The sequence below is a fragment of the Ochotona princeps genome, chromosome 4 (genome assembly GCF_030435755.1).
Source record: "Ochotona princeps isolate mOchPri1 chromosome 4, mOchPri1.hap1, whole genome shotgun sequence".
Taxonomy (NCBI): Eukaryota; Metazoa; Chordata; class Mammalia; order Lagomorpha; family Ochotonidae; genus Ochotona; species Ochotona princeps.
Genome location: NC_080835.1, coordinates 71718269 through 71789205, shown reverse-complemented (window position 1 = coordinate 71789205; position 70937 = coordinate 71718269). Strand labels below are relative to the sequence as shown.

The 70937-nt window shown below is 49.4% G+C and overlaps 2 protein-coding genes and 1 pseudogene across 2 annotated transcripts; 1 reads left to right on the top strand and 2 right to left on the bottom strand.

Moving 5' to 3' along the window:
- Positions 1-11244: 11244 nt before the first annotated feature.
- TMPRSS13 (transmembrane serine protease 13) lies at positions 11245-35117 on the bottom strand. The gene is made up of 13 exons (XM_004585233.2): positions 35097-35117; positions 26046-26241; positions 24950-25054; positions 22820-22942; positions 21715-21844; positions 19236-19328; positions 18330-18373; positions 16946-17108; positions 15947-16119; positions 13375-13473; positions 12144-12286; positions 11836-11988; positions 11245-11271 (listed from the first exon to the last, which is right to left on the bottom strand). Exons 1-13 carry the CDS (start codon positions 35115-35117, stop codon positions 11245-11247), a joined length of 1470 nt encoding a protein of 489 aa, XP_004585290.2.
- A 5901-nt stretch (positions 35118-41018) lies between these two features.
- LOC131480006 (high mobility group protein B1-like) lies at positions 41019-41995 on the top strand (annotated as a pseudogene).
- An 11907-nt stretch (positions 41996-53902) lies between these two features.
- Positions 53903-55909, bottom strand: LOC131480222 (protein phosphatase 1A). The gene has a single exon (XM_058663843.1). It carries the CDS (start codon positions 55887-55889, stop codon positions 54741-54743), a length of 1149 nt encoding a protein of 382 aa, XP_058519826.1. The 5' UTR covers positions 55890-55909; the 3' UTR covers positions 53903-54740.
- Between the last annotated feature and the right edge of the window lie 15028 nt (positions 55910-70937).

Sequence of the window (70937 nt, the reverse complement as noted above, 5' to 3'; positions counted from 1 at the left end):
TTTTTTCTTTTAAGAGTACTGCTTCATAACTTTGAAAGATTAAATGAGACAAAGTAAGTGACAGGGCCCAGGCAATGGCTCAGTGGTTAGATTGGGATCTCCTTAGGGGCACTGGTTCACATCCCGGCTGTTCCACTTCCCATCCAGCTCCCTGCTTGTGGCCTGGGAAAGCAGTCAAGGACGGCCCAAAGCCTTGGGACCCTGCACCCATGTGGGAGACCCAGAAGAAACTTGTGGCTCCTAGTTCCTGGCTTCAGATCAGCTCAGCACCAGCCATTGAGGCTACTTGGGAGGTGAAACAGCGGACTGGGAATCTTTCTCTTTGTCTCTTCTTCTCTCTCTAAATCCACCCATCCAATAAAAATAAATAATTCTTTTAAAAAAGTGACAGTGTGATGAGTTTATAGCAGAAGTTGTGATACAAATGGTATCTTTTATATTAGTTTTATGGCTTACATGATTGGTTTCTTTTTTCTTTTTTCCATTTAAAATGTTCTCATAATCAGAGTTAAATTGCAATAAATTACAATCAAGCTTTACAAAAAAAGACTAGAGTGGGAAGGTTCAGACAGGTGACATGGTGATAAATTATTTGTACACAGGTGAGTCCCCTCTCCAACCCCAAGCCCTGTTCCCAGAATTTTGTTGTTCTTTTTTATTTGAAAGTAACAGAAACAGAGGCAGGTAAAGACTGGCAGAGTGAGATATCTTCTCTCTCCTGGTTCACTCTGCAAAGGCCCACACCTGCCAGAACTTAGTTCAAGTGTCTTGGGTGACAGGGTCCCACATACTTGAGCTATCACCACTGCTGCCCAGGGTAGAGTAGCAAGAAGTTGAAATAAAAGCAGAGGAGCTGAGACATCACCAAGCGTCCGGGACAGCTTGTTAGCTGGAGTTGGGTTCAAGTCTCTTTTGAATACATTTCAAAAGATCATCAGAAAAGGCCTGATAGATCCCTGACATCTAGATCCAGTCACAAAACAGACTCCACTCAAATTTCACTGCTGATACTGAAGCCATTTGGCACACTCTCCCAGCCCTGGGAGAAAGATGGCAGCATTTCTACAGCTCTGTTAGAGCACTCACCTGGGGTGCATCAGCCCAGGAAGTTAAGCAAGGGCAACCCTCCATCATTCTTTCATCAAGACCCGCCCTGCCCTCACAGCCTAAATGTGACCAATCTCAGACCTCCCCAGACCAGATTGTTCACCTGGATCTTGGTCCCAGAGCAGGCAGTGAGGGAAAGATAAAAACATGATTCCAGGGGCTGATATTGTAGCTGATAATACTGTCACCTGCAATGCTGGCAACCCACATGGGTGCTAGTTCAAACTGCAAATGTACCATTTCTGACCTAGCTCCCTGCAAATGGCCTGCGAAAACAGTGGAGAATGGCTGGTTTCCCAGGTCCCAAGTGCTTCAGACTCTGCACCTACCTGGGGGACCTGTAAGAAGCTCCTGGCTCCTGGCTTAGGACTGGCCCAGCTCTAACCTTTGTGGCCATTTGCAGAATGACCCAATGGATAGAGGTTTTCTTTCTGTTTCCCTCACTTCTCACCCTTTCTCTCTCTCACTCTGCCTTTCAAATAAGTAAGTAAATCCTTTTTGAAAAAAAATCAGAATATTCTTAATGAGGCAATATAAATCCTTGTTAGTTAGCAGTGTTATTAAATCTCAGTCCTGAATATTCATCTTTCTATTTGTGATGTGACAGAACAGGAAGGACATTCAAAGCATTTTCTCCTGAGAATCAAAGTTCTGAGTTTGTTTTGAGGAAAACACCTGCAAGTCTGAGCTGCCTACAGAACCAGCCTGTTTTCACAAAGCATTATTTTTATCTGAATGGAGATCAACAGACAAGCCATGATTATTTGGACGTGATAGTTGGCAATCATGTTCTCGGAAACAAATGCAGGGAGTTTGTCACTTCAAGGAAAACAACTGACAACATTTCTTGCTTAATGATAGAATTTGGGTTTTCCAGTGAAAACTAGTTTTAGAGATTATGCATCCTTCAGTGGAGCTTGACAGTTTCCTATCTTCAAAGACTATTCAGATGAGATCCGTGGTGATAATTATACACATAGTTTTTGATATTGTGTAATGAAATGTGTCAACACATGGAATGCATTCATAAGTTAGAGAACCCACATTTTCCAGATGACCAATGAATGAGGCCACAAAAGTAAGCAGGGGTAAAAAAAAAAAAAAAAAAAACACTAAGAGTACAACATAGACCAAGAGATTTTAAAAATGTGCTTATTTACTTTCACTTTTTTATTTGAAAGGCAAGAAGGCAGAGACAGAGTGAGACAAGAGATAGATAAGCTGAGAATGAGAATTCTCATCTATTGGATCACTCTCCAAATGCCTACAACATGTCAGAAGCTGGAAACCCAGAATTCCATATGGGTCTCCCATGTAGGGGGCATGGACCCAAGTACTTGATCATCACTGGCTACCTCGCAGGGTGTGTATTAACAGGAAGCTGGATCACAAATGGACTAGCCAGGACTCAAACTCTGTCACTACCAACAACCCTTATCACTAAGCAAAATACCTGCTCCCCAAAATATTTTAATTCAAAAGGACAAAAGCATTACTGATTTGATTTCAGATTCTGCATTACAACCAACCTTAAACAAGCTGCCATTTGTCAAATGTAACTATAAAGTAAAATTTTATTTGAAAAATTCCCTAGTTATCTAAAAATACTATCAAAATTCTATTCCACTTTCCAACTCTCTGCATGAGACAGAGTTGTCTTCATTTATTTCAGCCAAAGCAGTTTATCCCAACAGATTGAGTACAGAAGCAAGGATGGCTATTGGGTTATCTTATATTAAGCCAAACACCAAACAGAAGAGACTTGAATAACTGTAAAACTATGCTATTTTTCTTATTCATTCTTTTTTTGTAAGATTTATTGTTATTGGAAAGTCAGATATACAGAGAGGAGGAGAGACAGAAAGGAAGATCTTCCATCTGATGTTTCACTCCCCAAGTGACTGCAACGGCCGGTGCTGTGCTGATCAGAAGCCGGGAACCAGGAACCTCTTTCAGGTCTCCCACATGGGTGCAGGGTCCCAAGGTTTTGGGCCGTCCTCGACTGCTTTCCCAGGCCACAAGCGGGGAGCTGGATGGGAAGTGGGGCTGCCAGGATTAGAACTGGAGCCCACATGTGATCCCGGCACGTTCAAGGAGAGGACTTTAGCCACTAGGTCACGCTGCCGGGCCCTCTTATTCATTCTTTTTTTTTTTTTTTTTTTTAAAGATTTATTCATTTTATTACAGCCAGATATATACAGAGGAGAGACAGAGAGGAAGATCTTCCGTCCGATGATTCACTCCCCAAGTGAGCCGCAACGGGCCGATGTGCGCCGATCCGAAGCCGGGAACCTGGAACCTCTTCCGGGTCTCCCACGCGGGCGCAGTGTCCCAAAGCATTGGGCCGTCCTCAACTGCTTTCCCAGGCCACAAGCAGGGAGCTGGATGGGAAGTGGAACTGCCGGGATTAGAACCGGCGCCCATATGGGATCCCGGGGCTTTCAAGGCGAGGACTTTAGCCGCTAGGCCACGCCGCCGGGCCCCCTCTTATTCATTCTTAAAAATGTATTTATTTTAATTAAAATGTAATGTCAACATGTAAACACTAAGCTATGAATCTAAGAAGACAGGTGTGGGATTTGTACGCTGAAGACTACAGAACTGTGATGTGATACCAAAAACTAAATAAATAGAGGAACATACAGTGTTCATGGATTGACAGACTCAACATTTTGAGCATGCTAACTCTCTCCAAATCGATCTATATGCTTAACACAACTCCAATAACAATTCCAAAATAATTCCTGGTAAATATGGACACTCTTGTTCTAAAACTTACACAAGAATGGGAAGGAATTAAGAAGAATATGATAATTTAATAAGAATAAATATGGAGGATTCATGTACTCATTTTTGACTCATGTTGTAAAGTTGTACTAATTTGGACTGGATAGTATGGGTAGAAGGATAGATGTGGACAGAATTGAGAGTAAGAATATACTCACTCAAAGATGTCCAATTGATTTTTGACAAAAATTGAAGGCAATTGGCTGGTGAGAGTACGATTTTTTCAACAAAAAGGATTGAGACAACTGGACATGCTTTTGTCAGGAAAAAACTAAACCTTACTGTATAGAGACCTCAACAGTATCCAAAAATGAACTCAAATGTAAACATAGAGCAATTGCATTTTTATCAGAAAACACTAGAAAAAAATCTTCATGGGTTTGAATTTGGCAAAGAGTCTTTAGCTATAGCACAAAAACACAACCCCAAAAGAGAAAAATGATAAATTAAGCTTTATCCTTTTAAGTATTTTTATTCATTAAGGATACAGAGAATAAAAATGGAGCCACATAGGATAAAGATAGTTAGAGATGATAAATCCAATCAAGATTTTTATTCCAAATGAACAAAGAGTTCTCAAAAGCATGTAGTCCAACAAGGAAGTAGGCAGTTCAAAAATATGGAGCAGACATTTTGCAAAGGAGGATACACAGAAGGCAAATAAGCATGTAAACAATTCCCCACAGCAGCAGTCATTGGGGAAATGCAAATTGAAATCTCAATGAGATACTATTGGAAAGCACTTAGAAAGGCTACAATGCAAAAATAATAACAGCTCTCCATCCTGGTGTAGACCTGGAGCAACTGGAATTCATTGCCGGTAAGAATAATGGTCAAATGGCTCCACTAACAGCTTGACGACGTCCTGCAAAGCAGAACATGTCATCAAACAGATGGGCCCGGCAGCGTGGCCTAGTGGCTAAAGTCCTCACCTTGAAAGTGCCAGGATCCCGTATGGGCACCGGTTCTAATCCTGGCAGCTCTACTTCCCATCCAGCTCCCTGCTTGTGGCCTGGGAGAGCAGTCGAGGACGGCCCAAAACCTTGGGACCCTGCACCCACGTGGGAGGCTAGGAAGAGGCTCCTGGTTCCCGACTTTGGATCGGCGCAGCACCGGCCGTTGCAGTCACTTGGGGAGTGAAACATCAGATGGAAGACCTTCCTTTCTGTCTCTCCTCCTCTCTGTGTATCTGACTTTGTAATAAAATAAATAAATCTTGAAAAAAAAAAACAGATACCCAAGCATCTCACCTATATTTAGATATCCCCAGAATGAAGCGGTATGCTTGCAGGAAAACCTGCACACAGTTGTTGAAGGGAAGGCTGAGAGGGCTGCAGGTCACAGAAGCCACAGCAACTGCACCAAGGAGGGAGGACTCAACAGCTCAAGGTCCTGGGAAGTTCCAGGAGGATGAGGACTCAAACATGTCTCCCAACAGGTGACCCCAGGGAGCCACTGGTGAGCTTGATGGGTTAACACAAGGGTAGTAAGGCTGTGTGCCCTTCATAGCCTTGAACTGACTGGCTGCATGGGCTAAACTGTCAGAGGTCATCAGCGCAGGAGGGCATTAACGACTACCACAGATTTCTCCCAGGGATAGGCAGCTGTCCTGGCTCTACTGGTGATAAGAGATGCCAGGCAAACTCATTCAGTGGATCTTCATGACTTAGAGAATCTCAAGCTGGCAGTGTCACCTCCATGGAAGGGCAACCCATTGCTGAAAAACCCAGAAGCACAGTTTATGGAGAAACAGAATGTTTCCTAGACTTTGAAGTCTTGTCCAAATTTCTCTCCCCACCCCCATCTCCTTTTCTTGGTGAAGCAGCATGGGGTGAAAGATTTGACCCTTTAGCTGCAAATTCAATATTTGGGGGCCAATGCTGTGGTGTTGGTATTCCATATGGGCACTGAGTTGAGTTCCTGCTGCTTCACTTCTGATCCAGCTTCCTGCTAATGTGCCTGGAAAAGTAGTAGAAGATGACCCAAATCTTGGCCCTCTGCACCCATATAGGACACCTAGAAGAAGCTCCTGGCTTCCACTTTGGAACAGAGCAACTCTAGCTGTTGTAGACATAAGGGGAGTTAACCAACAGATGGAAGATTCTCTCTCTCTCTCTCTTTCTCTCTCTCTCTCTCTCTCTCTCTCTCTCTCTCTCTCTCTCTCTCTCTCTCTGTCTCTCTCTTCCTTCTTTCCCTGTAACTCTTTCAAATACGAAATAAATATTAAAAAACACTCAGCATTTGTTGAGTCACAACATGACAACATCTTGCCCTGCATTCCTACATGCATCATACTATTTAATCTTACAGCAAGAGCATGTGGGCTAAATGGTCCCATTTTGTGTATGAAGAAACAGAGCAGTCAGCTTGCTCAAGCCCACATAGCCAAGCAAGTGGGAGAGCTGGAATTTGTGCCTCCAGGTACTTGGATTCCGACTTCCAGGCTCTCTCCACTACAGCAGCATGAAAATCTGGGGACTCCTCAGGACACAGTGCCAGCTCCTTTGGGGGGGGGGCTTACAGAGAAGCTTCCTGCTGTGTCCCCATCTGGGGGGTGGGGGGCTGCTAGAAGTTGAGCTATGGAGGACCAGGCTGTATCCTCGTCTTTCTCAGACATCTCTGATTCTTTTCTTTTTTTAAGATTTATTTTATTTTTATTGACATTAATACAGAGAGGAGGAGAGACAGAGAGGAAGATCTTCCATCGGTTGATTCACTCGATTCACTCCCCAAGTGGCCACAAAGGCTGGAGCTGAGCCAATCCAAAACCAGGTGCTAGGCACTACCTCCAGGTCTCCCACACGAGTTCAGGTTCCCAAGGCTTTGGGCTGTCCTCTACTGCTCCCAGGCCACAAGTAGGAAACTGGATGGGAAGCGGGGCTGCCAGGATTAGAACCGGCACCCATATGAGATCCTGGTGCATTCAAGATGAGGACTTTAACTGCTACCCTATCAAGTCAGGCCCTCAGACATCTCTTCTACTGAGCATCCTACCTGCATGGGTCTCTTTGCTCTCCAGGCAGACCAAATGTCTGGTGTTTACTTCTGGGGCTGAGCAAGAAGCCCCAGCCAGTGTAGAGGAGGTAGGAAATGAATGGCAGGTGCTTCTCAAGAGACACCCAACCACATTGAAGAAACACAGAGGTGTCCTGAGTGACAGTCTGCCACAGCCTCCCAGAAATCACTTCTTGGGATGAGGTGGGGCCTTCTCTTACTCCTGATACACCTGTCCAAGTGCCTAGAAACTCTCTGGGTATATTAATCAGCTCTTTGTCAATACAATGAAAGTACCTTATAGGGATATCTTAGGAAGAAACATTTATTTCAGCGTGTAGTTTGGGAGCTTAAAGGCCAAGATCAAGTGGCCCCAATTTGCCTGCAGTTGACTGAGGCCAGAGCATATGCCAAAGGAGAATCACATGGCACTCAGGAGGCACACAGAGAGAAGCTGGATCCAGCTCAGCTTATATAATCAACCCTTGGGCAAGAACTGCCCTCTGAGGACATGCCCCCTATGACCCAAAGACCTTTGGCTAGACCCACCTTCTAGACGCCATCATTAGACCAAATCTCCACTTCTAATCCATTAGAACATTAATCCATTAGCCATTTACAGGAGATTTGGGGGCTTAAATATATGCTTGGGTTGGGTAACCCAATCCTGTTCAAACCACAGCACTGGGCCAAGCCTCGGGTTATGTAACACTTTGAGAGGATGGGCCCAGCCTGCTCTGAGGAACTGTCGCTCCCTGCCCATCCTACAAAGGCACACAGAGGCAGATGACAGAGCTCATGAGGTCACAGGGAGGGGTCCACTTGCTGGTAGAAGCAGCAGTGGCATACAGGGTGTATGAAAAAAAGCTTTTAAAAGCAGACAGCTTGGATCCAAAGTTCCACCCCCTCCACTTGGTGGCTGTGTTGTTCAGGAGGCTGAATTTGCTTCCCATGGCCTTTGTACCCCTGGGAGATGATACATATCAGGTGTCCAGTGAATGTCTGGCATATGGCATACATTCTGGGAACGCTGCTGTTATTATCATGATCATCATCATTATCAAACTAGGAGTTCTCTGCTTGCATTCCCAATGTCCTCCCAATTCTGTCAGAACAAGGGCTAAGCAATTATAGCAAACAATAGCCCTTGGGAATCTAACCAAAGCCCAGAGGCAGCTGGGTGCCCAGCTAGGCTCTTCTTCATAAAGCTATCCTGGACTCCAAAACAAATGCTCCCTTCCTTCCCCAGCCAAATTCCATGCAAATTCAGGGGTCCATAGAGCTGGCAAGGCCACAGTATTTGACTGATACCTGGAATGCCTGAGATCCAGCAACACAGGACAATGTCACTGCACCCCAACCCTCACATACAGCTCCCTGGAGATTCTGGGACAATTTGGGGAGCCACATTTTGGTAGCCTCTAAGCATTTCTTAGGCCAAAGGAATGCAGTGGGGATTTTTTTTTCTTTCTTTCTATCCAGAGCCTACTTTTTCTCTACCTTGTTTGCCTGCCTCTCACTCAAACACTCCTGCCAAGGAATACATGCTCCAAAAACACTAGAAGAGGAGGGGAGGGGTCTGGTTTCTAAGGAGAAAGCAACAGAAGTGACCAAAGTTCTGCTGCTCTGTCCTAGGTCTGGCTTCTGCAGTTGCAGCCAGCTTCCTGCACTGGGAAAAGCTGATTGGCTATCCTGCTCACAAAGTGCTTGTTCAAGCATGAGACCCAGCCAACACCAGGCCCACTTCATCTACGTGTGACATGAGACATGCTAACATCTGTGTGATCACACCTGGGCTAGGTCAACTGAAGAGATGGATGTGCCTTCTCTGCATTTTCTCCCTAATCATAGTAGCCTACAGTGGGAATGACAAAGACACAAGACAGAGAGACCACAAGTTCCTGAAAGTCATGTGAAAAGCTACCCACTGATCAGAACACCCTCATAGACTGTAAGGAGATGAGAAATCAACTTGGAGTGGCCTAAGAGACTGGACTGTTGGATCTGACAACAGTGCTACACCCTCATCTAGGCAGTATGGCACCTGCCACCTCCTCTAGTCCTTCTTGTAGAGCTGAAACATCAAAAGACCTGCAGAAGGATTGACTGTGGTGTAGATATGAAAGACCAAAATAAATGTGAGTTGTCCAAAGGCCAGACACACAGGAGCAGATCTGGCAAATTCTACACCTGTAGCTGAAAGTAAAGTGTGTTAGTGGTGCTGGGAGCTGGGCCTTCACATACGGGATCATAATGGTTGGAGTCAAGCAAAGCAAGTGCAGAGCAAGAAGGGACTGATCTTTCTATAGAATTTAACAGGGCTGCCCATTCACCTCCCTTGGAATACCCATGTGAGTGCGTTGTAAACTTACCTGTTGCTGAACCAGCAAAGGCAGAGGTGGGGAAAGAGGAGGGAATGGAGAATGGAACCCTGCAGTGCCCTCCCTGCCATGCCGCATGCTTTGGGAACGCTTGCGGACTTGCTAAGACTCATTTCAAACATAACTTCCTCCATGAAACCTTTCCTGGCATGTGCAGGTGTGGCCGGTGGCCCCTGGGTCCATGTCCCATCTATGGTGTCCACACGCAATCACAGCTGCTATCACTCTTGGTCATGACCCAGTTCCCTGAAGACACAGTGGTGCTCTTTGCATCCCCTGAACCTAGCATGAATCCGGGGCATGGAGTGGGCCATGACAAGGTTGGTGAGTGGATGAATGACTGAATAGCTGATTACGTGAGCATACCTCAGGTCAGAACCTGGACTCGTGGGAAGACAGGCTCCATCTTCCTAGGACACAGTAAAACACACAACAACAAGTTCTTCAAGTCCCACGATTTTATTGCATAAGACCATGCCTGGGGTGGGGTAACATTGCCCAGCCCCCTCCCTGGTCTTGGTGACATTCTCTAGTATATATGACCCCAGTTGCCTCTGGCTGCCCACACCAACCATCTCTGGCTGCCCTTCCTGAGTTGACTGAGCAGCCTGGGACTGGGTTGATCTGTCAGATCTGACCTCTAAGATAGTGCATGAGCCCAGATGCCCACGGGGAGCCAATGGAGTGGGGCTAGGGATGAACATGTCCCCTAAAGAAAAGGCCAGGAAATGCCCAGGCCTTGGGTGGTGAGGTGATGCCGACAACTGGCAGAAGAACCCAAGTCTGAACCTCCAAGGGATTTGTCTGGAGAGTCTGGGATGGTGGTCAGCTTTCTGTCTATGACAGTGGCCATGGCAGTGCCATGTTTCTGGAACAACTAACAAATTGAAAGACGGAGAAGGCTGAGCAAGACGTCTATGTCCTGGGATAGCCCTGTGTATGAGGATGCTGTCCACTTGGACTTCCGGGGGGCTCCTGGGAGCCTGCACAGGAGCAGCCTCCACATCTCCAGGCCTTGCCTATAGCCCTTGCTGCACAGCAGCCTGTGCCTCTCCCTGAACTGGGTTTTCTTGCTGCCTAGTTACAGATTCTCTCCCCTGAGTATCTCAAAGGCATTGCCAGACCCTGCACTGCCTTCAGATACCCTTCCTGGGAACTCGTCCAGGCCATTGGCTAGCTCCTTAAAGCCAGGAACACTGTGTAGGATTACAAAATTGTGCCACTCTCATGAGCCCCCCAGGGGTTCTTGGGTGACTGATTTTGCAGACTCTTCAAAAATACATCTATTTACATTTCTTAAATTAAAAAAATAATAGTAAAATAAAGCCCAGTGCAACAGCTTGTGAGCAAACAGGCACAGTGGCCCCATTCATGATCAACAGCACAGTCAGTCACAGTGCAGGCTGGCTCTGGACACTGAAGGCACCAGCATGAAGTCTGGGCTGGAGCACCTGCTCACAACATCAAGTGGGCGGTGATCCCCCAGCCAAGGACAGTGCAAATACCGGGAGGTTGGCTTTCCAGCAAAACCCCTCATCTATTGTCCCGGGACAGCCACCTTGTCACCAGGGCTTCAGGGTGCTGCTCACTCTGGGCTGGTCCCCAAGCAAGCATCAGAGCAGCTGGAATTACTGAGGTCACCTTCCAGGCCTTTCTCTGGGCTCTCTTTGGACTCTACCTCCTCTCTTTGTCTGTGGACCCCTCTGTGGGAACATCCATGGTGCTGGCTGTTGTCTGCAGAAGGTGCCCAGTCTGGGGTTCTGGAGGGAGCTGGCAGCTGTCCTGGTTCCTGCAGAATGTGGAAGAGCAGCACACACACACACACACACACACACACACACACACACACACACATGGCGGCACACAGTGGAGGTGGGAATCATGCAGGTGCCCAAAAATGCTTCATATGGCCGAGGGTCCCTGGGCCTGAGTGTTTGCAGCAGTCCATGCTGCAAGTGGGGAGGCAGGACCTCGGTTAGGATTTCCGGAAGCGCACTTCACTCTAGGAAAAAGTGATCAGGAGAGTGCAGTGAGGGTGAGGCTGGGCTTTGGGTAAGTAGAGATGCCCTCCCACTCTCTCCCAGGTGAGGGTCCTGGGTCTACACCCAACCCAGCTGTCAGCCAGCTCCCTCTGCCTTTGGAAGAGAGTGACAGGAAAGAGAGAAGAAGCACCTCAGTGTCCTGACAGCCCTTTGCACTCAGCCCTGGAGACCCCCACTCCAGACCCTCTGTGGTCCTCACGGTTCTACCCTCTCCCTAGGAAGAGGACAGAAGGGCTGGTCATGACACTGCCTGCTCCCCAGTGTAGACAGACGGCCCAGGAAGGGCAGGGGTGGAGCTTGGGTCCTAAGGTTCTGCTTCTTGCCCTAGAGGGAGGCCCTTCTAGAGGGACCGGAAGGAAACTAAGACAGACAGACAGCAGACCCAACATGTGATGTGTCTCTGGACACTCAAGCTGAGAGGACCTCTTCCTGTGCTCCTATCAGGGCCTGGGCTTCCTCACAGGCTTTCCCATTTCTAGAGATAACCAGACTGCCCAGTGCAGTGCCCAGTGCTAGGCACTCACCTCCATTTTGCTGTAAATCCAAGGAAGGACTTCGGTCACTTTGGTGTACACCCCAGGCTTATTTTTCTGGCCACAGCCTGTGCCCCAGCTGGTGACCCCTGCCAGGTACCAGCGACTGTTCTGCTGGCAGACAAGAGGTCCCCCACTGTCTCCCTGAAGGGAAGAGTGAGTATGTCAGCCAGGGAGCAGGGGAGAGAGGTAAACTCTGCTCTGGAAAGGATGCAGCCCAGTTCCTGCATCAACCCCAACACGCCAGCCTCCTTCCACCCCAGGATCCCAGGCCCTGAGCCCTAGCCCTGCTGCCTCACCTGGCAAGAGTCCCTACCCCCACGCAGGTCCCCAGCACACATCATCCTTGGGGTGAGGTAGCTGTCATACACCAGGTAGTCATTGCACTTCCGGAAGTCGATGAGGTTGACCTGCACCTCCCGGAGGAAGGGGGATGTCTTCTCTTCAGTGAAGTTGGGATGGAGGAGAGGGGGTGGGCAGCTGATGAGCTCCTGGACCTCCAGCTGCCCCTCCCCCGCAAGACTGAGACTTAGCCTCCTGGGAGTAGCGAGCATCCTGCCTGTGCTTGGGCTATGTGATTGGACACCAGGACACAAGGGAACTCACTCAGGTGCCAGACACGACTCACTGCATGAAACAGACCTACTCGAGCATGCGAGCATGCGCTAGGAAGCCTCCCTGGCCACACCCACCTACATTCAGAGCACTGTGGTCCTTTCGGAAACCACATGCCCTACAGAGGATGAGCCTTACTGATCAGTTTGCAGGTGGAGAATCCTAGTATCAAAGAACTGTGTGCCTTTCAGCTGGTGGCTGGGCTTGTATTGGAAGAGGGCTGTGGCCATACCATCACACAGAGCCATGGAAAAGCAGCCCTGCTGCTGGGGATTGGCCTGAGTATAACCATGCCACCAGTGCTGCTGAGGCATCCCCTGGGGGAACGTAGAGGCTTTTAAAGAACTGACAGTCAGCAAGTCACCTGTGATCAGGATGAGCTGGGGCAAAGCAACAGCCTTTTGGCACAGGGTCACGATGCTAACCTCAAAACACCCAATATCCCTTCTTCCTGACATTGCAGGTGCCAGCTTCTTCATTAGCAATCACGGCTTTGGATTTCTCCCTCCTTCCAGAAAAAATTACTAAGATTCCCAATCACAGAGTTGCCCCCTTTGCGACAGCATCCAGTCTAGAGAAAAGTCCCACATCTTTGAACCCTCCTCAAAACACACCGATGCAATGACAAACTCCCAACACTCCCTGTGGTGTTTCACCCCGCATCCTCCATTGCAGTAAGCCATGAACCAACTTGTTCCCCTACAGGGATCTCTGGGTGGTCTTGCCATACCACCTATGCTGGCATATACATATACACATATGCATATATAAATACATATACATTCAGACATAGACCCTTGAATCTGTCAACCCAAACTCTCACCCACATAAGCTTCCTCTGCATACACATCACCTCCATACATGCACACGTGTAGACCTGCACATGCACACACAATACAGTGCTTCTGCTCTCACCATCTGTCTCTTTGGTCTTGCCGAAGCCTGTGATCCAGCAGGTCTCATTGAGGCTGAAGGTCTGTCCATGCATGGGGAGGCAGGCAGGGTGCACATGAGCTGCAATGTGACCGCAAGACATCAGTGAACGAGCAAGGCTGGAGGGATTCGAACACAGGACACAGAGGAGCAAGATCTTAACATTCTAGGAGCCCCAGAGCAGTGAGGAATCCTCCAGGGTCTTGGGCTAACTGGACCAAAAACACCATCACATTATCCTAACCTGTAGCCAGATGCCCAGAACCATTCCTCTCTGAGTTGCTGCCACTTTGGGCATGCACAGATGCTTAGAAGCTCTCTTATGCCAAGTAAACACTGAGAGCTGCCAAGTCTCCTTACCAAGCCCAGCTCTCCTGGCTGAGCCTCCCCTCTGCCTTTCCCTTGGAGGGAACAGAACAGCTGCAGGCCACACTTCCTGGGTGCTCTTGTGACCTGGTGGGAGGCTATCTGTTGGCTGGCCAGGGCCCATGATTCGCCCAAAAATGTTCAACTGACCCAGGGTGAGATGCCTCCCCGAGAAGGACACAGCCCTAGGCACTGACCGAAAAACAGCACAGTTGTCCCCACACCCAGAAGGATGGAGAAGTGGCCATCGAGGACCACCTCATAAGCTCTCTCTGGGAACTGGAGTCCCTGATAGAGAGCACTGACCACCAGATATCAGGTTGGAGGAGGCACGCATAGACAGGATGTTTGTAGCATTAGCAATTGTTGCTGCTCACTGCAGCCTCCTGTCTGCAAACATTGAGTTAGAGGGAGAAGTAGACAGCCTGGAGAGAAACAGAGAGGGAGGATGAATGAATGCTCAGTCCTATACACTGGGCTTTAAACATTGACACCTACTGTGTTCTGTCTGCTAGAAAGCACATAGAAAGTAAATGAAGGGATAAAATGATGCATTATTCACCAACAAAGGAAAACCTGATTTCTAGTCTACATCCATTATTTTCTGTGTACCACTGCTAAATGCCCATTGAGAGATATCCCACTTATGTAGGGAATTCGATTTCTCAGTGAGTTTTCACATGCTTTTCCAGAGAGAGCTGTGACTCCCAGGTGCGAAGCCTACCAAATGAATTTCAGAAGATCTGGCCTGATTTCTGAACCAAAAAGCAGGGCACATGGTCCAACGTGAATCTGCACTATGATTCTTGAACTAAGGGTCTGCTTCCTGCCCAGGACGGTTTATCAGAGCCTGGAGGAGGAACTTTCACAAGCCGGAAGGCACTGGCCACAGGATGAGGACTTTCATTTGGTTTTAGAAATGACTTCGCTTTTAGAATGTCAAATAATGATAAGGGGTCTTGACAGCAGGTAAGATCTGGGCGTTAAGTCTAATGGAATGTGGGTTTTACAAGGCTGAGAGGAATTGTGCCCCTGGATGTATATATGTATGTGCTCATATCTGAGCCCCCACCAAGGCTGGAGGGTGTAGCTTTGGAGGTGTGGCGATGTGGGCGTGGCTGTGTGGGCGTGGCTGGAGGGTGGGTGTGGCCACAACTAAGCATGGGTCTGGGCCAGCCCTGCCCAAGCAAGCTGTTAGAGAACCTCCTCCTCACCCCACTGTGATGAGCTCACAGCTCTGACTCACAGCAGCACCACCCCCGTAATGAATGTGCCAGGAAGCATCAGCTCACAGGTTCAGGACACAAAAATGGAAGGATCAACCAGAGAGCCATTCTTTTGTTCTTCCTCCACCTGAACAACCTGGTTGCTGCTCTCTAGCACATCCTTTCGGGGCCCTCTGGGGTACCCTCTGCATATCTGCACTATCTGTTCTTGGGCAAGCTCACCCTCCTCTGCGCTCCCCTCATCATCACTGGGCTCCCCGACTTGCCCTGGTGCGTTTTGCTGGCTCTATTTGTCATTGCAATTGCAGAACTGGTTGCATAGTAGCACACACAGCAAGGACCTCATAAATGAGCTAGTCAATGAAGGAGGCCTTCTTTGACCCAGGGACTTTAGCACTACCTGTGTGTAGCCTCTCTCGATCCTGGGCTCACCTACATGGCAGTTGGCTGAGGGTGGGTGCAGCCCACATTCTTAGCTGCCATGTTTGCAATTTGTCAGTTTGGAGCCCAAGGGTAGGAGCACTGCTTGGGAGTCACAGTGAGCTGGATCCCACCCTGGAGCTGCCACCTTCTACCTGTAGCTTCAGGGAGTTCTCTGGCTCTCTGAGGCTCATTTTCCTCTTATGTCAGATGAAGCTATTAATAGGACCTGCTTTGCCGGGTTGGTCAGTTAGTTGGGAGGAACCAATGAAATAGTGTCTGTAAAATGACTTCCAGTGTCTGACCCTAAGTGCTCAGCTGAGACTAGCAAAACAATTCAATCCATGCATCTTGATGCAGACCAGTGTCCAAGCCCTGGCTCTGTCATCAGTTGGCGATACGAGTTGTATCATTTGGGGCATAAGTCTTTCAAGCTCCCTAGGCCTCGATTTACCCAACTATAAAGTCAAAGTGCCCCACATCATCACTTCTAGGACTCTCAGGGCTTGGTTGGGTGCAACTGGGGGCACATTGTCACTCACCAGACAGGGTCAAGGGCTTGGAGAGCCGGATGAGAGCGATGTCATAGTCGTCTTGCTCATCAGTGTAGTTGCCGTTGATGATGATCTGGGAGATGGAGGCTGCCTCGGGCAGCTGGTGCAGGTTGTTGGTGCCCACGTATATCTTCCAGCCCTCCAGGATCTTCTCCCGGGTGCTGCAAGAGTGTGGGCTGGTTACCTGCCTGGCAGAGCTTGAGGGTGGTACCCAGGGAGCTGCAGCCCCAAATACCAGCTTGGAGATGGGAGGATGGATGGGACAGCCTCAGAAGGGGACCTTCTGTCTTCTTCCAGGAGGCCATAGCACCCCTCTCCACCCCAGGAGGCATTCTGAGCAGGCCACTCTGTACCTTGCCATGCTATAGAGGGAGGCACACATGAGATAGGGCTCCCCCCACCCACCCAGGGTTTCCTCTTGTGTCTCCAAGGATTGAAAGTGGGGTGGGGGCAGGGGGTAGTAGATCTCATCACGGACCCCTCTGCACCTGTAGAGACTTTGACAGGATGCAGTGGCCTGAGGGAGACTCATATTGGGGAAGTTGATGCTCCTGCGCCTGGCCCAGAACCTGTTTTCTGCTTGTCAGATGGGGCTTGGGCCTTCCAGGGGACAAGGCTGGCTGGTGGCTCAGCTTATGGCATGGTCTTCTGTCAAGCCCTGTCCTACAGTTTCAGATTTCCCAGACCCTTCTCCTGCAAGTTTTAACTACAAGTACAGGAAGCTGAAACCAAACCCAAAGCTCTAATTTCTGTTCTTCAGGAACAGGCGCCCTTGCCCAGCTGTCCTACTTTCCTGAGTATCATCGTGGCCTTTTCTCACCCTCGGGCCTTGCCCCCCAATCCTGCCCCTCAAGGGATCATCGCAGCCACACCTGCACTGAGCGTGCCAGGATCGCAACCAGAGTCCTCCCGCACAGAAAGGTCACTGTGTGGTCACTCCTTTTCCTGCTGACACCCCATGAGTCACCTGCCACCTCAGAGACTTACACAAAGAAGCAGTGGGCAGCGGTGAGCACCCACTGGGCGTCAATGAGCGTGCCCCCACAGATGTGGGTGGTACCGTAGTGCAGACTGGCTTGCCAGGGCCACTTGCTCTCAGGAGCCAGGGCCCCTCCCACGATCCTCCCAGTCATGGCTCGCAGTCCACAGTCTGGAGGCGGGGTTGGGGGAGTGGACAGGAAGCAGAATAGACCAGTGGTGAGCTTTGCTTCTCTCAGAGCCTCTGCCACACTCAGCCTGGAGCCGACCTGTGCAGAATGACAGGTATTCTTCCACCCACAATGGCCTCACTCCCTGAATCTGATGGAGTCTAGCTGCTTTCCTCCAGCACAGCCATCCCCTGCCAGGTTGGAGATTTGACTCTAGGCAGCCCTCTTTCTGTTGAATCGTTCTTTCGGTAATTCAACAAAGGCTCATAATGGCCCATGCTTTGGCCTCCTACTGGGCCTGAGGTTTGTGACACAGAATGCCAGGGCTGCCATCGGGTGGATAGATTCTACTCTAAAAAAAGTACACAAAAACTTTGTTTCCTAAAAGATTTATCTGAAATCTTTAAAGAGCTACAGAGAGTGGGGTAGACAGGATGAGCACCCTTCCAGCTGCAGGTTCATTCCCCAAATGGCTGTGCCGGCCAAGGCTGGGTCAGGTTGGAGCTGGGCACAAGAAACTCTATGTGGGGTTTCCATGTACATGGGTGGCAGGGTCCCAAGGATGTGGGCTTCTTCTGCTGCCTCCCAGATGCATCAGCAGGAAGCTGGGTTGGAGGCGGAACAGCTGCATTTGAACTGGCCCCCCTGCGGCAGGCTTAACCCTCTGCATCACAGTGGACTGATTCTAACACAGCCCTGCACTGATGAGCAGAATCATGGGGAATCTCAGTCATTTCAAAACCAAAGGAAAATAGAACTGAGGTGCACAAGTGGGGGCCATGGAGTCTCCAATGGCCATTCAGTGCTATTAGGAGCCTTTCACCCCAGCCTATTCTGCAGGGAGTCATTCCAGGAGGGCGGCTGCTGGAGGGTGCTGGGCATGAGTCCCCATCTCTTTGAGAGGAGCTCTGGCTAGGGAGCCAGATCTCCAGCTAGTTCTGTCTGTGGAGACTGAAGCTTTACACTGAGATAGCAGGTGCTCTCCCAGTCCACCTTCTCCTGCCCAGAATCCAGCAAGAAGCATTCAAAGGACCCTCATGGAAGGAGAGAGATTATTGGGCAGCGCATGCTAGGAGCAGAAGTTACTCTGGGCTGACCCATGCCTTATGGGAATCCTTGCCCTGAAACAGGTCTTTTCCTGGCTTAGACCCCAAGGCCAGCCCAACCCTCTGCCCCACATTCCCACTCCACATGGTCACAATGCAGGAAAAAGAGTGTCTTACGGGAACACTGGAGAGAGACGTACCGCTGGGAAGGGCATTCAGACCTGCAGGAAGAGATACAGAACATAGGAAAGGGGTGCATTAACTGACTCCTTCGGGTAGTCTTCCTGATTGACTTGTTTAGTTCCTGTCTCCTTCCCAAGGAAGCTCCCTTTGGCACAAGGTGGAGAGCCTGACCTTCCTCTTCCCAGAAGGACAATCTCCTTTCCAGTGTTGTCTCTGGAAATGGGGAGAACTCAGTGCGGATCATTTCCACCCTCATCTGTTACCCTCTGAGTCTCTGGCAGTGAGTGGATGATACACGCTGGCCAGATCCAGGTTCTTTGAACCCAGGACTTCATTGTGCCTGCATCATGGAACAGCTGAACAGGTGGCTCCTTGGTGGAACAGGAGCAGGCAGTAGATGCCCTGCCTAACAAACTGTCCCTTACTGCCCCTTTTTCTAAGCACTGCTTGCTCTCTGTCCCCACAGGGTAAACAAGGCTCCTGGGGGTCTGCCCCCATGCTCCTCTCTCAAGGGAGGGACTACAGAGGAATAGGAGGCTAAAGCCCCCAGTGGGCTTCTTTGGCTGACTTTTTATACTCGGCATCCCACTCCCAGCAGAAATGTTTACACTTCCCTACACCAAGTGCACCCTTGCAGAAACTCTCAGCCCAAATCCAGCTGAAGAATGGCTCCAAGGTCACCCAGCTGTCTCAGAAAGGCAATTTAGTAATTAACTAACCTTGGGCTATCACTAACCTTGAGGGTCTGGTCTTCCCCAAGGCTCCTAAGACCTTTGCTATTATGAGACGGTGCTGTCAGTGAGGCCTGAGCATTCATTCTAGGCTTTTAAGTCCTCCTCCATGGTCCACCAACCCCAGACCCCCACTCTCAAACAGGTAGTATGGCCCACCATTCCATACCGGTGCAGGCTTTCCTGGAGGGTGGAGTTGTATTCAGAGACAGAGAAGCTGCTGCTAAAGTCCCTGTGAGCCACCTCGGTTGTCCGATAAGCACTGTGGGAGAGGAGGGACAAAAGAATGAGCCCAAGCAAGTGGAGCGCAACTGCATCCCCCACTGCTGTCCAAGTTCCCACCAGTCCCATGGACAGAGGCTGCCAGCGGTGGGTAGGACAGCAGCTACTGGCCCAGGCGGCAGTCAGGGCTCCACATGGCCAGAGCCCACCCATGGATTGCATGCTGTGCACTGGCTCAGCAGTTCTCCAAGTCTGGTCCCAGTAGCATCACCCAGCAAAGTCGGTAGGTGAATTTGCAGGCCCCAACCCACACTGGCCGAATCAGAAATTCTAGATGGGCCTGGCAGGTTGTGTTTCAACTGGTTTGTCAGGTGGTACCTGTGCATGCTGGGAATTGGGAAACACTAGTCCAGCCCTTTTCCATCCACATTGAGGTCCATGTACCAGCCACATCACCCTATACCCACTGAACCCAATCTGCATTTTACAGGTCACCAGGTCATTGGTTTGCACATTAAGGTTTCAGTACTTGGAGCAGGTGTTGGCCTAGAGGTTAAGATGCCACATCCACTGGCAGTGCCTGGCTTCAACTCCTGACTCTAGCTTCCTGCTCTTCCTCTCCCTAGGAGGCAGCAGGCGATAGCACACATAGCTGGGTCTCTGCCACCTACATGGGAAACCCAGACTGCATTTCTGGCTTTTAGTTTTGGCAGGTCTAGCCCCAGCTGCCATGAACCTTGAGCATTTGAGAGTGAAATCACTGAAGGAAGATCCTTCTTTCTCTCTCCCCGCTCTTCATTTCTAGCTAATTGACTAATTGCTTGATTAATTAAGAGAAAAATTGAAAACCTTGAACAAGCATGCTGGTGTTTCTGAGAGCACAGTGTACCTGAGGATGACCTTGGCTGTTGGCTAAGCAGGCTCTGCATCCTAATCCCAAAGATGCTGAGTGAGGGGAGCATTTTTACACGCTGATCCTTGCACTGTCTGCCAGGAACTAGAAGAATGAGGTATGCCTATGCCTGAAGCAAGGCCTTCACACATGGCACTGTGCTTCCCAGAGGCCTTGATCCTTCTGTGTTCTCTCTAGGCACCTTCTCTGTCCTGTATCCCCAGCACTTCCCACACAACCTGCTCATCACACAGCATTGTGCTAGTTTAAGCCTTTGTCAGTTTAAGCATTGTCAGTTTAAGCCTTTCACCCACACTGTAACAGGGGTCTTTGGCATCTGGGCACCACACAGAGCCACTAGCCCATGGTAAAAGCTCAAGGAATGATCTCTGAGTAAGCAACAGATATCTGCATGCTCAAGAAAGACCCAGATTTTCAAGAGGCCCCATTGCTTGTGGGTGAAGGATGCCCAGAGCTTCCCCTACCCCTCAAGATCCACGAATCACGCTGCCCCAGACCATGGCCCTGGGGCAGCAGAGGCTCTGCAGAACTAGTTCCAGGTGCCAGTCTCCAGCTCCTGGCTTTCAGGTGCTTCTTTCACAGAGAACCCAAGTGAGACCCCAGACCCTTCTCTCCACAACCTCATTCACTTTGGTGAGCTCCAGAACCACTCAGCTTAAATCCCAGGCTGAAACTTGGCCTAGCGGTTCAGATGTTACTTGGAGTATCTGCCACCCCACAATGGAGTGCCTAGGTTTGAGTCCCAACTCTGCTTCTGACTCCAGCTACTTGCTAAGGCACATACTGGGAGGCACTGGTGACAGCTCAAGTACTAGGGTCTTTGTGCCTACATGGGAAACCTGGACTGAGTTCCTAGCTTCTGGCTTTGGCTTGGTCCAGCTTTGGTTATTGTGGGAAATTGGGAATGAATGAGCAAACGGAAGTTCTGTCTCTCTGTGTCCTCAAAAAATCAATCAAACAAACAAACAAACAAACAAACAAAAACTTCTAACCTCTCAGGCTAAGATGGAGAAAGATGTCTTCCAATCTTAGAGGAAGGCCACTAGCATGGGCGTCTTGGCTTCAGATCTTCAGAGCCCGAGATTTTGATGACTTGGCCTAGCCACATCTGCCCCTACCATTTCCCATTTGATGAGTTCCCACCATCTCGTAATTAATTTGTCTCAAGGTCTACCCAAGGGCTTGGCCATAGTGATGTAAAAAGATAAGGCCCACCTAGCACACAGGGGGCCATCATGGAAGGATGGGGCAGAACCATTAAATATGGCAAAGACATGAAGGTGCTGGGGTCACATAGCAGCCTGATGTTATTGTAGCTACATACATCATCACGGGGGCCTTGTGGGACCAGCCTGCCTCAGACTCAAGGGCATCCAAGGTCAGTGTCTTTTTGAAGGACTCAGGGGGCCCTGAGATGCTGAGGTCAGTGAGGTGTCCCAGGCCTTTTCACCACAAGGGTTCTGCAAAGTGCCTGAGCTACCGCCTGAAATCAGGACCCCCGGAGGAGGCTCACCTCTCGAAACCCAGCTGTCGGCAAGTCTTCTGAGAGTAGGAGTCGTTCCAGCTGTGGCTGCAAACGGGCAACCACTCGTGGGAGGATCCAGAGTAGACTTTCAGCAAAGACATGTCCCAGTCGAACCTCACTGTCGGGCAAGAAAAGGGGGCAGGGCAGAGCCTTAGCTCCAAGGCCATAGCCAGCTCTTGCAGGAGGAGTAGAGTGAAGCAGTCCAGTCCCCAGGTTCCTTGCTGAGAGCTGGGAGAGGTCTGGGAGGCTGGCCCCAGCAGCCATGATCAGCTAGAACTCAGCAGTTCAATGTGGTCATTAAGGCAGCATCCTGGGAGGACTGTGGCAGGCTGGGGAGTCCCAGAAGGCACAGCTGGCAGGAGGGGCAGGCTCTGGCAGGACAAGGACAAGGGGAATCACAAGGTCCGTGATTGGATGCGTTTCCCCAGGACAGGCTCAGTCACCGATGGCTTGGTCATCCCCTCCTCTCAAGGTCTTGGCTCAGAAAGATGTTTGTGTGCATCAGGGTGAGCTGTTTACAACTAGACTTTCAAGAAACTGGAGGTGATCATCAGAGGTAACATGTCAGACGAGGACTTTGGACCAATGCCCACCTACAGCCAGAGCTGCTCTATTTGGCTCAGTCTGATAGCCAGGAGCCATCAGGGGACCTGTTCAAGCCATTCATTTTACAATTTACGAGACTGCAGCTCCCAGAGAAGAGAAGTGGCTCATCTAAGACACATAGCACTAAGCCAGGTTTCAAATCCAAGCTGGCTATAAGTAAAACCCAGATCTTCTGATGCCCTGTCCGTTGCCTGCTGTTGCACTGGCACACAGTTTAGAGTTGCAAGAATACGTGCACACACTTATACACAGATGCATACCTGTGCAGTATGCACATACACATATGTACTATGCACACAATGCTCACATGGGCACATATATGCACACATCACACATTAATACATATACAAATATATGCATACATGTACATGTACACAATCATCTCATATACACATATGCACATGCATGTACACATACATGCATGTAGGCAATGCACTCATGTGCATACATATGTATACACACATGCTTTCCTATTGGGCCTCCTTACCACAGCCCAGTTCGTCGCTCTTCAGCTTGCAGTCCACCACCCCATCACAGCGAACGGCATGGCTGGGGCAGCTCTCCACTGGCTCTTTATACTTGATCCTCGTGTGGCCCCGCCAGAAGTGGACTGGAACAAAAGAAGCAGGTGCCTGGGTCACCACTAGCCCCAGAGACAAGATTGTAAGAAGCCCAAGGCCCTTGGGGGTTCGGAGACACCGACCTGCAATCTCTCTTGGACTTTGGGGCTTTCGTCCCCCATCTGTGTGGAGAGAAAGGCTGCTCAGGACTGCTGTGGAATGCTCCAAAAAGCTCCTGCACCAGGCAGACTCGAGCAGCCAGCCGCCCCGAGAGAAACAGAGAGGGAAAGGGAGAGGGAGATGGAGGTGGGTACCACTGTGGCACTGTGGGGGCTTCCCTATGAACACACTGGCCAAGGTGGTGACCAGAGAACAATCTGTACCCAAGCCCACTCTGAGAGCCCCCAGCCCATCTCTGCTGAGCCATAATCCTCTCTGCTCAGCCCTGACCCTACTACTGCCCATCTCTACAGTGTGCAATCCAGGCAGCCAATTCCCAAGTGCACAGATGAGGCCTAGAAGAAAACAACTTCTTAACAAACCACTTGAGCAGTCAGCTCCCTGACATGGTCTCTAGCAACAGTTTTGGTTCAGGGCAGGAACTGTCACCCCCACTGCTACTCAGAGGCACCTTTCCCTGGGGACCCTCACAGGAAGGAGTCCCAGCCCTTCCTCTTATCTCTCTATCCCCAGTCTTCTCACTGGGCCCACCAAGCTCTCAGTCTCCCAAGCTCAAGGCCATCTGGTATGATGGCCCTTTCAAGTCTTCTAACATGCAGGCCTAGGGATTGCCCACTCTGTGCCCTAAATGTTGAACCTACAGCAAGCTCTTGAAGCTATGACTTGGCGACTCTGGTGGGTAGAAGGGAGCACTTGGGATAGGGGTTTGGGAGGAGACCTGGCTCTCATCCTAGTACCACCATATAGTTGCTGGGCAGCCTGCATATGTCATACCACCTCCTTGGCCCTGGGAGGTCTGGAGGACCCGCCCTACAACAAACAGCCAGTGGTCACTTCAGGAAAAGCTAGAAGCTACCCCTGCCTTAACAGCTATTGCTGCAATGGGCAAGCCCAGCACCCTTGGGTGCTGCCTGCCCCTCCAGGAGTCATTTCCCATGCTCTCGTGGAGCGGAGGGTCCCTGTGATGAGAAACCAGGGCTAGGCAGCAAACTCCAGCCCCAGGTGGTCTCATATCAATACAATGTGAGAGTGCTGAGGTCTCTATGTACCCTGTGACAGTGATGCCACTGTCTGGGCAGCAGATAGGGAAATACACTCAGAAAAGCCATTCACTGGAGGGTTGCAAGGCAAGCAAGTGTGGGGCCAGGATGCCTGGGCAGGTCTGCCTAGCGCTGATGCGCTGTTCTGTTGGCACACTGCCTGTTCTCACCACCTGGCCCCTGCCCCTCTCCCTCGGCCATCACCTCTCTCTCCTTACCCTCGGGTTCCACTGGCTGGAATCCTCCCTAGCTCTAAGGGTAGGATGGCATGCCGTATGTTCCTAGTCCTGCTAAGATGGCTCCTTGTGCCAGGATGCCTGAGCTTCGAGCCCTGGATACCTTTTCCCCAAGAGAGAGGAAGAACTCAGCAGGGAGCTGAAACTTCTCAGCCACTTGTGCTACTAAGAGAGCATCTTGAGGCACTTTCCCAGGGTTTTCATGGTTGGCTGGCTAATTTGCTCTGTAACTAGCCCTTGCAGAGTAAGGTTTTGCATCAGACATCATGTCCATCTCCATGGATGCTTCATAACCCAGTAAAATCCAGATGAGATCTTCCGGGACACAGAGCAGGTGAAAGGAGTGGATGTGCTTGGAATGATCCTGTCACTTACCTGAGTCAGTAACAAAGATGAGACCAAGACCAGGAACCGTGACACCTGCACCCTTCACCCAACCACCTCCAAGGAGCCTGGAAGGACCACGATCCCAGGCTATGTACTGGAGGGTCCCTCTGTGGACCCAGCATGGGATCCCCCATGCGGTTCCTGCTGCATACCCCTGTGCCTAGTCCCACCCAGCAATGACCAGAACCCATCCCATCCTTCTGTTCAAACTCACAGAGAATGATGAGCGAGATCACAAGGGCGATGAGGAGGAGGACGCAACCGATGAGCGGCAGCCGCTTCTGGCTCTCCTGCCAGGAAAACTTGGGCATGCTGGTACCTAGGAGCAGGTCAATGGCAGGGGAGGGTGAGGCCATGGAGGAAGGAGACGACGGATGGAAGCAGACCACTGTAACCCAGAATCGGATAACCACTCTTCCTCTGGTCCAGCCTGCACCCTCTGAATTCTCTTTGTCTGCTTGTGAGCTGAGGCTCCTAAGGCCCATTTTACAGATGAAGGAACTGAGCTCATGATGTGAAATAGGCTATCCGAGCCTATTCTGCTGGTGAGCAGCAGGGCATCTGACTCCAAAGCCTTTCCGCCCCCCATCACCACCAAGTATTCACACACCCTGGCGAAGGCATGACTGTGGGTTGGGCCCAAGCCTTGGCCAGCATCAGACAGCACCCAGCCCTTCTGGCTCGTGGTGGGGAGGAGAGAGGGAACTGGTATGAAGTCTGGGGGTGGGAAGAGGGCGATGATGAGATGGGCAGAAGCCAGTTCCTTAAGAACAGAGCCATTCTCAGAGATCATTGCCCTTCTGACTTCTTGCAGCTGAACCATTTAGTCAACAGTTCGGAAAGCTGGGATGGGGTAGGGGGCAGGATTGACCAGGTGTCAGCTTGGTCAGAATGCCTCCCTGGCCTCCTTGAACCCAAACATGGCTGCGTGATCACGACCTTGCTCCTTTCCAGGACACAGCTTCCCTGGCAGACACACAGGGCAGACCAAGGCAAGAACTTCACCAGAGCCCCGCCCTCCACTGCAGCCAGGGCGCAGGCCTGTCTTGGCAGCTTCCTGTGTTCCAGGTGCCCCAATGGACCTGGATGCCCATGCCCTACTCCCTTGGCTCCTCATTTCTCACTATCTTGGGTTTCTAAGTGTGATTTCCTGTGTGCTTCTTCTCCCTCAGCTCCTTCATTGTCTGCCTAACTGTCCCGCACCTTCACCTGCTTGGGTTGCCAGAGTGCTAGCTCTCATTTCCTCCCCACCTGGTGCCAACTTCCGTGTCTCCCCTTGTCCCCCACCCCAGCCCCACATCCCTCCTTACCTGCGGCCTCCCTGGTGGCTGGCATTGAGGTGGTGGGAGATGCCCGGACTGGCACAGTCCCTACTGGTGTCGTTCTGACAAGGTACACTCTTGTTGGGGAGGGTGTCACGGTGGCTGACCTGGAAGATGGTGACCCACCCGACGATGACCTGGAAGGGGGTGTCCGGGCTGGAGACACCCTCGCCGGGGGAGCATTCTGAAAGCAGAACACAGAGCATCTCTCAGGCTGGTGCCCTGCTGACCCATGCCAGCTGGGAGCCCTGCCCAGCAGGGACACAAATGCTCTGGGGATGCTTGGGGCAAGTGGCTGAGGGTTGAGCAAAGCCTCCAGAGGAGAAGGGCATATTCAAGGGCAGATTGGAAGTTCAAAGAGCCTACTGTCTCCAGTCCCTACTGTCCCCCCACCCTAGCACCTGCAGAGCTGTGCTATGGCTTGAATTGGGTTTGGCCCCTGAAATCACACAACAGTCATGAGTCTTGATTATATTAATGCAAGTGTGGAATCTGGGAGGAGCACCTGATGGGTTCCCAGGTTCTCAGAAGGTAGTTCTAGTGGGAGAATTGGTTAGGAAGGCCTAGGGAGGCCTAGCTGTTCTCTCTACATTCTGGCTCACTTGCAGTCCTTCCTCTCAGGCCCCATCATCTCTTCTCATCATCTCACCAGACACCCAACACATGAGGCTACCTAACCTTGACCTTGCACCTCCACAACTGCAAGCTTAAAAAAAGCTTTCTGTTTACAAAGTCACTTGCCCTCAGTTTTTCATGGTGCTCATGAAATGCTGATGGGGCCAGATGGGCTGAGGCCGGGGAGCCATCTGCTGGGTGATTGGGACACCTGCTTAGGTTGCTCATGTCCAGAGAAGAGACTTCTGGGCTGGACTTCTACACTGAGCCCTTACATCAAGGAAGCATGGCGCAAAGTGGGGGAAGCAATCTCTTCTGCTGCACCTTCACTTCCACCCCAGCCTAGCTATCCATGTCTTTCAAGCAAGTGTGTACGATTCCAGAAGACTGTTCTTACAATGAGCCGCTGTCAAAGGTGGACAGAGCACTATTGGGAAAAAGCCTTATCCTGCTTCATAGCTAGAATTCTCACACACACATGCACATGCATACTCTGCCCCTGCTCCCTGCCAATTCATCAGGGAACCCAGAGAGGCAAGAACAGGAGCAGATTCCAGTCCCATCACGCTTGGATGAGCTCCTCCACCTTCAATAGCTGTAGGCAGAGTGATTGATCAAATTAGCTTTAATAGTTTCACTTACAGTTATGCGGTAAGTAGCCTGCTCCAAGTGCTTTGTAAGTGCTTACCCATCTAATCTGCTTAATGATGCTTTCAGGTAAGAATTCCTATTATCCCTATTTTACACAGGGGAAAGTAGGGGTAGAGAGATTGGGAAATTTGATCAAGTTCTGAGAGCTAGAAGGTGGCAGAGTCAGGGTTTGAACTCAGCAAATCAGGTCCAGAGGCCATCCACAAGGTTTTGCTAGTTCCCAGGGGCATAGGTGAGGGTTGGCTGGGAGGGTGCAGCAGCTGGCACAAGCAGGCAATCAAGGACTGAAGGTCCTGCTGCCTTTCTGGGGGTCCCATGCCTTTGGTGCTGCACACCTAGGCAGGGAGCCAGTGGGTTGTCAGGGAGGATGGAGAGGGCTTGAGCATCCTCTGCTTGCTGCTATCTGGCAGCCTAGGACTCCTCTAACCTGCCTGCTACTCCACATAGGTATCTCAGACCCTGTTCCCATAGCAATATTTTCAGCTGAACTGGAAATAGACCTAGCCCAAGAACTACTTTGACCCTGGGAAGCAAGAATGGGAGAGGAAGCCCACCTGTTCTGGGAGCCCCTGTTCACAAGGCTACATAAAGGGGTACAGAAGTTCTAGATCTCTCTGGTGAACATCCAGCCTTTCATCTCCATCCCTCACCTACCACTGGGCTTGAAAACATCTAACATTGTTGCTAAGTGGATCAGTTGTAAGTCCTCCCTCAGTAGGATGTGTGAGCCACATCAACAGCATCAGCCATAGGGTTCTATCCTTGAAACTTCCTCTTTGGGCGTGGGAGGTAATTGGTTTTGTCACTTGCCTGTTTTTCTGGAGGTTGAGAGATGAATTCCAGGAGTTACAAGCTGCTGCCACACTCAGCTTGCCAGAGGTGGGAGCAGCTGCAGCTCTCTCAGCAGGTGTTGGGGCTCATGAATGGATGTGAGCAAGAATGCAGGAATCTAATACCCCAGCCAGCTATGCATCAAGCAGTTGGGTGTGTGTAGGGGCCTGAAAGGTACTTGCTTCCGCTGCCAATCCAGTAGCCTGGCAGCCAGGGTCTCCCTTTCATGACCTAGTCTAGATGGAGACTAGATTTCTATGTAACAAAGATAAGTTAGTCCCAGCAGCTTCAGGTGGAGCAGGACTGAGCAAGGGAAGCAGGGGAGATGGAAACAGATGGACATGTACCCACTGACGCCACGTGGTTTAGAGTCAGGCAGACCTGGGCCCTATGCTACTCACTTTTACCCAGGTCTTTTACTTTTCTCTAAAAATAATAATGTTTAGGAGAGCTCCTTCCAGCATGGAGCACTCAGGAGTTACAGTACAAATGGCTGCTGTTCTCTGCTTTGGCCTTGGTACACACATTGCAGCACTTGCCTATCCAGCTTTCCCTATATGTCTGCCCCAGCTAGAGAGGGAATGTCCGTGATTCAGTACAATAAAATACATAGAGTACTTTAAAGTTTATGATGCACTTTCACAGCTGTAGCATCCTAAGCTCCTCCTGACATCTCTGGGATATGGTACTTTTATAAGTCCATTGCACAGAAAAGAAAGCCAAGGCTCAGAGCTCAGAACCACCCAGGCAGGGTCCTGTCTCCAGCCTATTTGTGTTTGAGTCCTCTGCCCCGTTGGAGTTGGAATAAAACCCTAGTGGTTCCATCTTCCTCTCTGAGATGTGTGTATGGCAGCCACATTGCCTCAGAGCCCTGGGCCTGTGAGATGGGGGATGGGGCCTCACAGGGTCAGGAACATCCTGGGAACTTGGGAGAAGAAGGCTGGGGTTCCTGCATGGATCTATGTTTAGGGGGACTTTCCAGGCCATGGTCAGCCAGGATCAGGCAAACATAGTGACCCTGAGCAGCAGCAAAAGGACCATAGTGACTGTGTTGGAATTTAGCCTTACCCCTGACCCAGCTGTGTGACACAGGTCAAGTGACTTCACCTCATCACATCTCGATTTTCTTAGCCAGAAAGCTGAGCTAGCATGGTAGGCACAGCTGGTGGGTGCAGAGCACTGCCACACAGCAGAGCTGGGTCACGGTAGCTGGGGGCAGTGGAGTCTGTTTAAGAATGCTGGGCTTGAGATATAAAGATTTGTGTGAAGTCTTGCGTGGCTGCATCCCTTCCTCCCTGGTTCCCTGGTACAAGTGACTACACGCTCCACACAGGTTACATGGCTCATCCCATCTCCCCCCTGACAAGCAGCAAGAAGCCATGAAAAAGTTATAACAAAGACCACAGTCAGCTGAGCACTTGATTCAATTACTTTCAGTCTTGCCCTGGATGTTCTCAGCCCCGTTGACCTAGACCTCATGCCTGAGGGCCAAGGAGATCAAGACCATATCCCAATTCACGCAGCAGGTGAAGGACGGATCTGGTTCCAAGAAGGCTGCTAAGAGCAAGCTGAGCCTCCAGCAGCAGTGCCTCCAGCACGAGCCTCCTCTCTGCAGAACGTCACACTCTTCATCTCCTTTGAGTCTCACGATGTCCTCAACTGGCAAGTGGGGCAAGAACGATGGATCCTCCCCACCCCCAGTCCCCTGTGTATCCAAGAGGACTTCCAATGAGGTCATAAGAAATACAATTTAAAGCTAAGTTTAACGCTAGTCACACGGTACCAATAGTTTACATAGATGTGTACACATGAGAAGATATGCATGGTACCCACACATGTGTAGGTAGTCACCCAAACTTCACGATGAAGGACACACAATTGGCAATCCATGCCTGGTTTGCATGACACACATTTCCCACCAGCTCTCCATGATTCCCTTCCTGTGTGAGGCTTCGGAGGGACCCAGGGAGAGCTTGAGCTCCTGAATCAGCTGGCAGCCTCAGTGCTGTGACACACTCCAGCCCAGGGTGTAGGCACCACCCCAGCAAGACCTGGTGATCCTGCCCATGTTACCCATGCATTAATGGGCAGGAACTAAGGGGCTAGAATGAAAGGGCTGGCCCTGAAGGTGACAGGGCTGAGAGGTGCCCAGGGCAGAAGGGGAGAGACCCAAAATCAAATGAGTAGGAAACCATGGAATGGGGGAACAGGGGGTGCACACGAGAGGCACACAGGAGGCCAGGAGCAGGCAGATGGGCGATACTCCCCAAGGGTGAAAACCCTGGATCAGGAGAGCCTGACTGCAGGGAAAAGGCAGGTGGAGAGAGGTCAGGCCTGCAGACCAGGTCAAGAGAAGATCTCCCAGACCAAAGAGCCAAGTGAGAGCAGCCAGCTGGGGACGTCAGGGGGAAGCAGCAACCAGAGGAAGGCTATCTGCTCCACAACCACCAGCCCTAACTCAACTTCCACCCAAACCACTGTGGGAAGTTGAAGAGCTGCCATCTGCAGGGACCACAAGAGCAGGAGACTACACTGCTGCCTTTCTTGAGGCATTTCACAGCCTGCTCCCTGGCAACTAACCTGCCGTATAAGCTACCCCATTGCTAATTAATTTCCTTTCCTCCATTCTTGGACAGCAACTGCAAAGGTTCCAGCCTCCTACTTGGGGTCCCACGTGGCCCCACCCTCTGAGCAGAAGCCAGAGCAGGTATGGCATGAGGAGGGTGGAGCCAGGACCAGAACCCAAAAGACCTCCTAAACCCAGGCCTTTACCAGTGAGCACAAGACATGGAAATGGCAGTCAGGATGCTGGCTGCTTGAGGGGACCTGGCACAAACCCCTCCCATAACCTGCCAACAGCCACAGGTGCAGGGGGCTGGAGACAAGGCAAATCTCATGAGTGGTCCTGAGCCATTTCTGGCCCCGCCTGTCCTGTCTGCATATCCGGTGGCAGGGGTGGTGGTAGAGGGCACGCTCTGGGTTGTCGCTGCTTCTACCTGCCAATGCCTTTATAACTCCTGCCAACTTCGCAACACAGAGGGGCCCTTCTGTCTGCAATCTTCCTAGGATGGGAGGAAGGCAGGCAGGGCAGGGTTCTATGGAAAGGCAGGGAGAGAGCTGAGAAGGCCCTGGCCTTGGGGTACTTCCTCCCAACTTTCCTGGCCAGGACCCCAGAGGATTATTATTCCCATTTTACAGATAAGATATAGAGGCCCAAAACACTCACATACTCTGCCCAAAGTTATACAGGTCTATCTTACAGCAAAGCACAAGACCCCTTCCTTGCTCTCAGCCCTCAGTGCCCTCTCTGCCATGGCTTCCTCGGGTTGAGCTCCTGCAGAGACCCTGTCCCTCAGGGGTCCCTCAGACTATGAGAGGAGAGGAGATAGTTAAGGAGCCCTCCCCCGACGTGTGTCCTGCCCAAGGTCTCCTCTGGGTCTTCTAGGGACCAGCTAGTGATGCCAAGGAGGAGAGGACCTCTATGTTGAAGTTCACAGCTGCATTGGGTATGGCATCTTCTTGGGGTTCTGTGGCTGCTGTTGTGGGCGGTGGCTTGGGCTCTGGGCAAGATGTGTGGTAGTCACTGAGAGCCCCAGGTGGGGAGTGAGGGGGACACATTCAAAGCTGTCCTGCTGGAGCCAGAGAGTAGCAAGTGGCCATGACAATAATGACAGCCAGTCCATCTCCTCAGGGCACCTTCAAGTCTGGGCCCTGCTTTGTCCTGGGCCAGTCCTCAGTGCCTCCTGTACCTTGGAAGATCCTCATTAGGTCAAAATCAAAACACCTCCTCATTCATTCATTCATCATCAAATGCTATAAAAGACTTTGAGTGCCCATGGCTGACAGCGAGCATTGTGTAAGTCGGCAGAACTGCAGCCTGTGTCTCGCTGTGACTATGTGCTCCTTCCCAGCCAACACTAGCTGTGGTTCAGAGCTAATGTGTAATGAGGGTTCCCCGGGTGGCCCACAGAGGGGTCTGCTTTCTCAAGACAGGGGGTGGGGGCGCTGCCAAGGCTTCCTCTTAGCCGAGGAAGCTGAGTTCCCTGTGGTTCTTTCACCAAGGCCTGCCCCACCAGCCCTGCACAGTCCACTTATGTTATTGTTTCACCAGGAGGAAGCTGTGTTACCAAAACAAGACACTTAGGTTAAGTGGCCGCTGTTACACCAGTCGTTAGCCCTCCCACTTGGTACCTGGCCTCCAGCACCGTATACACTCCTACCTGTCTGCCCTCCTGTTCACTGAGTCGTAAGGGACAATCTGGAAAGGCACAGTGGAGTGTGTCAGCTGAGCGCTGGTGACACCACGTACCAGAGGTGTCAGATGAAGGCAGTGTGCAAAAAGTAGACCTGGCCAGGTGCATTCGAGAGCACCAGCAATACATTCGGGCACTAGGTGATGGCCCATCAGTCTGCCACTGCAGATTCCTGCCAAGGCCCCTCGGGGGAGCATGCCTGTTCCTGGACCCCAACCATTCTCCCCAAGACGACCCAATCTGAGGTCTTAAGAAGACCCAGGACAAGAAAATCCTCACCACAAAAATCGTCCCACACTGGGCCCAGTCTGAAAACGCATAGAATGCACAGTGTTTTTCAGAACAGACATGTGGCTCCAAGGTGGTACACCCTGGATCCCACTGTGCATAGCTCTAGGCTTCCACTTAGCTGACAAAGCCAGGCTCCCTGTGGCACCTTCACCAAGGCCTGCCCCAAAGGCCCTGCACAATCCACCTCTGTTGTTACTCCAGGAAGAAGCTGTGTTGCCAAAACAAGACACTTAGGCTAAGTGGTTGCTGTTACATCAGTGAGTTAGCCCTCCCACCTAGTACCCGGCCTCTGTCCAGGAACCAGAAAGGAGCTTTGAATGGGGGGCAGGGGTCTGTTTGTCCCACCTTCTTCTTTGATAACTAGGGAAACTGAGGCACAGCAGGAAGATTCTTGCTCCAATAGGGATCCAGGCTCAGACCCTAGACAACGATGAGGATGGAGACCCTAAATCCTCATATTCGGAATCTCTGTGTCTCTGTCCGTTCATCCGCTTCGCATATCTCCAACTATGCCCAAAGCTATCCAAGAAGAACATTCCACGTGGGAAAGACACCACTGGGAGGCTTAAGGCAGGTAGCATCGTGATCCCATTTCACGGATGTAGAACCAAGGTTCAGAAAGCCCAACGGGCTTGCCTTCAGGACACGTTTGGCTCTCTGTCCGCCATAACACGTGGCTTTTCTTTTGAAGGTGACAAAGCTGAGACGAAGGCCCTGTTTTTCCCAGCTCCCTCTGGACACCCAGCAGATGGCACAGAGGACACCAGACTCAAGTCACCAGCCAGTCTCTTCCTCACTCCTTCCTGGAGCAGAGGGATAAACCGCATGTCTCTATGATCGAGTCCTCAGGGAAGGCCTGGCTAGAGAGGACCCATTTCCCCAGCCTGTCTGTTCTTTGTCAGTCTTAAGAAACCTGTTGCCGCCAGTACAATCAAGTGCCCCAACTCCAGCTCCCCCAGCTACCAGCTGTGTTTCAGGCTCCCCACACTGGCAGTTCTACCCTAGAGAGGGGTGCATTCAAGAGCCTTAAATCAGGATATGGAGGTTCTGTTTTTTCATTCTTAGGCAAGAAAGGATGATCGCTCTTCCAGAATGAATGTGGCTGCTACTATTCTTTTGTTGCTTCATTCATAAAGGAACTGAGAGCTCCTGTTTTCCCACCAGCAATTCCACATCCGCTCCTCACCTGGTGCCCCTCTGAACCCTCCACCCCCTACCCCCATGGGGGTCTATGGCTCCCTCTAATCCTGCCCTGTGTCTACCTCTGACCTGGGCAGACAGCTCAGCCTTTATCCCCCTTTGGGTTTAGGAACCAGCAAGTTTAGCCTCTCAGCAAGTCACTCAGGAGGATGCTCCAGGGCTGTTGCTGGAGGACAATGGACTTACTTCCCCACGACTTAGGGATCCCCCACTTTTCTGCTCTCTAGAGCCCCTAGAAGCCCAATAGGTCTAATGACCTTGGAGGGGTGGTGACCAGAGCAGAGGAGAGGGGAGGCAGCAGGTAAGGGGGGGGGGGGAAGAAGTTGTAAGGGGTTGGAAGAACTGCAGGAGAAATTGCAGTTAGGGTTGTTGAAATGTCTGGGTTTCAAAAGGGATCACAAGGCAACTACCTGCAGAACATGGGATTAGCCGATCTTATTCAAACCCACAGACAGTGGAGTGGAGCAGAGGAGTCAGAGTCCGGGTGGGCTTCCTTCAGCAGGAAGGACAGAGGCACGGGGAGCAAAGTTTGGTGGTCCGGAGGTGGGGGAGTTCCGTGTGCCTGCCGGGCCCCCCCACAAGGCAACCTGGCTGCTCTCCACCACCCCACAAGCAGATGAGCAGCAGTGGAAGAGAGGAGCTTAGACTAGCAGAGGGAATGTGGTTAGAACTAAGGCAGGACTTCCCCAGCATAAAGGGTATGAAACCCAAGAATAAGTGACTAAGAAGGTTTGCGGGAGAGGGGGAGCACAGAATCTGCTCTGTGTTGAACAGAACACAGGGAGTCCCACGTTTCTGGGATGGTGTGGAAACCAAGGAAGGGAAGGAGACAAGATGATCGGTTAGAACACTTTTGCTCCTCAAGGCAGTAAAACCAGACGAGAGTCTCCAGCAAGGAAAGCTCTCATTACGCAGACACCCGACCACAGTGCTGCCTGGCCACGGGTACGGGCCACAGACAGCCCTGGTGCTCACTACCAAAGCCCAAGCTCGGTGGTGTCCTCTCCGGGGGCTCCTTCTAGGAACCAAAGTCAGCTGAAGGGGGCCAGGAGATTCTGCTGTGCGGCACAGCTTCAAGCCAAACAGTGCACCTCTCACTCCCCTTAGAACCTGCAGCACGGGACACAGCTGCCTCACCTGGCTCCCAGCCCCAGCCCTGTTCCCCAGGCTCTGGCCTGGGGCCCGCAGACACACTTACCCGGCGGCCGTCCCTCTCCATGGTCTCGGAGCTGGCAGCCAGTGTCCCAGCTCAGCTCATGTCCACAGGAAGACCCATGGCAGCCCCTGGACTCCCGGGCCTGTGGGGAAAAGGGGCTTCCAGGGCCGAGGGCCGGTCCCCAACAAATGGGGCGGGGAAGCCGGTTGGGATGTGTGAGGTAATCCTGAATGTAGTATAAACAACACAGAACTTGCCAGACCTGTCCTTCCTCCCCTGTCCGGGGCCACCCCAGTTACTCAGCGAATACTGAGTCCCAGTGAGGGGTGTGTATGAACCCCCCCTACCCAGAGCAGCCTCCAGGGCTCCCTGCTGCCTCTTGTAGGGGAACTTCTAAGATGGGGCAGGTGGAAACCCCCCACCCCGAGAGATCGTCTCGTCTCCACAGGAGGTGTCTCAGGCCAGGCACAGAGCCCCAACTTGGGGAGGAACCATGAACCTTCAACCCCAAGGGTTGTGGGTCCCAATTCCACATCAGAGCATGTAGGCTGGCACATGATTTTCTAGAACTCTGCTTTATTTCCATGAAAATCTTTCTTTTTTCTTCTTCTTTTTTTTTAAGATTGTTCACTTAGTTATTTATTTGAAAGGCAGAGTAACAGTTTGAGAAGGAGAGATAGAGAGATCTTCCATCTGCTGGCTCACTTCCCAGATGGCCTCAACAGCCAAGCCTGGGCCACATTAAAGCCAACAAGCCAGCTACTCCATCTGGGTCCCCAACATGGGTGTCAGGGCCCCAAGCACTTGGGCTAGTCTCAGCTGCCTTCCAGGCACATTAGCAGGAAGCTGGATGAAACTAGAGCAGCCAGGACCCCATCCAACACTAGGGTATGTCATGCCGGTATCATGAGCAGTGGCTTAACCTGCGTGCCACAATGCCAGTCCCTTTTCTTGAAAACTTTCTAAAAAGTTAAAATCAAATGACCTTAATTCTGCATGCGGTGAATGGCCTCTGTGGAAAACAATCAAATGCTTTCAAACACAACTGACCCATTCAAATCAAACACATAAATGTGTTCACGTAGGCCATTGCCAGAAACACTGGCTGACTCATAGCCTCACACCTGTTCCTCATTCATTCTCCGGTCTTTAGCCTCCAAGCAAGAGAGGAAGAGCAGAAGGAGGGGGTTCAGTGTCCCCCAAACCTGACAGAGCTCTGCTGAGAACCACAGACCAAGGGGGTGTTGGGGCCCCCTGGGGAAGAATCTCCCTGAATCTGGGTACTGGGGGGCGCAGAGGCTCACAGTGTTTGAAAGCTCAGAGATCAGCTTCTTCAGAGACAAAGATGTGGGACTGGGGAAGCTGAGAAAATGGCACCTGTCCCAAGTGGCCGCCAGCAGCAACAGGCTGATGAGAATCAAGTACATGGTGACCTGCAGGTACTTCACACAGCAGTCACTTGACAAGTACCCGTGGGATGCCTCTGTTCCAGGTGCTGGGGATGCAGTGCACCAAGCAGGCCCCTATTCTTTGGCACTAGGGTTTGGGGTGATGAGGGGGAAGGGAAGGCAGCTCCCAGGCAGAGCCATGCCCTGGGATGCCACCCAGCACAAGTGAGGAGCTGAAGGCACATTGAGTGTGGTGCACCCTATCCAAAGCAGAAGGAACTGAGGCAGCATGAGACCTGGGCCACCTCCCCCCAGCAGATCTGCCCCTGCCCTTGATGGCTGCAACTGACCTTGGCTTTGACCTTTCTTGGTATGCTCTGTCCACGTTCCTTGTCTTCCTGACTGCACAGCCTCAATCTCTCTCTATAATGCCCCCTCTTTTTTTACCTCCTATACCACCCTCCATCCACACCTGATCTTGGTCACTGCCTTCCTCCTCCTGCTTCCCCAGCTGCCACTCAGCAGGCCCTGACCTACTGTCTGTTTTGCCCCTACCCTATGCAAGGCTGTCAGTGGCACTTAGGACTCACCTGTAACTCGCTGTGTGGGACACCTAGGCCAACTGCCAACCCCAGGTTCTGTCCAGGCATGTCCAACTGGTAGATAGAGTTTCACACACACACACACACACACACACACACACACACACACACACTGCCAGCTATACAGATAAGCACAACCTCCTGTAGAGCCCAACTGCCTTTCCATAAGTCCTGAGTCTCTCTGGGCCAGGGCTCAACCACTCCCCTGCCCACCCAGACCTGCAGGGAAGGCTGGCCCTGCAGTGTGAGTTCTCTGGACCATGACTGACCCTTCCTTCCTTCTTTTCCCTGGACCTGGACAAAGGTGAACAAGAGAGGCATTCACCCAGGCTGCAAGATTTCAGACAGTGTTCAGGCAATTAAAAAAAAAACACACATTTAATGGGATCTTTTAAAAAATCAACTTCAATGCAAAAAGTTCCTGATGAGCATAACATCAAACTTTAACTAGAGACAAGTTGGCTTTCTGCCCAGTTGGCCTTCCCTTTTGGTCACTTACAGGTTCCTTCCACTCTCCGAGGCACCAAGCACCCTGCCCCTTGCAGCTTGGCAAAGGAAGAGAAACATCTGTGCTCACTGAGAGCAAGTGAGACCACCTTTCCAGGGGTGGGAACCCTGCACAGAGTGAGTCCCGCTCTCACAGTGAGCATTCACCATCACGTCTGCTTTTTTCCTGAAGCACCCGCATCCCTTGTGAATCTTCCAGGGATGTGCAGTCTATCTCACCTTTGTTGATGAACAGGGGTCCTCAAAATTAAACTCACCCACACCTCATTGACCATTGCTACCAATCTTTGTCCTATGCTTTGTGTTTCTAATGAATAGCACAGTAAGTATAATAATCTACATCAACATAGTTAGCATACAGGTGAGTGGGTTCTGGCACGTGTATATACCTAGGTGACCACTTCAGTGGCTGAGATCTGGAGCATTGCTCTTAGCTGAAAAACTTACCCCAGCCTCTTTTGGTTCATTCCCTGCCCCAGCCATATGGATCTTTCTTGTTTGTGATTCCCTTTCTAGAATCACACATTCTTCTGTTCCAAGACTTGTCTCTGAGCACAGACCAGCATGGCTTCTGCTATAAGGCTCAGAACAAATGCTGGACAGGTTACATTCCTGGTTAGCATATAAGAAGGCCAGGTAGGATGGAGAGATTTTGGTTTCAAGTTGAGTGCAGGGCACTTAACCAAATGCCCCAGGGTGCCAGCTGGCTTCTTTGTTACCCTAAGGAAGCTTCCCAGGGCAATGCTGAACTTCACTCCTTCAACCAATATTGGACCTGTCAGCTCAGGGACAGACACACTCAGGAGGGGAATCTAGAAGACCACCCTGCAAGTCTCAGTAGGTCTGTGGCCCAGAGTCTAGAATCATATAGCCAGGAGCTGCCATGCTTCTCCCCATATTTGAGTTCATTGCCTCTCTGTGTCTTGTTCAGGACAACAAGGCAAGAAAAGAACAAAAACTCACTCTTCCCCATAGTCAGCAGTGTTCTCATTGCATCAGCACAGGCTCGTGGTGGGAGAGGAAGAGGTTTCCAGCAGGATCCCGGCCCTGGCACACACCAGCCCAGCCCCTTTGGACAGTGCATGGCAATGGAGATCTGGCACTGCCCTGCAGGGTGTCCAAGGCCAGAAAGGCAGGGGTGGCTCAGGTGGACCCTCTGCGATCTCCCCTGCCTGGGAGCTGGCCAGTCTAGGCCTAACTGACTTCAGGAGATGGAAAACCCTATCATCCATTTGGGCAGAGTTCTGACTGTAGATGCTGTCTTTTTCCAAAGAAAGGCTTAACACAGAAGCCATTGCCTGTGATTCACCCAGATTCATTCGTCTGTGGCTCTCAATGTCTCCCCAACCCCACCCTGGCATTGGGCTGTGGCCTACCTGGCCACAGAAATGAAGCAGCTGCCCACAGACCAACAAGCTGGCAGACAGGTCACCTTCACATGGCCACGTCATGTACTCCCAAGTATGGCTGGGTTAGTGAGTGACTTAGTCCTGTGATCACGGAAATCTCACATTCAAACAGGAATGTCTGTAACTTCCCTCTGATCTAACTGAGAAGGCTTTCTGGAGGAGGAAGAGAGATTCCTGAAGCTGCAGGATGCAATTTCCTCTAAGGACTAACAATAGAACAACCCGGGGAGGGATGGAAGGACAACATCGGAGTGGTGGATGCTTTGCGTAATAGATTCTGCGATCAGACTGCTATGGAACCCCAGCTCTTCCAAGTACCATGGGCCAAAATGGTTTCAGATTTCAGACTTTTTATCATGAAATTTAGCATACATAAATAAGATATCTTGAGAATCCCAAGTCCAAATAAGAAGTTCATTTGTTTCATATATGCCTATCACATAGCCTGAGGGTGATTTAATATGGTACATTGAGTGCACCTGTGTTTTGATTGCAGTTGGTCACGTGAAGTCAGGTGTGGAATTTTCTGCTTGTGGTGTCACGTCAGCCCTCAAAGAGTTTCAGACTTTAGAACAATTTAGACTTTGGTTTTTCAGATCAGAGATGTTCAACCTTCCTCCCAAGTCCCCAGGCAAGTTACTACCTCAAAGCTTCAGTGTCCTCACCCATGAACTAGGCATAGGGGTTCTTTTCCAACAGATATTTTAATGTTCATTTCATAAAAGATCTGTATAAGACATTTGGCACAAGACCTGGTATGTCATGCCCTCCAATAACTGGTAGTCATCAGACTTCATTTTGGTTTGAGCAACAAGAAAGAAGAATACAGCACATACTTAGGATCTAACACCCAAGGGGAAGAGGATTTGAGAGAAAGTCATGCTGGTGACTTGGGCCTAGGCTCTGGCTGAGGTTCTGTTACTGCAAAGCAATGCTAACTGCTCTCCAGGTGGCCCCTGGACACTGACTTTTTCCTCCTAAAAAGTGAGGGCTCATTCAGCTCTGTAAAAATCAGAGGTCTCTCAGTAGAGACAGTTGGCATATGAGTCAACAAAGGCAATCCAGGATCTTGGAACTCCATGCCAAAGAGATGTGGAGCAAAAAAGAAGCAAAGGCCACCAGAAAGACAGAAGAATGGTCAGGAACCAGAGAGAAGGCCAAGCAGGTGCACTGTACAATCAATACAAATTAGGAGGAGGAGCTATACATATTTGTAGCATAGCTATAAATGTGTGTATGTTTATTTCATGGATAAAAGTAAAAGGAACACCAGAAAATAATAACTCACATTTGCAAAGCATTGGTGCATAGATTATTTCATTTTGTTCCCAAAACACAATTGCATGAAATTACTGTAATTCGCTTCTTTCCCCATTTTGTAACAAGGAGGCGAAGGCTCAAAGATACACAAGTTCCAGGGCCAGCAGCTTCCCCAGGGTGGAGCTGAATCGCAAAGCCAGCTTGTACTCCATATCTGAGCTCTTGCTAAGACAGTGTCAGTTGTAACAGAGAGGCATAATGAATGAGTCATTCTATTTTTGGATTTTCCTTAATATCAATCTACTGTTTGATAAAATGTGTAACAACGATCAATTTGTACATTCTTGTTTGAAGCTTTATCTGCTCTCTTTGCACTCAGAGAATTTGCACAGCAACACTTCATCTTGATGCACTTCTCTAAGGTTGATTTCTCAGCTACAGCAGCTGTGTTTTTACACATGCAGGTGATAGGTGTGAAGTCACTGACAGTGAACTCCTGCAGGTCCCCAGGTTAAACATGTGATGTTTTGCCACCTGTTACCCTAAGATGGATATTTATATTGTTTGCTTACTGAAAGGGAAATGGTATGCATTTTGAGGGGGAGATTTTTGTTTTTGCTTTATTTTCAAATGTGAATTATTTAAAGATTACAAAGTCATTAGACTTTCAATCTGCTTAATATAAGAAATGACAGAGCTATTGCAGTACATTGAGCTCCATAGAGACAGCGCCAGAGCAAGTGAGAGCCGGATGGGCACTGGGTGACTCTCTGCCTCGCAGAGGAAAAATAACTAACCATGGGCAAAGGAGATCCTAACAAGCCGAGAGGCAAAATGTCATCATATGCATTCTTTGTGCAAACTTGCCGGGAGGAGCACAGAAGAAGCACCCAGATGCTTTCATCAACTTCTCAGAGTTTTCGAAGCAGTGCTCAGAGAGGTGGAAGACCATGTCTGCTAAGGAGAAGGGGAAATTTGAAGACATGGCAAAGACGGACAAGGCTCGTTATGAAAGAGAAATGAAAACCTATATCCCTCTTAAAGGGGAGACAAAAAAGAAGGATCCCAATGCACCCAAGAGGCCTCCTTCGGCCTTTTTCAAGTTCTGTTCTGAGTATCGTCCAAAAATCAAAGGGGAGCACCCTGGCCTCTCCATTGGTGATGTTGCAAAGAAGCTGGGAGGGATGTGGGATAACACTGCCGCCGCCGACAAAGCAGTCTTACGAGGAGAACGCTGCCAAGCTGAAGGAGAAGTATGAGAAGGATATTGCCGCATACCGAGCCAAAGGAAAACCTGATGCAGCCAAAAAGAGAGTTGTCAAGGCTGAAAAGAGCAAGAGAAAGAAGGAAGAGGAGGAAGATGAAGAGGATGAAGAGGATGAAGAAGAGGAGGAAGATGGTTCTAGCGCAGTTTTTTTTCTTGTCTGTAAAGCATTTAACCCCAGTGTACACAACTCACTCCTTTTAAAGAAAAAAAAATTGTAATCAATGAATAAAAAAAAATTAAAAAAAAATTGAAATGTAAGGCTGTGTAAGATTTGTTTTTAAACTGCACAGTGTCCTTTTTTATATAGTTAACACTACCGAATGTGTCTTTACATAGCCCTGTCCTGGTGGTATTTTATGGCCACTAACCTTGCCTGGTACAGTATGGGGATTGTAAATTGGCATAGAAATTTGAAGCAGGTTCTTGCTGGTGCACAACACAAATTAGTTCTTTATGGTGACGGTAGTTTTTCATCTTTGTTGTCTCTGATGCAGCTTATAAGAAATAATTGTTGTTCTGTTACCTGAATACCACTCTGTAATTGCAAAAAAAAAATGCAGCTGTTTTGTTGACATTCTGAGTGCTTCTAAGTAAATACAATTTTTATTAGAAAAAAGAAATGATGAATTTTTTAAAAATATTTATTTATTTGAAAGTCATAGTTGCACAGGGGTAGGAGAGAGAGAAAAAAAAACCTCCCATTTGCTGATTTACTTTCCAAAAGCTTGCAATGACTGGGCTGGGCCAAGCTGAAGCCAGGAACCAGGAGCTTCTTCCAGATCTCCCACGTGAATGTGGGATCCTAAAAACTTGGGTCATGCTCTACTGCTTCTCCCAGGTACACTAGGACGGACCTAGATTGAAGTGGAGTGACTGGGAAATGAACCAACACCCATAGGGAATGCTGGTGTCTCAGGTGGTGGTTTGACTTGCTAAGCCACAGTGGTGGCCCCAATCTTAACATATTTGAACATAACCCAACTTCTCTTTTGTTCTTCAAGTTTGAAAAGAAAACATAATCTGTTAAAAGACTTCTCCATTTTAAAACAAATTTCCCTAAAGAAACAGGCAATTTCTCCTGTGCACCTAGAGATGTTTGAGTAAATTCTGAAGTCGTTTCTCAACCTGAAAGTTTGCCACTTTGCTATGATTCCCTGCAGGAACCCCTGTGAACGCTTCCTTCTCTCGGACTGGATTCAGCTCAGCGTGGGCAGAGAAAGTCATGTACCGAGCCACCACAGTGGGAAGCTGGGTACCAAGGGACACCTGGTGTTATCTGCAGTCTGGTAGTAAGACTTGAACTATCACATTTGCAAAAACCCTGTCTGTCTCTTCATTTATCTCATTGAGCCCTTCGAACAAGCCTTTATGGTAGACAGGATAGATAACATGCTTGCTGAAGCCCAGAGAGTCTGGACAGCAGGTGCCAAGGCTGTTGGCTGAGCCGAGCCTGGCTGCAGCTGAAGTGGCTCCCAGCTGTGCCTCCCACAAGGTTCAGGAATTCTCCATCAGCCCCCAGGTCTCTCACATACCACCAGCAAGATGGGATTCCGGAAGGTACAAACACTGTCTTGTTTCCAAGCCACAGTACTTCTTAGGCCTGGTGCACCTAACCCTGGCCCAGCCCTGGCTTGGCCTTTTCCAGAATGGCACCTTGGCCCATAGTGTCACATGAGTTTTCTCAGCTGTGGGGTGGCGGTGATCTCTGTCTCCCTCCCCGCGACCAACCCCTCTTAGAGATGGAAGGCAATGGTGCGATGTGGGCAGTCCTGGCATCCTCTGAGGTCCCTGAGCAGGACTCTGGGGCTAAGCCCTGTGCGAACACACCCTCCCACACTTGGCATTAACTCACTTGGGCTCCTAGTTGCTTAGATTTCAGGAGTTTGTACATTTGCTTTATTCCATTCCTCAGCCTGTGTTTCCCACATGGAGGGATCCCCACGTTTCTGGCAGCTTCTGGTGGAACCCTCTTCCTCCCAGAATGACTGAATAAGGGGCATCCTGCAAGGGCAGTATCAGATTTCCAGCTGAATTCCAAAATCCTTCCCTACTGAAAATGCCCCAACGTGTCTCTCACAACTCTGAGATCCCTTCTGTGAGTTGAAACACACGTACCACGACCCCCCAATGTGCCACACATGGTCCCTTCTGATTTTTATTTTTAAAAAGATTCATTTATTTTTATTGGAAAGGCAGATATACAGAGAGGAGGAGAGACAGAGAGGAAGATCTTTCGTCTGATGATTCACTCCACAAGCGGCCACAACAGTTGGAGCTGAGCCAATCTGAAGCCAGGAGCCAGGAGCCTCTTCATTCAGGTCTCCCACACGGGTGCAGGGCCCCAAGTTTTGGGCCATCCTCAACTGCTCTCTCAGGCCACAAGCAGGGAGCTGGATGGGAAGTGGGGCTGCCGGGATTATAACCAGTGTCCAGGTGGGATCTCGGCATGTTCAAGGCGAGGACTTTAGCCACTAGGCTATCGTGCCAGGCCCACTTCCTTCTATTTCAGCAGCTTGCAGCCCTCTCGCTCAGCCCCAACCTTCTTTATTTGCTGTGCAGAATCTTGTGCTCTGGGTCTATATGTGCCTGGGACGGCTCAGGCCACCGGCACAGAGCAGGGACAGCCTGACACTGGGCCTGTCCTCAGGAACTTGCCTACAGGGAGGAGCCTTATTCTCTTTCTTCTTGACCTTCCTCACCTGGGCCTTGGCTGCCAGAACAATAACAGTAAACACTAGCTTACTGGAACTTCTCCAGGTGCAGTGTCTTTATGGTCACTCTGTGTGAATAGGAAAAGGAATATTATGTATATTCCCATTTTACAGCTGAAGTTACTGAGGCTCCAAAACATAAGTCATTTGCCCAGGAGCACATGCAATCTGGAGACATGGAATTTGCATCCAGTTCTGCGAGGCTTCTGAATGGCTGTTCTCCAACCCCTCTTCCACATGGGGAAATCATCTCCAAAGAGTTCATGGGACTTTCAGGAAGGTTTGTTCAGACCGAGATCCTTGGGGAATGGTACGTGAAAATGCTTTGTAAACAGCAGCTTTTGTTTTCCTTTACACTTGGTTTTCTTTTCTAAGCTGGCTCCTGTCTCTGAGGCGATATGTCTCAATGGCCAAGGATACAGACTAGATCGTGTCTTTTTTTTTTTTTGAACAACCATAACTTATGGGAGCTAGTGCCATGACACAAAAGGCTAAGATTCCACCTGTGGTGCTGGCATCCCATATGGGTGCCAATTTGTGTCTCCAATACTCCACTTCTGTTATGACCTGGGAAAGCAACAGAAGATCGCCCAAATCCTTGCATCTGTGAATCCACATAGGAGTCCTAGAAGAAGCTCCTGGCTCCTGGCTTCAGACCAACTCAGCTCTGGCCATCGTGGCCACTTGGGAGAGTGAACTGTCAGGTAAGAGATATCTCTCTCTCTCTTTCTGTCCCTGTCTCGCCTCTCTATACTCTGCCTTTCAAATAAAAATAAAACAAATCTTTATTTTAAAAGCTTAGATTGGATTCTGGTTACTCTCTGGATCTCAGTGTCTTTGTGCATCCAACAGGGCGTGTAACGCCTATCCCGTGGGCTTGTAAGGTTAAATTGGGTAACAATGAATCAAAATGGTAGCATGTGCTCTTATGCAATATTTTTCTTAACTACATCGTCCCCCAGCTTTGAAATAATGGAACTTTTCAATATATTTAGAAAATCTAAAACAAATGTAAAGTGGCTTCTGTTTAGCTTGATTAACAGCTGTATTTTGTTCCATTGGAATAGTAATATTTTTATCCGAGTTCATCTCTAATATTTAAAAATCCAAGGTGGTCTGGTCTACTGTCACTGGCTGTAAGAGGCACTCAATAAGTGTTCATTGATTCATTTAATTCTCTCATGTGCCCTCATAAATTCAAGCAATTAATCAATCAACAAGTCTGTATTGAATCTATACTTGTCTGCCAACAGGAGTTGCTTCATAGCTAAATTGCTTCCACTGGTCACAAAGAAAAATGCCTCCATCCTCCTACAGAATAACTTCCATTGGCTGACTCATGGCTCTACCTCCTTGAGATAGTTCTTATGATGCATTGAGCATTCTTGAAAGCAGCAAAAAAGAGAGCCAGGGTTTCTAGAATTTCAGAATTCAGGAGTATGGGGTAGTGGTTGAGACTTTGGTCTGAGTCACATGAACCCAAGTTTGAACTTGACACCACCATGTGGGAGGTCCGTGATGGGCAGCTTTGATTTCTCTGAGCCTTAGGGTGCTCTCCTGAAACCCGGGCAGGAGAACAGGCGGTACTGGAAGGGCTGTGGGTGCGCAGAGAGATGACGTACATAGCATAGGCTGTGGCTCAGTCGGACGCGCAGAATGTGGGAGCTGGCAGGCATGCTAGGGCTCCTCGATCCTGGCCACTGGGTCCCAATGCAGTCTTCTAAGGCCCTGTGGCCGAACATTCGGAGAGGCCAGGAATCTGAAGACTTGTCTCCTGCCCACACTTGCTCTTTCTTCCCAACCCATGCCCAGAGGCCTGCCGGCTGTCTGGGGCTCCTTTGTTGTACACGGAACTCTAACCACAAAGAGAAAAATCTCCAGGGAAACAATGAGGTTAACCAGCCGGCGTCCTCAGCCCTGCCTGGAACCACGTCTGTTCCAAGTACTCTGAGATCCAAGGTTTGGGATGAGGAAGACCAGAATCCTCCTGCCCTTTCACCCACCCCTCCCACTCTCATCACTGGATGCCTTGACTCTCTGTTCATCCCAGTGCCTGGACAAGCCAGCTCTCCCAGTCCGCATTGGGTCAGGGCTGGTGTAACACCATAGGGTCCGAGTCATCAGCCCAAGTTCAGATTGGTAACTCACGGGTGCAGGTGACACATATAGAGGAGGTAACAGGAATGATTAAGCTGAGTGGAGTGACAGTTCAACCACCCAATGGAGTGCTGTACTTGGGCTGCAGAGAACAAGGTGGAGGGGACCACCAGGAGCCCCTCCCAGGCCTGGAATGAAATACCCCATAGGCCTGAAATTCTCATATGGGATAGGGTGCTGGGTGCATGCATGTGCACAGGCTGTTGTGCACATTAATTGAGCAATTAATTGAGTCCCAGCTACCAAATCCTGGGACTGTCCTGCCAGATTTATCTCCTTTAATAGCCAGGAGGCCCCTGAATGAATCGGCTCATTCATTCATTCATTTCTTCATCCTGTACGAATTTGTAACAAGGTCATTGAGACAGAATTCAGATACCATGCAATTCACCCTTTCAAAGGTGTCAAATTAAATAACTGCTCTTAGATTCACACAGGTGTAGAATCATCACCACAATCAATTTTAGGACATTTCATCAGTCCCCAAAGAATTTCTTACTCATTAGCATTCTCTCCCCAATTCTCCCCACTTCCTGCCCCCAGCCACAGGCAACCACTAAGCTACTTTGCATATCTACAGAGTTGTCCATTTGGGGCAATTCCTGTAAGTAGACACTTAGAACGCACAGCCAATTGTGACTGGTTGCTGTCACTGATAGTGCTGTGCTCAAGATCCCTCCACTCTACAGCTGGTATCAGTACTTCCGGCCTTTTCATTGTGAAATCACGTTCTGCTGTGGTGATCAGCCACCCACTCCTCATCCTGTTACAGAGAGATCATGCCGGACACAAAATGAATGATGTAAGGAGGAGTCCTTATTGGCCAAGCTTGACGGCGGCAGCTCCCCCTGCACTCCCACTGAAGGAACCTCCACACTGCATGACGTCAGGGATTTTTAAGCTCCCATTGGCACGCAGTAGACAGGGATTTCCCAATTAACTCAGGCACATTTCAAATCAATCAACTTAAGCAGCACACAATCCAATCAATGTATACCCTAGGACGATCAGCTAATAAGCATCTCTACAGAAGCAGATTGTTGCAGTTAGTTACACTGGAAACCTATTCCAGGAACCAAACTGGAGTCACACCTGCTCATTGCCATGGGTCCTATCACCCAGATGCACCCTGTCTCAATCCACTCAGCAGGTGGCAGACTTCAGACCATCTCCAAGGTTCAGCTGTTACCATCCATGCTGCCTCAGGTTCTCATGTTCAATTTTTTTGTGTGAGTGAATGTCTCCAGTCCTTTGGGGCATGCATCTGGGAGAGGAGCTGCTGGGTCACATGGCAACTCCTTTAACCTTCGGAGGAAATTCGGCACAAGCAGCTTTGAGGGCTTCTTCCTGTGTCCAGCCTGGCTGGGCTAGCTAGGTGCCAGAGATTCTGAACAGATCTGGTGAATGAACTAGATGAGGGCCTTGTTCTCACAGATAAGGAAGATCAAAATGCTGATAAAGAAGACAGGTGAGGTGAACTGATGCTGCTGTTTAGCGCAACGGTGGGGTAAAGACTAGTGAAACTGAGAAAGAGGAGGGGCAGCCACTGAAGGTGCTAGAAAGGGAAATCGAGTGTGAAAAAACTGGAGGCCCCGGGGATCTATGTTAAAGGGCGAGGTTGGTACAGGAGCAGAGCGGACCAGGAAGAGCCCTACAGACCACAGCATGCCAATTGCACCCTTTGCACCAGGGCAGGGTAGCTGCAGGATTTGATTCCACAAACCCCACATTATCAGAGGATGATTGGCACATCTAAATGTCACCTTGGTGGAGTATGTGGCTGGAGGAACATGGGCAAATACACACACCTGCGTAGCCACTGCTGCAGCCTAACAGACCACTTTTGCTTGTTCCAAAACCTTTCCCAAGGCCTCTTCTCAGCCCACTGGTCACACCCAGTGCCCAACCTGTAGGTTTGTGTTTTGTAGGTCCGAGTGATAGAATATCATATAACATGTCTATTACTGAGAAGAGGCACTCCTGTTAGGTATGGGTTCAGCATTCATGTTTTTCAGATTCCTCCCCCGGGGCCTCTAGCAGTCATCTGTGTCTTGCTTACCATTGAGTGGGATCCTGTTGCAGGCATACGCCTCAGTCTGTTTCTGCTTTTGCCAGTTAACTGGCATTCCTTTCCGGGGTAGGGTCATCATGAATGAAGTGTGCTGGACTATCTGTGTACATGTGTTTTTGCTTCTCTTGGGTAAATGCCTAGGAAGAATGGTGGGGTTGGGGGATTTGGGATACATGTATGTTTCATTTGACAAGACATTCTAAGTTGTTTCCACTTTGACTGTACATTCCTCACGCCCACCAGCTGTGTGGGAGGGTCCAACTGCTCTGTGTCCTCACCAGCACTTAGAGCTATCACTCTTTTTATACTTCAATCATTTTAGGGCCAGCACAATGATTGAATTGGCTGATCTGCCTGCAAGTGCTGGCATTCCATATGGGCACCAGTTCGTGCCCCAGTTGCTCCATTTCCCATCCAGTTCCCTGCTTCTGGTCTGGGAAAGCAAAAAGATAGTCCAAAACATTGAGACCCTGCACCCACGTGGGAGACCTGGAAGAAACTTCTGGTTCCCGGCTTCAGATCAGCTCAGCTCTGGCCAGTTGCGGCCATTTGAGGAATAAACCAGCAGATGGAAGCTCTTTCTCTCTGTCTCTCCTTCTCTCTTTAAAATTTACTTTTCCAATAAAGTAAGTGAATTTTGTTGAAGTTGAACTATTTTAGTGGTGGAGAGTAGTGTTTCCGTGAGGTCCTGGTCTCCATTTCTCTGGCAGGTGATGATGTTGCATGTCTTTCTCTTCATGTGCTTTTTGGAAATTTCCAAGTATCTTTAGTGAAGTATTAATTCAAGCTTTCCTCTTCCTTTTCAATCAGGTTGTATGGCTCTGTACTGTGCGCTAAGAGTTCTTCATATATTCTGAATGCCTTCTACACATCACTGATACGCGGTTTCCACATGTTTTTCCCCCAACTGGCCTTATCTTATCATTTTCTTCCATCTTTTGAAGAGTATGAGTGTTCAATTCTGGTGAAATTCAATGCATCTACTTTTTTCCTTTATGGCTTATGGTTCTTGTGAGTTATCCAGAAAGCTTTGCCTAACTCAAGGGATTTGTCTGCTGTTATCCTCTAGCATTTTTAACTTTTATGTTTTACATTTAGATCGCTCATCTAGCTTAAATTAGTGCTTGAATAAGGTCTGAACTAACAATCCACTTCTTTTTTTTCCTTTAATATTTGTTTATTTAGTTGATGCAGGGTTACAAGACACAGAGAGAAAGATTTTCTATCTATTTGTCCATTCCCCAAATGGCTGAAAAGGCTGGGAGAAGGCCAGGCCAAAGCCGGGAATACAAACTCCATCTGTGCCGTTTTAAATACTTATTTATTGACCAGCTACAACCAACATAGCCCCCATAAATACATTTTTTAAACTTCTGTTTTTAATTGTTAATTGCTAGAAATACAACTGAAAAAAGCCAGTTTGTATGTTAAATTTTGGTACCATGGCCTTGCTAAAAACTGCGTATTCGCTTTTTGTCTTTTTTTAAAATTCATTGATTGGTTTGAAAGGAAAGGTTACAGAAAGAGAGGGGTAGAAACTGGGAGGTGGTGGGCAGAGAGAGGGGGAAAGGGAGATCTTCCATCTACTGGTTCACTCCTCAAAGCTGCAAAGTCCTGGGCTGGGCTAGGCCAAAGCCAGGAGCCTGGAATGCCCTGTGCATCCCCCATGTGGGTGGCAGGGGCCCAAGTCTTTGGACCATCTTGTGATACTTTCCCAGGTGCAGTAACAGGGAGCTGGCTCAGAAGCGGAACAGTCAATGCTGCTCTCAGCTAGTGCTCACATGGGAAACCAGTATTACAGGAAGTAGTTTAATCCACTGCACCAAAGTGCCTGCCCCAAATTTTCCTGTTGATTCCTTAGGGCTTTTTTTTTTCCTATAGCGAAAGAGAAGGAAAGATGGGAGGGTATGGGGGAAAGTGGGCGGAGAGGGAACAGCATGGTGGCACAGTAGGTTGATACTCAACCTTGCAGTGCCAGCATCCCATATGGGCACTGGACCATGTTCCCACTGCTCCACTTCTAATCTGGCTCTTTACTTATGGACTGGGAAATCAGTAGAGGATGGTTCAAGTCCTTGGGCTCTTGCACTTGCTTTGAAGTCCTGTAAAAAGCTCCTGGTTCAAGCTGTTGTGGCCATTTAGGAAGTGAAATGATGGTTGGAGAGCTCTCTCCTTTTCTCCACAAATCTGCATTTTAAATGAAATAGATAAATCTAAAAAAAGAAAGAAAAGAAGAAAGGAAGAAAGGGAGGAAGGAAGATCTTCCATTGTCAGTTCACTCTCCAGATGGTTGAAATGGCCAGGGCTAAGCCAGGCTGAAGCCAAGAGCCAGGAGCTTCATCTGGGTCTCCCGTGTGGGTACTGGAACCCAAACACTTGGGCCATCGTCTGCCACTTTCCCAGGTGTCTTAGGAGTTGAATAGGAAGTGGAACAGTCAAGACTTGAACTGGTACCCATATGGGATGCTGGCATTGCAGGCTATGACTTTAGCTATGAAGCCGCAGAAATGGCCCCTCCTTGAGATTTTTTTTGTAGATATCATGTTGATTCTGAATAAAAATTTTACATGTTCATCTCCACCATGTATGCCCGCTAGTTTTTTTTAGCTTTGTTGTTACAGTACAATGTTGAGTGAAAATGTGCCCATTTCTTCTGGGTTTCCAATTCAAGATAGAATAAAAACAGAAAGAGCAGACATCTTTGCTTGCTCCTGATTTTTGGAGAACCATTCATTTTTCTTCATCAAGAAAGATGTAGCTGAAGGTTTGTCACAGGTGCCTCTGCAAGATTGAGGGTATTAGTAGATTTTCAAGGTTTCTGAAATTTTTGTAAACTATTTGAAAGGAAGAGAGACAAAAGAAGCGAAAGAGACAGACAGAAAACTGCCATTTGTTGGTCCTGGCCAAAGCTAGGAGCCAAGACCCCAAACCAGGTCTCCAGTGTGGGCAGCAGGAATCCCAACACTTATGTCACTGCCTCCCAGCGTGTGTGTTAGCAGAGAGCAGGACTGGAAGCAGAGGAGTTGGGACACAGCTAGGTACTCGATCCTGGGATGAGGGGATCAGCGTCCCAAGCCTCATCCTAACCCCTGCACCATGCACCTGCTCCTTCCACTCCTTTTTGACTATAAATGGAAGCTACCATGTGACAAATGTGACAAATGCTTTTCTGCTCCACAAAGCAGATAGTCTTACTTAGTATGTTGATTGGTGGATTACACGGCTGGCATGATCTAATTCATGTTTGTAAAAGATTGCTTTTAGGAGTGAATCAGGGAAGAGCTGGGAGACCAGTTTGGAGAGTCCAACTGACTTCTGACAGCTCCACTCAGATAAATCGAGAGGGTGACAGTGCATAAGGAGCCAGGAAGAAGGGGACTGTGAGCACTTGTTCTTAGGGGTGCTGAACATTTCCCACCTGCACTCGGGGGCTTTAGGGCCCATGTGGACAGAGACCTGGCTTGAGCTGTGCGAATTCCCAGTGTGAGTACAGAAGCAGGAGGCTACACGGCATTCTCTCACCCCCAACAGTGGAGTGGATGTAGGACTTGGGCTGTTGCATCCTGGCTCCACCCGGAAAGAGGCTCCCATGGGAAATAGGCTCCCCTGGGTTGAGGGTCGGGGCAGGACCCTGGGGCACAGCCAACTGCTCTGTCCTGTGAGATCTCTTTCAGTTGCTCCAACAGAAAGATGCTGGAGCAGCTGGGTCACGGCTGAATGGAATTGGAGTTTGAAGCTCAAGCTCAGAGGTACAAAGAGCAAGAGAGTGGTCCAGGAGAGAGGAGAGGAGGACACACAGTGTGCTTGGCGGGAGAAACAAGGGTGTGTGGGTGAGCTCCAGAGTCAGGGAGCCAATGGATCAGCCAGGCCATGTAGAGCGGGCTCTCACAGCCAACTTGGGATGATCAGCAGCATTGGTGCTGGACTCTGACTTTGGCTGCGGCAGCACCTTCGGAAGCTTTTAAACCACCTGACCTGACACAGTGGCTTGATTGGCTAATCCTCCCCTTGTAAACACTGGCATCTCACATGGGGGTGTGTGTGCCCAGCACAATGACTCAATTGCCTAATTCTCTGACTGCAAGTGCCAGCATCCCATATGGGTACTGGTTTGTGTCCCAGTTGCTCCACTTCCTGTCCAGCTCCCTGTTTCTGGTCTGGGAAAGCAGAAGTCTTGGGACCCTGCACCAACGTGGGAGACCCAGAAGAAGCTCCTGGCTCCTGGTGTCAGATTAGTTCAGCTCTGGTTGTTGCGGCCATTTGGGGAGTGAACCAGCAGATGGACGATCTTTCGGTCTCTCCTGTCTGTAAATCTGCTTTTTCAATTAAAAACAAACAACAAAAAAATCCTCTCTGACCTTTGGGTCTCCCCAGCTGTAAGTGCCTCCTGCATCATTCTACTGCCACTGCCAGCCCACCCTTCTGGCCCTGAACTGTGCACTGTGCAGAGACTAGGACAGGGAGTCCAAGGATCCTGGACTGCTCAGGTCACAGGGAGCTCCCCAGGATTGAAGACTTGGCAGTTTTAAAATCAGGTCACTCCTGGGAGAAGAGTTGTGGCATAGACACTTAGAGTGCCAGGATCCCATGTGAGCACTGGTTTGAGTCCCTGTTGCTCCAGTTCCCACTCAGCTCCCTGCTAATGCACCTGGGAAGGCAGTGGAAAAGGGCCAAGTGCTTGGGTCCCTGCCATGCCTATGGGAGACCCCAGTGGGTAGGGTCCTGGTTCAGCCTGGCCAAGCCCCGGCCATGGTAACTATTGGGAAAGTAAACCAATGGATGGAAAATCAATTCTTTTTTTTTTTAAATACATATTTATTTTTATTGGAAAGGCAGATTTACACAGAAAAGGAGAGACAGAGGGAAAAAAATCTCTCATCTGCTGGTTCATTCCACACATGGCCACAATTTCCAAAGCTGAACTAATCCGAAGCCAGGAACCAGAAGCTTCTTCCAGGTCTCCCATGTGGGTGCAGGGTCACAAGCCTTTTGGGGAAAAATCAACTCTCTCTGTTGGAAAAACATAAAATATAAAAAAATAAAAAACATCGCTAACATTGAGAAAGTCCTGGGAAAACTGGGACAAGAGCGGTCTTCTCAGTTGAGCGGTGACTTCTCTTCTTACTTCCCATGCAGGAAACAGTGCGTAGGGTTCTGAATCGGGCAGTGGAAACCTGTTCTCTGATCCCACAGGAAGGTGCTAGAGCATCTGTGGCTGGCTTCCCCTCAGGGCATGCCATCCCCCACATTCACAAGCACAGCCTCAGCCTACAGGGGCCTCCTGGGGAACAGGAGTCTGTCCCTTCCATGCAGGTCCCCTGCCTCCAGGGGTGGAAGAAGAACTAACTTGCTTCCCAGTCTTCCTCCCTGGGGACATGCAGGCCTCTACAGCACTCACCTTGACCCTGACCTTACAGTTTGATTGCTGTCCATCAGAGTTTCTTTTTTTTTTTTTTTTTTTTTTTTTTTTTTAAACTTCTTGTTTGTTAAATCAAGCTTTATTGATAAAATGGAATTCAGAGTATCTTACTAGGACAGCAGCAGGCCCAGCCAATCATGATAGCAAAAATATGGCAGTCTCCTACAGTATGTAGGAAGCTGCTGCTCATCAATTAGTAATTAAATGTAAGGACTTGGAAAAGAGGTGCCAAGAACCAAGGCATCTCAGCCTCCAGACTGATGTCCTTAGGAATATACTGTTTTGCCTGCAGTACTCACAGCGGAAAGGAGAGCACATTCAGAAAGACAGCTAGATGAGGGCAACGGCTTCACCAGGAGCGCCAATCCTGCTGCCAGGAACATGAAGGTGGTTATCAGTAACTCCTTGGATGCTTAGCTCTGTCATTATTCTCCATAATCAGGTGCACATTTGAGCACCGAGGCTGATGTGGCTGCTGCTCTCCCTGTCCCCACCCCAAGTCCAAACGGAACATGACCTGAAAGGGTTATATATCTGTTGCTTCACACAACAAGCCAAACGTTTCTTATAACTTTGATAGTGATTTAAAGCAGTTCATAATTAAATATGAGCATTTTGTACATAGACAATTATACTTTACAAAAAAAAAACAAAATCATACAACAAAAATTGCTGGAGTCTGATTTACAACATGAATTATGGTTTGAAATCACTTTTACATAAGTCTCAAATTCACACACACAAAAAAATCAGTTCTGGGCTAGCTGTTGTACTGCTGAAGTTCTCTGATGTAATCTCTCTCACCACGTCATATCCCTTCTTGATGGATGTTAAAAGGTTCAAGCCGTACTCTCCTTGGGAGGTGCAGGTAAACTCCATGGCTAGATGAGCAGTTTTACCACATATCATCGGTTGATGCAGACTCAGTGTCATCGTTTTTGTAAGGATTCAGTCTATTGTAAACGGCTTCAATTACATTCCGCTTGCTAGCCAGGTCGCCCCCGGGAGGGAGGCTGGGGATGCTCTCGCTGGCTAACGTGCGCATCACGTGGACTAAGTCAGGGACGCCTTCCCCCTGCTTCTTTATGATTTCTTCTACTCTGCATTCCAGGTACTTGTCCAACTCTGCCTCCTTCTTCACCGCTTCTGCTGACACTTTGGGTGCATTTGGAAAACAGATCAAAATCACACTCATGTTGTCTCGACTTCCCTTATACAAACAGGTGTCGACCACTTCATTGCACACCTTCTCCAGGTCATCAGTAACTTCAAGCCTGGATCTCACAAACTCACAGAGCTCTTCGTTCCCCATAACATCCCATATGCCATCACACGCAAGGATGATGAACTGATCGTCTTCTTCAGACCTCTCAATATCGTGGACTTCGGGCTCTGGGGAGACCAGCTGCTCTGTGGGACCTTTCCCATGGACACATTTGTAATCAAAATCCCCAAGGGCCCTCGATACAGCCAGAGAGCCATTCACACGCTGAATCATCACGGAGCCGCCTGCATTCTGAATTCGTTCTTTTTCCAGTGGATTACTTGGCTTGTGGTCCTGTGTGAAGAAGTGAACTTTCCTGTTCCTACACAGTAGACCTCTTGAGTCTCCACAGTTAATGAAGTAAGTATGTTGGGGAGAAATTAAGACACCCACAGCTGTTGACCCACTTCTATCTGCACCATGCTTCTTCTCTGACATGACTCTCATGTGTTCATCGATCTCCAGGAAACCTGTTCTGATCCCATTCTTTACATTCTCCACCGAAGGTGCTCCTGCAGACCCTTTAAAATCCTGGTTATTGGTGATGTGATCTAACAAATGCTCACAGCAGTATTTGGCAACCTGAGAACCAGCATGCCCATCATATACAGCAAAGAAGGACCACGTTTCAAGTCCGCTTGGCAAACCGATCACAGCCGTGTGCGCATCCTCCATTTCCACGCGCCAGCCCTGCATGCTGCTCAGCCCATACCGCAGCCCGTTGCCCTGCCCCTGGGCATTATGCTTTTCCATCTTTGGCTTGTCTAAAAATGCTCCCATTATGTCTTGATCCTCTAGTTCAGTGTGCTCCTGCCCAGTCTCAGCAAGCTCCTCTATTTTCTGTTCTTCCTTTTAAAAATTAATTTTCACTTAACCGGAGCAGCCGCGGGCGGGCAGGTCCCTCGGTCGGCCGAGGCGGCGGGCAGGGGGCGAGCAGGGGGTCCCCGCGGCAGCGGCCGACCAGGGGAGGAGCCGGGCTGCGTCCGGGCCCCCGGCTCTCGGCGCCCTCGCGGCTCAGATCATCCGGGCGTCGGAGCGGGAGGCAGAGAGCGGGTCCCGAAGGAGGAGGAGGAAGAGCCGAGGCCTCATCGCCTTAGCGCCCTCACCTGCCTGGCGTCCCCCCTCCCCCCCGCCCCGACCACCCGTTCTCCTTACCCGCCCCCCCCACAACCCCCCGAGCTGCGAGCCGCCGGAGCCCCCCGAAGCCGCGGGGCCGGGGCAGGCGCCGACACCACTGCTCGCCAGCTCCCGCGCGCGCGCGCGCCCGTCCCCAGCGCCGCCGCCGCCGCCTCTAGCGCGGCCCAGAGTTTCTTTTAAAAAGGTTTTTACTTATTTCATTTGAGAGAGTTCCCATCCACTGATTCATTTCCCCCTAAGTACCTGCAATGGCCTGGGGTGGGCCAAGCCAAAGCCAGGAGTTAGAAACTCCAGCCAGGTCTCCCATGTGGGAGACAGGAACCCAGCCACCTGAGCCAGCATCTGCACCAGCAAGAATCATGAGCTGAAGCCAAGAGTCAGCCCAGGCCCTCCCGACAGCAGACAATGATGTCCCAACGAGTCAGGAGTTAGTGTGAGGCCCCTGTCTGTGGCAGCTCATTTGTGCATCTCAGTCCTTAGCTCAAGAAGTGCCCTGAAGTAAGTGCTCCAAAAAGCAAAGTAGACTGACAGCATTATCCAGTACTGTGCCCAGGGAATGCCAAAAGACAACACAAGTAAGAGATGCATTCAATGTCTCTGCTTGGCAGGTGGCGGGGGAGGCCCACTGTTGGGATTCAGATGATCACATATATCAGCCCTGCAGGTGTACAGGACTGGCAATGAGGGAAGGAGTAGCTTGCTGGGAGGCCTCCCCTTGTCCTCAGCTGCCTGAAATAGGGCTGCTTCTTGGGCAGTCACTGGATGCCCTTAGGCTCCTGCCCCTCCCTGCCTCAGTGACCTTTGATATAATTAATAACGACTTTGATGTTCAGGGCTTGCCTCACTGCGGATGCCAACAAGGTCACCATCATCATCAATAGCATCAGCAGCAGGTCTTCACGGAACCTCGTGTGTTACCCCAGCAGCAACAGTTGGCATGATATTAGTGATGGACAAGATAGGACTCGCCCATTTTACCATCCAGTGGTGGCAGATAAGATGCAAACTTAGAAAATGCTCGTCAGACTCTGGGGAACATGTGCCATCAGTGCCCTAGATGTGGTAGAGCTGCGCACAAGTGCCCCACAGTCACAGCAGGGCGAGGCATGGGGAGAGGGGAGAGCTTTGGGTGTGTTCTTCACGGTGGCAGGCCTCTCCAGTCCCCACTCTCCCAGCTCAGACACGAGTCTTTGGCCCCTTGCTCCCATCTGCCCACTGCGCTGCCCAGACAGGAGTCTGACTGATGAAATTCCGGCACCTGTGAACAGGTACAAAAGTTGCACTTAAACTGATGAGAACGCTGATGAATGTAGAATGAACAAGGCAAGAAGACCACCGCCAGTTGCGCCCACCACTGTCACGTTTAATGAAGGGATAGTGCTTCTGCCCCTCCCCTCGTGGGTCCCAATGCCCACCCAGGAATGAAGTCATCTCGCGGAGTCATTTCCTGGGAAGTAGAGGAAAGCTCCAGCCCCCCCAACCATCCGCTTGCTCAGCCCTTCAGTACTTGCCTTAGAGCGCCACCTGCTGACACCCTGACAAAGGCGCTCCGGCTCACTCCACCCCTACCGAGGTTGACCAAATTCCCACTTCTCTGTGCTGGGAACTCCTGGATTCTAAACTGCCCAATACAAGCCAACCAGCTGTCTTCCAAAACCCCTTTCCCCAGGCCTATTCTCCCATGGTGAAATCAGGGCCATGAATATCCTCCTGATGACAAATGCCACCCGTGGGGTCAGGGGGACGCAGTCGGAACTGGTGTCACTCTCTAAATCTCAAAGGACGCTGCAACGGGTCTTAGGTATCCAGTGTCCTCTCTAGTTCTGCCTGCATTCAGGTTGCCCTTTCCTGGCATGATGCACAACGCTGGACCACCCCTCACTCCCCGAGGTCACACCAGCCAAGGGCTGTGCCTGCAGCTGGAGGTGGAGAGTCACATGGGCAGGACTTAGAGGGAGTGGCACGGGTAACCACTTCAAGGTCAGTGTTGGATATCCCTGTACGACAGTGCGTGGAAGACGCGGTGGGGGCCTTAGATCAATCAATTGCTGCTTGCAGATCTGGCCCCACCCGCCATGGGGAAGCAGCTCCTGGCGGTTTTGGGTACGAGGGTACTAGATTGTGTGGAGTGCAGAATCCTGCACTCATGTAGGAAGTGGACAGCTGGACAGGTGAAGAGATGATTTCCATGGTGGTAAGTGGGAGAGAGACAAGAGAATACAACACAGTGAAGACCTTTATTACACAGTGAGTGCCAAGAGTGCTGGCAGGAAACAGGAAGACTCTAAAACATGAGCTGAGAATGGGACCAGTGTTTGGTACAGCAGGTGAAACCCCCGGCTTGTGAGGCAGGCAATCCCATGCCTGTGCCCATTGGCATCCCAGCTGTTCCACTTCCACCCAGCGCCCTGCTAACGCACCTGGGAAAATAATGGATGATGGCCCAAGTACTTAGGCCCCTAGCACCCAGATGGGAGACCCTGGCTTCAGCTTGGGTCACACCCGACTGTTGTGGCCATCTGGGGAGGATCTCTGTATCTCTACCTTTTGCATAAATAAGAAGAAATCTTCAAAAACAATGAGGTCAGGGTTACTTGGCAGTGATGATGTGAGCCAGCACTTGAGTGGGTAAGGAGGCAGGTGGAGGGAAGAAGAGAGGGGGAGTTGGAGCTAGAAAGTTGCTCTTCAGCTTCAGGGTGAGGCTGCAACAATAGGCTCTCCAGCGAGGTAACCAGCATGAACTCAGACACAGCAGTGTTGAGCCGGCACTTTGGTGTAGCTGGCTAAGCGTCTGCGTGAGATGCCAGCGTGCCATGTGGGCGCTGACTGCTCCACTTCCCATCTGGCTTCCTGCTGATGTGCCTGGGAAAGCAGAAGAGGATGGCCCAAGTATCTAGGTTTGTGCAGGAAGCTGGGAGAAGGTCCTGGCTCCCAGCTTAGACAAGTCTAGCTCTATGTGTTGTGGCCATTTGGAGAATGAGCCAATAAACAGAGAAATCTCTCTGTCTCTCCGTCTCTTTTTGTAATTCTGCCTTTCAAATAAAAAATAAGTAAATCTTTTTTTTAAAAAATAAGCCGCAATGTCACCGTGCCAGTCCAATCCTATGTCTAATGGGTGCTGTAATCTGGCTTCTCTTCTGAACCCTTGGTTTTCAGTAAATGGAGCATACTCATGGATATTTTTGTTCAAGGGAGTTTTGACTTTTTAACTCGGTTTCTGTTTTGGTTTTGAGAGAACTCAGGCTGCCACGCGTGAAGCAGAACAGAAAATACCTGTGTGCAAGCCCAAGTGCAGGGAGCAGGAGGGCATGGCCTCCACGGCCCATGGAAATTCCTTGCGAACTGGGCCTCAGAGCACACCAGGCCTGCAGCTGGGAGTTCAAGTTCATCTCCCATGACCTCAGGGAGTGGGGGGAGGGGCAAGGTCAGTTTTGAGGATGTGATCCCCACTAGAAGGTTCCTCTGCACCTGGGTACCCCATGATTCCCGCTTCACAGAGGAGGAATGAAGGCTCAGAGAAGACAAGAAAGCCTTGAGTTCAAGTCCAGCTCTACCCCGTTTGCCTTGAACCACATACACAGGGACTTCAAAGAAGTCTGAACAGCAGTGAAATGAAAAGATAAGTCTGTTTGGGTGCAAAAAACATTGTTTTTGAAAATTATGCATAGTTTTCTCATGACTCACCTTTTCGTGAGGTTTTGAAGATTCCCTCATATACACAGTTTTCAAATATGTATATTTTTGCATAGAAATAAGATTTTGCGGGGGGGATGGACAGTTAGCCTAGTAATGAAGACATCTGAGTCCCACGTCAGAGTCCTTGGGTATGATTCCTGCATCTGGTTTCTGACACCAGTTTCCTGGTTAATGCGGACCCAGAGGCAGCAGGGGAGGGCTGGAGGACTTGGCTTCCTGAGACCTGTGTGGGAGGCCTGGCGTGAACCCCTGGTTTCTACTCGGACCTGACGGAGTCCTGTCCACTGTGGGCATCTTGAGGAGTGAGCCAGCGGATCAGAGCACTGGCTCTCTCTCTCTTTCAAATAAATAAATAAATATTTACTTGAAAATGTATTATTTATTTTAAATTTTTAAATTTTAAATGTATTTTTAATTTTTAAAAAGATTTATCTATTTGAAGGGCAAAGTGGCAGAAAGGAGAGACAGAAATACATACGCACAGAGAGAGATTGAGCTTCTGTCCCCTGGCTCACTGCCCAAAGGGCTGCAATGGCTGAAGTTAGGCCAAGCTGAAGCTAGCAGCTAGGAGTTCCACTGGAGTCTCCCACGTGGGTGGCAGGGGCCCAAGCACTTGGGCCATTTTTCTACTGCTTCCCCAGGTACATTAGCAGGAGCTGGATCAGAGGTAGAGCAGCCAGGATTTGAACCAGCAAACACCCATCTGAGATTCCAGCAATCACAGGTGGTGGCTTAACATACTGTGCCACAACCCTGGGCCCAACATATGATTTGAACAGCTTACCTTTCAGTGCCATTTCACACAACGCTTCAGAAGTTTCTCTGGACATGAACTACATGCATGAAGGAAGGAATGGATGCTCCTCCGGCCGGCTTACCTCCACGCAGACACTGACATCGGAGTGGTGTCAGCAGGGCACATCTGGTGGTGGCCAGGGCAGCTGGGGACAGGAAACTGTGGGCCTCGAGAGGTTCTGATGGAAGTTCTTTCCCCTCCAGCCTGCCCCCTGCCCCCGCCCGGCAGCCCTTGCCGGGCACGAGGCAGCCCTGCCACCAAGAGTTACCTTGGAGCAAAATGTCAGCGGACAACCTACATCTCCGCTAGTCCAACCCCTGCCCTTGCTTTTGTGAATTCTCCATGATGCTAAGGCCCTGAAGGAATGATTTAAATCCATGAAGAAGGAAAGAAATAAAGAAAGAAGGAAGCAAGGAAGGAAGGAAGGGAAATAAGGAAGGCAGGGAGGGAGGGAGAGAGAGAGAAACAAAGAGAAAGGGAAAAAGGAAGGAACAAAAAAAGAGAGGGAGAGAGGGAGGGAGGAAGGAAGAGACTTCTAAGAATTTGTTTTTTAAATGCAGATCTCCCCAAAACAGATAAACAAGCAAGAGCCATCCCCATTATTTGTAACTGTTCTTGCATTAGACCTTGGCTAAGCTAGAGAAAGAAACACAACGAGACACTGAGGTGTGTTCACAACCCTGCAGTCCTCCCTGGCATGCAGGGAGTGGGAGCGTGGCAGCCGGAGCTGTCACCGGCAATGCTGCACCACCCCAGGGATGCTGCTGTGGCACCTGGGCAGCCATTTATCAACAGAAGCAGGCCTTCCAGAAAGATCCATACCTTGAGCTAGTCCAAGACCCACAGGGATGAAACGAAGGGAAAGAGCCCAGGAACGATGAATTCTGCAGCGCTATGTCCATCTGTTTGTCACGCAGCCGGGACTTCACCATCGGCAGAGCGAGGAAGTCTGCCCCCAGAAGCCAAATGTTCACCCAACTTGGGGCCAATCTGTATAGTGGAAATGTGTGGACCTCATTGTCTCTCGGCCTTCAAGAGCACTGCCCGCTCTGCCAAGACCAACTAATCCAGCCCTTTTGAGAAAGATTCTGGTGCTGAACACACGGAACCTTCCAGCCTGACTCTCAGTCGTGAGGACACCTGTGCTGCCCACTGCCCTGCCTCCCTCTTCACTGACGCTTCCTCCTCCCATGGGCCTGAGGACCAGGCAAACATGTGTGAGCCTGTGTGTAGCCCGGGTTGTCCTGGAGTGTATTGGCTTTCCAGTTTGGCTCTCTTGACATTTTTGCTTCAGTTGTGCATGGACTAGAAAAGTCATCTGAATAAAGATGGAGTCACTATGTCAACCCTAACAACAACAACAACAAAAAATAAGGAAGCCAGGAGGTTCTGCAGGAAGGGCTCTTAACACATGATTGGCCAGCAGGAAAGACCACAAGCCTGCAGAAGCCAGGCTGGTCTTGCGTGTGACGTCCTTCTCTGGAGGCATCTGCCCCAGCAACTGTCCAGCCTTTGATTGACATCACCCTGGTTATTAATCATTGTGGTCAAGGAATATGGTTTCAGAGTATCTGATGTAATCATCTTCAGTTTTGTCTTTAAAAACTTCCCCTTGCCTCAACCTTTCGGAACACACCAGAGCGTACTATGGCACACACGTAATTGCCGGCAATGCTCCACTATTCCCCAGGAAATACCATTGTTCTTTGGAGAATATCTCTCTGATTCTTGCTTTTTTTTTTTTTTTAAAGATTGACACAACATGAGTAGCCCATGGGGGCCTCTCGCCTGTCACTTTCTACAGTGCGTTCTAGCTGCCTGACCATGCAAATGGCCCTTCCCACTAAGTCTAGAGTTGGTCAAGCTCTCAGCCCAGGCAAATTCAGGTTCGAGTGCTGGCTGCACCACCTGCCGCTGTGTGACCCTGGGCGACACATCTGATCTCTCCAAGTCTCAGCTTCCCTGTGTGCAAAGCAGGGCTGTTAACTGTGGTCTCCTGTGGTTGGTGTGACAGTGAAAGGCGGCTGTGCATGCCCATCCTCAGTGATGGCTAGCTGGCACGGCTGCTGCTGTCATTTCATGCAGAGCCTCACCAGGGCATCATTGTGCCTGGTGCTTGCTTGGGACTCGTGGAGCCTTCAGTGAACACCTGAGTCTCCACATGTGTCGGGTATGTATGGCTATCTGACCAGAGACAAGGGGAGAAGTTGAGGCTGAGGAGAGGACAGCGACACAGCCAGCTGAGGCTGGAGGCCTGGATGCCATCCCCAGTGAGCTGCCTGACCCTAGTGGGAAATTGACCCACTCACTTTCCTCATTGCTAGATGGGGGCAGATGGCAGCACTGACCTTCTATAGGCCAATACTGCTTGATAGAAATACATCACCAGGGCCCGGTGCGGTAGCCTAGCAGTTAAAGTTCTCGCCTTGCATGCACCAGGATCCCATATGGGCTCCTGTTCTAATCCCCACTGCCGTGCTTCCCAACCAGCTCCTTGTGTGTGGCGTGGGAAAACGGTCAAGGATGGCCTTGGGACCCTGCGCCCATGTGAGAGACCTGGAAGCATCTCCTGACTCCTGGCTTCAGATCGGCGCAGCTCCAGCTGTTGCAGCGACTTGGTATGCTCCTTGGTATGCACACATTGACCCCTGGTATGCTCACATCCCGTATCAGAGAGTCTCTGAGTTTGAGTCTTGGCTCTACTCCTAAATCCAGCTTCTTGCTAACATGCACCCCTAGAAGCAACAGGTGGTGCCTCAAAACTTTGGGTCCTTGCCACTTACTGGGGATCCTACATGCGTATCCCAGCTCCTGGCTTCAAGCTGGTCCAGCCCAGCCCTGACTGGTGCAAATATTTGGAGAGTGCACCAGTAGAAGGGAGATCTTTCTCTTTCAAATAAATAATAAGGAAAAATTAAAAAATGAGAAAGAAAAAAATGAAATTGATTTTAATAGTATTTTCTGTTTAATCCAAAATTTCCAAAATATTGTCATGTGGGTATGCAGCCCCCTAAAAACGGAATTTTTTTCTATTCCTTATTGAAAGCAGTAAAGCCTTGGAAACACAGTGTGTGTTGTGTTCAGTGACTCTTGGCTCAAACTAGCCAGCTGTGGGGTGCCGAGCCAAGCTGCAGGAGAGCTACTGCGTGTCGCCAGCTTACAGGAACATGGCCTGAGCTGATGGAGGCACACTGGCTGGCTCCAGGCCGGAGGGTAGTGAACACTGGCGTTATGTAACCTGGGGTAACCTAGTGCCTACCCCACAGGGCGGCGGTGAGGAGAAAAGTGGTTCACCTGGCTAAAGCATGGAAGACAATGTCTAACTCTGTATCAAGGGCAAGGGTGAGGCACACCCCTTCTGTTTGTTAGAGAAAATCTGAAAGAACACAACAGTTGGAGGAAATGGTAATCGATTAACCCGAGTCCTTTCCACCCCCTAAAAACCACAGTTGACATTCTCTTCGTGGTTTCGTGATAAAACAGAGGGGCCCCACCCATTTCCTCTCTTGAAAAAAAATAGAAAACACCTCCTCCTCCCTGCTTCATTCTTGCCCCAGCCCCTCCCCTGCCCTTGCCATTTCTGGTCCCAGAACACAAACCAAAGGCCAGGGGAAGGCTAAAGAACATTCCTACTATCAGCCGGAAAAAGCAAACCGAGGAACTATGCTCTGAGTCAGTCCAGCAACGTGTCTGTCCATCTTCCCACGGCAAATGTTAGTTTGCTTCTTACAGATGTCATTTGAGATGGGACTGTTGGTTTGCTTATCACGTAACCCACAGCAACCTGTGTGTCAGGCTTGTGGCACCATCACGTGAGAGACCCAGGGCCCTGTCTTGGACAGGCTGGACAATCCCTTGGATTTAGGAAACCAGGACAGCCAGAACCCAGGAAGTGATGGTAAAGTTAATGGGGCACCAGACCGTTCTGAATAAATGGTGAGGGACTGAGTCACATTCTTAAGAATCTCAGAAGACTCAAGCTGGACAAATACAGAAGAGAAAACAAAAAATGTCACCCCAGGGCACAACAGCAAAACTGCTGAAGACAACGACACATACAATCTTTTTTTTTTTTTTTTTTAAGATTTATTTATTTTTATCAGAAAGGCACATACACAGAGAAGGAAAAACAGAAAGGAAGATCTTCCATCCACTGGCTCACTCCCCAAGTGCCCACAATTGCCGGAGTGTTATGGGGTGCAGCCAGTGATAGCCAGCACCCATTGACAGTGGGCAAATGAAATTTGGCTGTGTCCCCTACCCTCTGTCCTGAAGGTGAGTCCTAACAGCAATGGAATGTTAATTCCATCCTCAACCACTTGCCCCACATCCTAAATGAGCCAGGATATTGGAAGTGCAATTAGTCTAGGTGTTTTTAGCTACAAGCCCAGTTCCTGTTCCTGCCATCCCAAGGAGCACTAATCAACTCCTTAGTCCACAACACTTAGGCATTCGCTCCTACCCACCTGTGACTCACCTATCAACTGAGAGGGGATGGTATTGCATTGTCGTGTAACCACTCCCCTCACAAGCCCCTTTAAAAGGCCCATGAAGCAGGGGCTCTCTCTTTCTGGCCAGGTGCTTCCATTACACTAGCACCTCGACTCTTGGCTGACCCAGGATGGGTAATCCCCTGAGCATGGTCCCTGTGTACTGCTTAAATGAGGCAATGGTTATAATGATGTTGTTTCTGCTTTGTGTACTATCTGGAGTTCCAAGAGGGGTGAGGCCTAGCAGTAGTAAAAATTGGGCAGAAAAGCCAGGGAAAGGTGAATGTCTACAGCTTTGTAAGTGTGTCCAGGTTATTCACTGCATGTCTCTTAGGATAACTTGTATTGTTGGGGAAGCTGGGACATAAGTCTTCAGCTTAATGAATAGACTTAAGGATAATGACCATTTGTTCCTTTGGGAATTATGATTCATTGGGTTATGATTAGTTAGATTGCCGTTTGGACTTGTGATTTGCTATTGTGCTCTATTATCTCCAAGCTTAGTTAATAAAGAACTCCTTGGGCCCGGAGGCGTGGCCTAGCAGCTAAAGTCCTTGCCTTGAATGTGCCAGGATCCCATATGGGCGCTCGTTCTAATCCCGGCAGATCCACTTCCCATCCAGCTCCCTGCTTGTGGCCTGGGAAGGCAGTTGAGGACGGCCCAAAGCTTTGGGACCCTGTGCCCACGTGGGAGACCCGGAAGAGGTTCCTGGTTCCCGGCTTCGGATCGGCACGCACCGGCCGTTGCAGCTCACTTGGGGAGTGGATCATCGGATGGAAGATCTTCCTCTCTGTCTCTCCTCCTCTCTGTATATCTGACTTTGTAATAAACTGAATAAATCTTAAAAAAAAAAAAAAAAGAACTCCTTATTAAACCTAAGATTTGACTGGTGTGATCTCGCTCGCACCCTGCAACAGGAGCTCAGCCAATCTGAAGCCAGGAGCCAGGAGCTTCTTCCAGGTCTCCCATGCAATGCTGGGCCATCCTCGACTGCTTTCCCAGGCCACAAGCAGGGAACTGGAAGGGATGTGGAGCAGCCGACACATGAATCAGTGCCCATATGGGGTCCTGGAGCATGCAAGGTGAGGACTTTAGCCACTAGGTTCCCACATACAATCTTGAAAGCTGGTCCGGACACATACAATCTTGAAAGAAGCCACAAAACTAACCAAACAAACAAAGCAAGCAAACAAACAAACAAACAAAAAGCAACTCATACTCTGAACAGCAGCGAGAATAAAACCAACGATGATGGCCAATGTTTCTGCTTGAGCTCACTGTTGCCACCCCCTCTGCAAATTTCTACTCTTCAGTCCTAACATTAGCACCTTAGCAAGGGACTGTATATGGAGACAAGGTCTTTAGAGGGGGAATCATGTTAAAATAGGACCTTTTTGAGGGGCTCCAATCCAGTGTGACTGGTGTCCTGTAAGACAGACCTGCACAGACACCCATAGAGGGAAGACCACGTAAAGATGCCAAGGGGAAGACAACCATTCACAAGCCAATCGGGGAGAGACTAGTCCTGCCAGCACTTTCACCTCGGTCAAATTTGTGCAGTGTAGAGCCCCAGGCCTCTGGTATTTTGTGTTGGCAGCTTTAGATCAGCAGTCCATGTTTTGACAGCTGATTGGTTCCTGCTTTTCACCAGGACCCCCACACCATGCAAAGAGAGAAGCTGTGACCCAACTCAGGAAGAGACTCGGTAACAGAGAAAGAGCACTCCAGACAGTGAGAGAGAGCTATAACCCAGGAGCTGTGCTGTTTCCAAGGGATCCGGGGAGGAAATGGCTATGTGTCCTAGGGAAGAGACTGCAGACAGCAGTGAGCTGCAGGCTCCTAATGCCACTGCTCCCGCGACAGCCTGATTGTTCCCACGTACTGCTGCAGCGACTGGGAGGGGGATCCCATGGGATAGTCACAGGGAGTCGATGAGTTGCCACACAAAGAAACTGCCCGTGGCCAGGCAGAAAAGCATGTGAAAAGATTGGAGGACTGGCACTCACACAGAAGTAGGAATAACGCGCCCTACCACCCACACTGGAGAAACTTGTAAGTCACAGCAGGTTAGGAAAACACTCAGATCGTCTTGTCTCCATTGAGGGGAAGGAAGCAGCCATCATCTGAACTCTGCTTCAGAGTCGCCTAACAAATCAGCAAAGCACGATGCAAAATGAGCGAGCTGTGTCCAAGCAACAGAGCTGCAACCCGGGAGATAGTTCAAGAATCAAAGAACCACAGGTGACGAGGCATGCAAAGAAAGAAGAAATGATGACCCAAGGGATGCAAGAGTCAGTTGGTACTGATCTGATAGATGGCAGAATCACCGTGAAATGACATTGATACGATTACCATTACTATGTGTCTCATACCCCAGAAACTAAATAAAAACATGAAAGAAAACATCTTATAGTCTCAATTCTGATTTCTGGAGATGAAAACTACATTGTCAGGGGTGAAAAATATGCAAAGATTACAATAGATTAAACAACATAGAAGATAAGATTCCTGAACTTCAAGATTTAGTAATAGACACAGTCCTGTAGTTCGGGCAGTGGGGATGAAACACAAAAGAGAAAATAGAAAAAAGAAAAGGAAAAAGGAAGGAGCCACATGGCCTGGGAGGCATGTTCCAGGCACCTGATACTGAAATCTGTTAGAGTCCCTGAAGGGCATAAAGAGGGGAAAATAGAAAAACATTGAAGATATAACAGCCAGGCAGAATGTCAACTCAATGAAATTATAAACTTAAAAGTTCAAGAAACAAAACAATGAAACAAAGCAAAACAAAAATCCAAGTTTGAAAAACAAGCAGAAAAGGACACAGAGGCCCCATCCCAATAAAATCCCTCCATGTCAGGAGCAGCACATCCCACAGACAGGGAAGATCCAGCATGGGCTTCTCATCAGAAGCCAAGCAGGTGCAGAGTGAGGAGCAAGAGCCCTAACACATAAAAAGGATAAAATAGATGACCTAGACTTCTATGCCCAGGAGAAAAGAAAACCTTAAAGACATCTTCAGGCGTAGAAAAGAATGTCCACCAGCAGAACCATACTGCAGGAGATGTTCAAGGACATCCCGCTGGTGGAAGACAAGCAGACAGGTGGAACTCTGGGTCAGCACTAAAGAATGAATGATCCTGGAACTGGGAGTGACTACACTGGTACATGTGTGGGTTTCTGAAAAACGGCTTAAATCTCTTTAAAAGGTAAAAGAGCATTAACTCAAAAATAATACCAATGTTTTGCAGAACATAGAAAATGTACAAAAGGAAGATCATGATGAAAACAGCATGAAGGCCAGGAGGGAGGACATAGAAGTGTGCTAGTGGAAAGCTTCTGTGCCTTACATGAATTGATACACTTGGAGGTGATCTGTGATGCTGTGTAAATGAAAGTGTACACAGAAACCAAAAAGCAGCCACGGAAATGGTCCAATAACACGACTTTAGCTAATAAAGATTTGAAAATATTTAACCCCCAATGTAAGACAAAAAGAAGAGAAATGGTGGAGGATACAATCAAACCTAACAGCATCAGGGCTAGGCATCTGGCCCATGGGTGAGGCTGCTGGAGAGGATGGCACGATGCCCAGGCCTGAGTCCAAGCTGCACTCCTCATGCCTCCTTCCTGGGAGGTAGCAGGCGACAGTCCAGTGATTGAGTCTGACCGAAGAGTGAGCTGAGTTTCAGACTCCTAGCTTTGACTTGGCTCAGCTGTCATAAACATTTAGGGAATGATCTAGTATATGAAAACCTCCCCCAACCTTTTTTCTCTCTCTCCCTCAACCTGTTTGTCCATTTCTCTGCATCTCAAGTAAATAAGTAAACAATCAAATTAAAAATGTGAAAATCTAAACACAACAATAATCAATTCAAATGTATATGATCAAATATGCAAATGAAAACTCAGAGCTTACAAGGTAGGATTCAAAAGCAAGACGCAGCCATATGCGTCCAATAAGCGTGGTTTGAATCTAAACGTGCATATGGGTTAGAAGTAAATATATTTGGACAGGCCATGCTAACACAAATCAAGAGAAAACTGGAGTACAGATATGAATAACAAACTGGATTTCACAGTAGAATATATTCAGAGCTAGAGAAAATCATCTTAATATTATAGGGATCAATTAATCAAGAAAGACATAATTCTAACTATCACATATCTTTGAAACACAGAAAGCAACTGACAGTTGTAAGAAGAGCTAACCCCCGCCTTCATTGTAGGCAATTTCAATACTCTTTTCTCAAGAGTTAGAACAGTAGGTAGGGAATCAGTAACACTACAATTATTTGAGGAGCGTTGTCAGTCAACTGACATGATTAACTTCTGCATAATAAATTCACAACAGGAGATGGCACTTTCTGACACAGAACATTGACCAACTTAGACTTCATTCCAGGCTGTCAAGTAAGTGTAAATAAATTCCAAAGGAATCCAGCCATACCAAGAGTGCTCTCTGACCACAGTGGCATTACTTAAAGATAAATTTTCAGGGACCTGGTGCGATGGCTCAGTGGCTAAAAATTCACCTTGCATCCATTGGAGTTCGTGTCGTGGCTGCTCCACCTCCCTTCCAGCTCCCTGCTTGTGGCTTGGAAAAGCAGTAGAGGATGGCCCAAAGCCTTGAGACCCTGCACCCTAGTGGGAAACCCACAAGAAGCTTCTCGCTCCTGGTTTTGGATCGGCTCATTTCTGGCCTTTCTGGCCACTTGGGGAGTGAACCAGCAGATGGAAGGTCTTTCTCTCTGTAAATCTGCCTTTCCGATAAAAATAAATCTTTAAAAACAGAAATTAATTTTCAAAGAAATATCTGGAAAATCCTCAAATGTCTTGAAACTGGATCTCCTGTTTTTAAATAATCCATGACTGATGGAAACACAGAAGGGAAATTACAGAGTATTTTTAACGAAAACGGAAACAGATCATATCAAAATGTTTAGGATATTTCTAAGCACTGTGCCATGGCTTGAAGATACAGAAAACGTAATCCCAGTGCAATAGTGTGGCACAGTGAGCACTTTAGTAGGTTGTAGAAGCTTTGCTTACTGGGTGCATTAGTGTCACCGACGTGGGCATGGTGTGGCAGTCACTTCTCTCACATGAGTGTTCTTTCTTGCCGCTCTCCCTGTTGCATGGGAGGACACAGCAAGAAGACCCTCCAGACCAGGCCCCTGGGCTGTGGGCTTACCAGCTAGAGCTGTCTGAAATAATCTATGGTATGTATAAAGTATCGAATTTCAAGGGTTCTGTTAGAGCCGTACACAACAGACTAAGACCCAGTGCTTAAGGCGAAGCTTGTAGGCCTAAATGATTACACTTATAAAGGAATCGTGCAGTAAATAGGCTCAAATTCCACCTCAATTAACTAGCGGGTGAAAGAGAAAATTAAACCCCAAATAAGCAGGAAAAAGGGGGAAAAAATCAAAGTGAAAATTAATGTAAGAGAAAACATAGCAAAGAAAGAGATACCTAAAGCATCAATAAAATCGGTAAACTTGCAGTTAGACCAATCAGCATAAAACAGACAAGACACAAATGAACAGAATCAGGAATGAGTGAGGTGTCATCGCCCAACAGGTTCTAGAGATACTGAAAGGTGAATAAAGCAGTATGACAAATGTTACACCATAACTTTGAAAACTTGATTGAAACACACTAATTCTCATAAAGATACACAAATTTCCAGGACTTGCTCAAAAAGA

What these genes read in the sequence shown, in the direction of transcription:
- LOC131480222 (XM_058663843.1), bottom strand. Translation starts at nt 55,889, where the DNA reads ATGGGAGCATTTTTAGACAAGCCAAAGATGGAAAAGCATAATGCCCAG.
- TMPRSS13 (XM_004585233.2), bottom strand. Translation starts at nt 35,117, where the DNA reads ATGGAGAGGGACGGCCGCCGG. An exon ending in TGGAGAGGGACGGCCGCCGG is followed by an intron (nt 26,242 to 35,096) that starts GTAAGTGTGTCT and finishes TTCTGCTTTCAG; the next exon opens with AATGCTCCCCCGGCGAGGGT. An exon ending in CAAGACCAAAGAGACAGATG is followed by an intron (nt 12,287 to 13,374) that starts GTGAGAGCAGAA and finishes ACTTCACTGAAG; the next exon opens with AGAAGACATCCCCCTTCCTC.